Here is a 72,089-nt window from a genome sequence, read left to right as displayed (position 1 = left end):
ACTTATCCATTTTTAAACCCAGTTACACTAACTGCTGTAACCATATCCTCTGGAAATTAATTCCAGAGCTTAACTATATATTGAGTGAAAAAGAATGTTCTTCAATTTGTTTTAAATGAACTACTTGCTAACTTCATGGAGTGCCCCCTGGTCCTTCTATTGTCTGAGAGAGTAAATAACTGATTTACATTAACTTGTTCAAGTTGTTTCATGATTTTGTAGATTTGTATAATATCCCCCCTTCAGTTGTCTCTTCTCCAAACTGAACAGCCCTAACCTCCTCAGCCTTTCCTCATAGGGGAGCTGTTCCATCCCCTTTACCATTTTGCTCACCCTACTCTGTATCTTCTTCAGTGCAACTATATCTTTTTTGAGATGCGGTGACCAGAACTGTACATAGTACTCAAGGTGCGGTCTCACCACGGAGCGATACAGAGGCATTATGACATTTTCCGTTTTATTCACCATTCCCTTCCTAATAATTCCTGTTTGCTTTTTTTGACCACCACAGCACACTGGGCTGACAATTTCATTGTATTATCCACTCTGACACCTAGATCTCTTTCCTGGGTGGTAACTCCTAAGATAGAACCTAACATTGTGTAACTACAGCAAGGGTTATTTTTTCCTCAAAGACTTTAAATATTGTCCTCTTTATTTTATAATGTAAAATAAGGGAGGAGCAACTAACCGGTCTATTTTTACCTTGTCTCTTCGAGAGCACGATTGATTGGGACCTGAGCAGCGTGAAAAGGCAGAGGAATTCCACACCTGGTCTCCTGCGGCTGGAACGAGGCGCGCTGACGTCATCACGAGGGGACCGGCATTTTGGTTAAAAGCCGGATTCCCTCGACGCCCTCGTTGGAGGAGCAACTAACCGGTCTATTTTTACCTTGTCTCTTCGAGAGCACGATTGATTGGGACCTGAGCAGCATGAAAACGCAGAGAAATTCCACACCTGGTCTCCTGCGGCTGGAGCGAGGCGTGCTGACATCATCACGAGGGGACCGGCGTTTTGGTTAAAAGCCGGATACCCTCGGCGCACGTCGCAATAGGAAATAATTGCAAAATTAAATTCATTTCTGGATGGACGATGCGCTTCATTTTGTAGGATAGCTAAATTTGTAGGATAGCTAAATTTTGTAGGATACCTGACTGTGAGTAAATATAATTTATAACCGGTTTAGTTGCTCCCAACCCCTCCAAGATAAGGTTTATACATAGAGTTGATTACTGTTTGGGGGATATACGATATCATTAAGTCATTACCTAATCAACAATGCCTCATACCAAAAGAAAGGCGAAGGTAAGGGAGGTAACCACATCCTCCCCACTGCCCGAACCAGTTCAAACACAGATATCGACTTTCTTCCCAGCAGTTCCTAGTCATGAACCGGGTTAAGTGGCCATTGGAGATACAGGTATGGAGCGAACACCTGTTTTCCTGGCCGAAACATCTCTTAGCCCCGGGGCCCCATTAACTCCTCCTCCCCCTCAAAAGATCATGGAACAGTCATTTGGACTAACTCCAATAAGAGAGGAGTTTGGAGAAAACCTGGCCAATAAGGGGAAGGTAGAAATGGACAAGGAAATAAAAATTTTGCCAACCAAACCAGATGAAATCACTATGGAATCATTATGGTCTGCAATAACATCCCTTGAAAAAGCCATAGTTAATTTAATGAAACAAACAGTGGAATCTAACCTTCAATCCAAGAAAATAGAAACATCAATATTAAAGATTGAAGAAACAAAAAGTGAAATGGAGAAGAGGATAACAACACTGGAAACGTGTCACCAGAGATTTACAAAAACTGAAATATTGCATAATAAAAGACTGGAAATGATAGAAAACCATCAAAAATATCTGAACTTGAGAATATTGAATTTCCCTAAGTTAAATTTAATAACTCCTTTAGATATGTTTAAATAGTATCTTTCTGATATACTAAAATGGCCTGATAAAGTGATGCCTACTGTTGCAAAAATTTATTATGTTGATAGTAAAAGTAATGCTTCAGAAAAGAATAAAGCAGGAGATCAATCACTAAACTTATCAGAACTTTTAGAGATAACCTTGGAAACTAAGATAGAGGTCAGAACAACTTTGCATGTCAGTTTTGTATTTGCCAATGATAGAGATACAGTCTTTAGATTATTCATGAGGAAAAGGTTAGAGGAGTTTCATGGTGGAAGGATTTGGATGTATCCCGACCTTTCCAGAATGACTCAATTAAGAAGGAAAAAGTTCCTAGAGCTTAGATCAGAAGTGGAAAGTAAGGGAGGAAAAATGACCATAAAATATCCATGTAGATGCGAAATCTGGAGAAGTGGACAAAAATATGTTTATTTTGAAGTTAATCAACTTCGTACTTTCCTTGATTCTTATTCTCATTCCCCTTAGTAATGGCATAGGAATGAGGCAGAAAGTATGGAAATACTAGGAGTAATGTCTCTCTTTTCAGATGTACAAGTTTATTCTGTTTTCCTTTATTTCGCTCATTTATATTTCCTATCCCTATCTGGAGTAAAACTAATTCTTTTGTGTTTTTCAATAAGTAATTGACAGAAAATTTATATTATGTTTTTGACAATTGTTAATTTATTAATTTACTAATACTCAAATACTGTCTAAATTTTTCTTCCTGTAAAATTTAAAAGCAGCATAAATAAAAAAAATAATAATAATGTAAAATAAATAATGAAAGCTGCAGCAGGATACTATGGGGCTTATAGGGGAGAAGGGAGTCAAAGCACTAGCAGCAATATGCTAACTCCATCACTGTATCTGTTCTTCCCCCCGTTCCTGGAACTCTGCTGTCTCTGCCTATCATGCCACTACTTCCTGGATCATTTGTCAGCGCTTCCTTCCCGCCAACCTTCTCCATGTGGCTCCTCCCTCACCCCATCCACTGCTTCCAACTTTGATTGACTTTTATGTCCGACTCCACTTTCAATTTCTCCAGCAGTTTGGAGAAGAAATACAGTGCAAACACAAATAAATAAGTAGCAATAAAAAAAAAAAAGAAAATGAAATCAGAATACTTAGTAAGTACCACTTCTCACATGTCTACATCAAAGCAGGGTAATGCAAACCCTGCACAGTTTGGAAGAAATTAAATAACCTTTTTTTTTTTTTGCTGTGCAGTTCCCATCTTGCATTTTAAAGGTTACATATCCATTCTATGCATAGTGATGATTCAGCAAATCATATAATATCTATTCATCATACATATTTCACAAGAAAGATATTACAGTGGATGGACAATTCTTGCAAAAATATAATATGGAAATCCAGAACTCGATATGTAGTGTCTGAGAGCTTCTTACTATTATTTACTTTATCAGCCTGTGCGCTCTGAAATCAATGGAAGGGCATGAAGTTCAGCTAATCCATATTTCTTACTATGAAATTGAATTTATAGTCTGTAGTATGTTGACTACTGCTTGCATTTAAGGCATAATTGATTTTTATTGAAAAGCCAGCAGGCACATCAGAAATTTCCACCAACCTACACTTCTGCCTTGTTTGGATAACAGAGTTTTATTTAGCTATCCTACAAAATGAAGCGCATATATATTTCTCTCTGGGCACGCTGTGCAAGTGTGACTGATCTGCCCTTTAAAGCCATCAGTCTGGGGCTCGGGGAAAAAAAAAAAAAAAGAGGGTCCTCGTCCGAAATAAGCTGCTTCATATTTCAGGGGGTACTGTGAAGTGTCGACAGTTGGTTTGTTTCAGCTGTAACAGGGATAATAAATCTCGCCTGCTGGAAACATAGCCGTGTGACAGAGCAGAGCTGTCATTGCAGCCTAATAACTTGCGGCGCTATTGTTTCCATTTGTGTGGGGCTGCTGTACCTCGAATTTGTCTTTACCCTACAAGATACGGTTATGTAACTTGCGTTAATCGCGCACAGATAAAGAGTCTCCCAGCTTATAATCAATAATTCTTGTTTCCAAAACATTGACTCTATTACCTTGGGGTCCCAAAGTAATCCTAAAAGCAGTCTCAAATTATTATTATTGTTTTGCAACAAACATTTCACAAACAAGCATGGCAAGTGATTAATCTGTTGTTGCTAGTGCATATATCTGTGTCCTTTTTAATCATCCTTGCCTTCTTCATGCCATAGGGAAGGAGTGAACAGTTGAGGATTTAAGCACCATTACTGACCATGCCAGGGCCTGCACCCACAAATGGTCATTGTTGACCTAAGCTGGTCTGCTGGACCCAATATGATGACCAGATTGAATCATTCCCCTGCTGCTAACTATCACTGTGAAGAATTTATTCTACTGGGATTGCAAGGTAACACTAGATTCATTGGCATGATTAAACCATGCCTATACCTGTGTTTGGTGATGCCATCACCGAAAAGAATACAAACTGAGCTCCCCATTCTAGCATGTGAGGGAAACTTCATGGGTGTGACAACTTTTATTTATTTATTTTATTTTATTTACGCTTTTTGGCACTTCAAAGTGGATTACAATCTGGTACAGTTAGATATCTGCACCTTGCACATTTGTATTTATTTATGTAACAATTTTTATATACCGACGTTCAAACAAACATCACATCGGTTTACAATTTATCTGCAAATGCCAATTAAAACATTTGACTTTCCAAAGAAGAATGAAAAAAAGACATATAAAATGATTAATAAAACTTTTTAAAAGAATAATAGAATGTCAATGCAATAAGAACATAATAAAAGAATAAAAGAATAAAGCATCTAATAATAACCATTAAAAGAATTTAAAACTTAAATCAGAAAAACATTTTAAGAATAATAAGATTTCTGCTTTAGGGAAGGCTTCTTTAAATAACCAGGTTTTAAGTCTTTTTTGAAGGTTTGGGGATTTGTTTCCAGTCTAAGATTTTGAGATAGGGAGTTCCAAAGTTGTGGACCGGCAATAGATAATGGTCTCTCTCTTACTGAATTAAGGTGAGCTGATTTTGGAGAAGGAATTGGTAGTGTTCCATTATTTGCTGATCTGGTTAATCTTTGAGGAGTATGGAAGTGCAGGGCGGCAGAGAGCCATTCCATTTTCTCATTATGCAGGGTTTTATGATTTAGAGATAAAGCTGCTTACTAAGCTGTGTCCTACTAAGCTTGTGTGCCAATATGTGTCACTACATGTGAGCAGCAAAGACAGCTGCAGGATGCTGGATGATGGTCAGCAAAAAGTGAAGGACATGGGGCATATGTATAGACTGTAGGGATGTGAATCGTGTCCTCGATCGTCTTAACGATCGATTTCGGCTGGGAGGGGGAGGGAATCGTATTGTTGCCGTTTGGGGGGGTAAAATATCGTGAAAAATCGTGAAAAATCTAAAAATCGCAAAACCGGCACATTAAAACCCCCTAAAACCCACCCCCGACCCTTTAAATTAAATCCCCCACCCTCCCGAACCCCCCCCAAATGAGTTAAATAACCTGCGGGTCCAGTGGCAGTCCGGAACGGCAGCGGTCCGGAACGGGCTCCTGCTCCTGAATCTTGTTGTCTTCAGCCGGCGCCATTTTGGAAAATGGCGGCGGCCATAGACGAACACAATTGGACGGCAGGAGGTCCTTCCGGACCCCCGCTGGACTTTTGGCAAGTCTCGTGGGGGTCAGGAGGCCCCCCACAAGCTGGCCAAAAGTTCCTGGAGGTCCAGCGGGGGTCAGGGAGCGATTTCCCGCCGCGAATCGTTTTCGTACGGAAAATGGCGCCGGCCATACGCGTTTTCGTACGGAAAATGGCGCCGGCCATACGCAGCAACAACGCTCCCACCTCCCACCTCTGCCTCCACCTCCATTCAGGCGCATTACCTGGGCCATCACAGGAAGAGGCATCAAGCACCAGAGGAAAAGCAACAGCGCCACCTCCTCCCCCCCCCCCCATTGCAGGAAACAGAGCAGTATCAACTTCCATGGCCTCAAGAAAAATGAAGAGTCCTTCTGCTGTGGGGGCCGAAAGAGGAGGCTGCTGCTGCACTTCTACTGGGGAGGGGGAGGAAGAGAATGAGTGAAAGCATAAGTGTGTGTGTGTGTGTGTGGGTGTGTGTGTGGGTGGGTGTGTGGGTGTGTGAGGGCATGTCTATGTGAATGTCAGAGCATGTGTTTGTGCATGTGTGTGTGTGTGACAGCAAGACTGAGACAGCATGCCTGTGTGTGTGTGTGTATCTGTGAGTTTGTGTGTGTGTGTGTGTGTGTCTATGAGAGCATGTCTCTGGTGTGTGTGTTGCTGTGTCTGAGAGAGCATGTCTGTGTCTGTGTGTGTGAGAGAATGTTCTATGATTGAGCATGTATGTATATATGAGAGAGAGAGATTGTGAGAAACAGTTCCTCACCTCTCTCCTGCTAATCCACAACAATCTCGGGGCATCTGGAAATCAAAAGATTCCAGGTATGAACAAACAAGGACTTTTTATCCTTTTTAAGTTTTAAGTATTGGATGATGCTTGAAATATTTTATTGGTCTTTGGAAAATTTATATGAGTTTTCAATTATTAGATGTTGTTCTATTTGTCAGCTATTTTGAAATATTCTTTTTATTAGTATGGTTTTACTTCTATTGATGATTTATATTTACTATTTTGATGTTTTCTGAGGAATTGTAATATTTTGCAGTGTTGCCTTTTCATAAGGGTAATGCAGATGAGAATGAATTTACTCAGTCCTACATTTAAGAAGTAATATTTCAAAGCGATAGTAACTCAATAATATACCTGGACTTGACCAACATTACTCAAATAATGATTTTATTTATGAAATTGTAACCAAACTTTATTGGCACCTGTTAGAATGTACGATATCCTACATTTACTTACCTTAGTCTATGTGCCTATTTGTAAACCGTTGCGATGGTATATAACTTAGCGACGGTATAGAAAAGTTTTTAAATAAATAAATAAAATAAGTAAGGTTATTAGTGTTTGAGAGCTGGGAGTTATTGCAGTTTTCATATGGAGATTTACTATATTGAAATTGTAATCCAGTTTATATGTGACTTTATGAGGGCCAAGCCCATTCCCAACACACATTACAATAGAACTAATACCAATTCCAAGGGGTTTTTTTTTTACTTTTTTGCAGGGTGTTTCAGCACTGGCAAGTATAATATACATGTTGTAAGTGATATTTTTATCTCACAAGACTGTAGTTAAATGTTCTTGTTCATGTACATCTATTATAAATGCATAATTTTTAACTGTGTATGGTGAGGATGTGACTGGGGTGGGGTTGGGGTTTGGGGGATTAGTTTTTCCTAAGTTACCTAACACCCTTGCATCAGCCCTGGCTATGAAGGAACATGCAAATAGTGATAAGAGATGATAGACATCTTCCTACAAGCCATGGGGAGATAGTACAGTAGAACAAACATTTGGTCATGAAAGAAAGAAAATGTTGGGTTGCAAATGGTCTTGGGAAAGGAAGCCAGGACAGAATGATGTATTTAGAAAAGATTAATACTTGGCAAAGGAAATCAGACAAAATGTATATAAGCCTTGTGAGATTGTGGCACAGACAAGGACAAGACTAAGGTGTCCAGCGCTGTGCTGAGCCTGTGCTTTTCCTTCCCAGACACTTATACTGTGATTGGCAATCATGTGTTTACTATAATAAACATTTTACTGAATGTCTAATACATCTCTGACTCTCGAGTCTGGTACATTGGGGCTAAAAACATGCAACCTGCCTTTCCATTATTAAGGGGCAATTTAGGGAAAAAGAAAATGATTAGTTTGTTGGTTCATTGGTGCTTTTTTCCCATAGACCTACAAGCTAATTTTCAAAGGAGAAACATTCCATGGATGGGTTTTTTTCATTGGAAATTGGGATTGGTGGAGATAGCAGGTAAAAAACTGCACATAGAGGCAAAGTTCACATGGGAAAGTATGGAGGGGATTTCAAAATTAAATCTGTGCATGTACTTTATTGTTAACATGACAAGATACTTTAAAAACTGTCTTCCCCAAGACAATTTTCAAAAGCCATTTATCCTGGTGAGGTGACTTGGCTGAAATTGCCTTTCCCCTGCCTGACTAAAAGCACAAATGGTCTTCAATAACATGCATACTTTTAATTGGACCAAAAATAGATAGTTCTGTGAATACGTTTGGGGAAAGTAAAAGGCTCACATCTCATATTTATCAAAGCACGCCTCCTAGTATACCCTATTCCCCTTCCTTGGCTATCCTTACAATAGGAGGTGAAAGTGCAGGGGTACTTTTAGCATCCATGCTTTACAGCTGCCAATTTTCAAAGAGAAACAACATACATGGTTTACACTTGTAACTGGTTACAATGTCTGTACCCTAAGTGCCAGCATCAATTGCAAATCATGTGGACTATTCAAAATGGCCCCCTATTAAGGTAGAACTGCCATGTCAATAGTTACATGATGTTAGGTTCCATATTAGGAGCTACCACCCAAGAAAGAGATCGAGGCGTCATAGTGGATAACACATTGAAATCGTCGGTTCAGTGTGCTGCGACAGTCAAAAAAAGCAAACAGAATATTGGGAATTATTAGAAAGGGAATGGTGAATAAAATAGAAAATGTTATAATGCCTCTGTATTGCTCCACGGTGAGACCACACCTTGAATACTGTGTACAATTCTGGGTGCCGCATCACAAAAAAGATATAGTTGAAATAGAGAAGGCACAGAGAAGGGCGACCAAAATGATAAAGGGGATGGAACAGCTCCCCTATGAGGAAAGACTAAAGAGGTTAGGACTGTTCAGCTTGGAGAAGAGATGGCTGAGGGGGGATATGATAGAGGTGTTTAAAATCATGAGAGATCTAGTATGGGTAAATGTGAATCGGTTTTTTACTCTTTCGGTTAATAAAAGGACTAGGGGGCACTCCATGAAGTTAGCATGTGGCACATTTAAAACTAATTGGAGAAAGTTCTTTTTCACTCAACACACAATTAAATTCTGGAATTTGTTGCAGGGGATGTGGTTAGTGCAGTTATTGTAGCTGGGTTTAAAAAAGGATTGGATAAGTTCTTGGAGGAGAAGTCCATTATCTGCTATTAATTATGTTGACTTAGAAATAGCCACTGTTATTACTAGCAACCGTAGAATGGGATAGACTTGGTTTTTGGGTACTTGCCAGGTTCTTATGGCCTGGATTGGCCACTGTTGGAAACAGGATGCTGGGCTTGATGGACCCTTGGTCTGACCCAGTATGGCATGTTCTTATGTTCATATGTTTCTTGATTCTGAATCTGCTGCTCAAAAGCAACAAAACAGGAACATCAGGACGTGTTCTGTCTGGAGAATAGTCATCTGAGCACACAAAACAGAGACTTTAGCCTGTAAACCCAGCAGATGGGGACAACAAAGCAAAGAGCAGCTGCTCGTAGGCACCCCAGAGGGTTTCAGAGTTTGATGATGTCTTTTATAATCGAAGGGAGGCTTTAACGCATGCATGAAACATGCTGTCAATAGAGACTGCTTGATATTGTCCATTTGTATTGTAGATAGAATAAGAGTAAGGAATTCAGGAGGCAATGCACTAGGCATGTCTTAGCAGAGACAGTTTTGCTAATTAAACTGACAGTGCATGGATAAATGCCCACAATTATGCATGCCACTTCACATATATAAATCTATGCATACAAACCTTCTGAATATATTCTACTAGGCTCACTTCTCCCCAAATATGTTTCATTGGAAAGTGATGAATAGTGGAAGATATTAGGGGGTTTTCCCCCCAAAACATTAACGGTCATCAAAAATAAATATTTGGATTAAAATAATTTTGGTACATTCTTAAGGAGTCTATTTCCTAAACTTTGGTATTGTAATAATACTAATACATGTTATTTCCCAATTAACACATTTTAAGTGCCAGTAACATAATTTATATTGCAATAACACTGCTTATCGCAAATCAGGCCCACTGTGAAGTAAATATAATCAGCTGCTTGACTTGAAAATATATGCAGATCAGTTCATTATATTGGCAACCAGTTGTGTAGCCCACAAAAAAGTCTTTGTGGGTTGCACTATGAAAGGAGAGTCAGCAACACCTCAAGAGGTACTTCTAACTTCCCATGAGATTATCACTAGGCTAACATGCCTAATAATGCTCCATCAGTTAAAAGGGCCATCAGCAGTTGTCAAAGCTCACCTCCAATCCCCCCTACAAAAAAATGACCATGGTGGTTCATAAGGCAAATAGTTTACCTCCCTCTTACCCTCGTCCATCCCGTCCTGGCGTAAAAAATAAAGTCCCCTTCTTCGAGACCCATCAATAACCTTGTGGCTCTGACCCATTTTTGAATGTTAATATTTTTTTATTTCTTATCATTATTAAGATTTACAAGGTCAAGATTTGTGTTCAGTTCAGAAAATCAAGAAAGAGGAGCAAGAAAATAAGGAACTAAATGTTTCTACCAGGTATACGGGTACAAATAGCATTCATTAGCTATGCAATACATTATCATAAACTCTTACCCCAACTGTACACACACTATATCAAAAGAATCATAGGTTTTGCAAAGGGAAGTCTTGCCTCACCAATTTGCGAGATTTTTTCGAGGTTGTAAATAAACATGCGCACAAAGGTGAATCAGTTGCTTTAGTGTATTTGGATTTTCAAAGGGTATTTGACAAAGTCCCCCATGAGAAACTCTTTAGTAAATTGTGAGGTCAAAGGATAGGATTTATAACCCGACAAAAGACAGGAAACAGAGGGTAGAACTAAATGGTCAGTTTTCCGAATGGAGAAAGGTCATCGGTGGAGTGCCTCAGGGGTTTGTGTGTAGATCTGTGCTATTTAGCATATTCATAAATGATCTGGAGAAAGGAATGACAAGTGAGATGACCAAATCTGCAGATGACACAAAATTGTTTTGAGTCATTAAAACTATAGCGAATTGTGAAGATCTGCAGAAGGACCTTGTGAGACTAGGAGACTGGGTTTCTAAATGGCAGATTCTATTTAACGTGGACAAGTGCAAAGTAATGCATGCAAGAAAAAATAAGTCAACCACAATTCCATGATGTTGGATTCCACATCCTTCCTATGATTTATTTTAAATCTGCCAGTTGCTAGTTTGATGGAGTGCCCCCTAGTCCTATGTTATTTGAAAGGATAAATAAATGTACCCATTCCACAACACTCATGATTTTATACATTTCAATCATATACCCTCTTAGTCATCTTTCATTCCAAGCTAAAGAGCTCTGATCTGTTTAGCTTTCTTTCATAAGAGAGCTTTTTTATCCACTTTACTAATTCTGTTGCCTTTCTCTGTACCTTTTCCTTTTTTTTTTCTAATTTTCTCTTTATTGAATTTTAACATAATAACACAAAATAACATTTGTGAATGGGAAAAAAAACAGATGTATCACAATACTAAAGTTAACTCAGAAATTTCTACTGCAATCCTTTAACATATACAATTGTGAACACTATCTTTATAATAAGAATTTAAAGGGGCGGGTTTTAAACAGATTCTTAAGCGATCCAATATTAGGAAAAAGGAAAAAAGAAAATAACGGCGGCTATGATCTGCCTACTTAAGCCTTCTGGACTGTTATTGCTGCATTAAGGTGTGAATCTAAAAAGAAACGAATTTGAGATGGTTCAAAAAAAACATAGACTAAACCGTGATATTTAACAATGCACTTACAAGGGTACCTAAGTACAAATTTTGAACATATAGCCAATGATTCTGTCCTCATCTCAATAAACTTTTTCCTTCTTTCCTGTGTTAACCGGGTGATGTCAGGAAACATCCTAATTGTATAACCATAGTATTTTTCCTCTCTTTTACGGAAAAACAATCTCATTACTGAGCTTTTTTCTGTTATAAATGCGAAAGTCACAAATAAAGTTGCCCTCGTTGATATTATATCTTCAGTTGATAACTCTAAAATGTCTGTGATGTTCATTTGAGACTGTGGTTCACTCTCTTCCCGGCCTTCTTCCTGTTTCTTTTGAGGAAGAAAATAAGCTTTCAAAATTAAAGGCAAAGCTTCTGAAGGCATGTTCAAAGTATCTGTTAAATATTTTTTGAATAAATCAATTGGGGAAACCTGGGAGATAACCGGGAAGTTAAGAACCCTCAAATTAAGACTAGGTTGATTATTTTCAATATTCTCAACTTTTTTTCTCAGAATAGTCTCTTGTAGGGATGTGAATCGTGTCCTCGATCGTCTTAACGATCGATTTCGGCTGGGAGGGGGGAGGGAATCGTATTGTTGCCGTTTGGGGGGGGTAAAATATCGTGAAAAATCGTTAAAAATCGTTAAAAATTGAAAAATCAAAAAATCGAAAAACCGGCACATTAAAACCCCCTAAAAACCCACCCCCGACCCTTTAAATTAAATCCCCCACCCTCCCGAACCCCATCCCTCGCCGGAACATCGTGAAAAATCGAAAAATCGAAAAACCGGCACACTAAAACCCCCTAAAACCCACCCCCGACCCTTTAAATTAAATCCCCCACCCTCCCGAACCCCCCCCCCAAATAACTTAAATAACCTGCGGGTCCAGCGGTGGTCCGGAACGGGCTCCTGCTCCTCAATCTTGTCGTCTTCAGCCGGCGCCATTTTCCAAAATGGCGCCGAAAAATGGCGGCGGCCATAGACGAAAAAGATTGGACGGCAGGAGGTCCTTCCGGACCCCCGCTGGACTTTTGGCAAGTCTCGTGGGGGTCAGGAGGCCCCCCACAAGCTGGCCAAAAGTTCCTGGAGGTCCAGCGGGGGTCAGGGAGCGATTTCCCGCCGCGAATCGTTTTCGTACGGAAAATGGCGCCGGCAGGAGATCGACTGCAGGAGGTCGTTCAGCGAGGCGCCGGAACCCTCGCTGAACGACCTCCTGCAGTCGATCTCCTGCCGGCGCCATTTTCCGTACGAAAACGATTCGCGGCGGGAAATCGCTCCCTGACCCCCGCTGGACCTCCAGGAACTTTTGGCCAGCTTGTGGGGGGCCTCCTGACCCCCACGAGACTTGCCAAAAGTCCAGCGGGGGTCCGGAAGGACCTCCTGCCGTCCAATCTTTTTCGTCTATGGCCGCCGCCATTTTTTGGCGCCATTTTGGAAAATGGCGCCGGCTGAAGACGACAAGATTCAGGAGCAGGAGCCCGTTCCGGACCGCTGCCGTTCCGGACCGCCGCTGGACCCGCAGGTTATTTAAGTTATTTGGGGGGGGTTCGGGAGGGTGGGGGATTTAATTTAAAGGGTCGGGGGTGGGTTTTAGGGGGTTTTAGTGTGCCGGCTCACGATTCTAACGATTTATAACGATAAATCGTTAGAATCTGTATTGTATTGTGTTCCATAACGGTTTAAGACGATATTAAAATTATCGGACGATAATTTTAATCGTCCTAAAACGATTCACATCCCTAGTCTCTTGTTGAGAAACATGATGGTATCCAGTTTCAACAACTTTAATTTTCTCTCCCATTTCACGTATTTTTTCTTCCTGGACATCTAGTCTCTTCAGATTTTCTACCGATCGTGAATTTACTCCAATGCAAACTTTAGATAAATTCACAACTGCAACCTCAATAGCGGCCATAGCTTCCCAAAGGGTTTCCATCGTAATCACCTCGGGTTTTACAAGAAAGGGTTTTAATTCTTGCACAGACTCACCCCTTTCTGCAGCACCAGTCTCAGTGTCCCTTTCAGATTCCAGTGCTGGTGTACCGGGGTCAGTGTCTCTCAAAGCCGGTGGTATATAACCACCTAGCTGTTCGCTTCCTCCTATTTCGGCCATATTCAAGCCAGTTCCCGGCTTGCGGCTCATCGGAGGGTCTTTTGATGATATCTCTCGTTTTTCACCATTCCGCTGGGGCGGGGACAGCGTCTCAGGCACTCCAGGGCTCAGCGAGATCTCTTCTGCCATAGAGAGGGACGCTCACTCCACGTCCCTCTCCAACGCAGCACTCGCTCCTGGATGATTCGGCGTCAAAGTGAAGTAAGTAGTGATAATACTCTGACAAACTTCAGTTGTCTCATCTAAGGCCAGACTCTCACGGAGCCGTGCCTTTCGCTTAGTGTGCAGCATTGGAAACTTGTTTCAATAGGAAAAAAGAGCGTTTGGTAAGAGCATCCTTCTCTCACTCCTCACAGAGCCGCCATCTTGGAACTCCGCCCATTCTGTACCTTTTCTATGTCTACTGTCACTACAGCTCTAACACTAAAGGCCGGATTTTAAAACCCCAGCGCGCGTAAATCCCAGGATATACGTGCGTGGCCAGGCCTTACGCATGCCGAGCCAAATTTCAAATGGGCCTGGCCACGCACATAAACCCCAGGACGCGTGTAAGTGCCGAGGCCTTAAAAGGGAGCAGTCTGGGGGGTAGGGCAGGGCTAGAGGCACCCTGTACAGTGACCATGTGTCGCTGCGTGGATCTTTTGAGATTATCTCAAAAAAGATATAATTGCAACGGAGAAGGTACAGAGAAGGGCTACCAGAATGATAAGGGGAATGGAACAGCTCCCTTATAAGGAAAGACTAAAGAGGTTAGGACTTTTCAGCTTGGAGAAGAGACGGCCGAGGGGGGATATGATAGAGGTGTTTAAAATCATGAGAGGTCTAGAACGGGTAGATGTGAATCGGTTATTTACTCTTTTGGATAATAGAAAGACTAGGGGGCACTCCATGAAGTTAGAATGGGGCACATTTAAAACTAATCGGAGAAAGTTCTTTTTTACTCAACGCACAATTAAACTCTGGAATTTGTTGCCAGAGGATGTGGTTAGTGCAGTTAGTATAGCTGTGTTTAAAAAAGGATTGGATAAGTTCTTGGAGGAGAAGTCCATTACCTGCTATTAAGTTCACTTAGAGAAGAGGCACTGCCATTAGCAATGGTAACATGGAATAGACTTAGTTTTTGGGTACTTGCCAGGTTCTTCTGGCCTGGATTGGCCACTGTTGGAAACAGGATGCTGGGCTTGATGGACCCTTGGTCTGACCCAGTATGGCATTTTCTTATGTTCTTATGTTCTTATGAACTTAATTATTATAGAATATTTATATTCTTTATTTTAAAATATTTTCCTTGTGCATTTGCATCACATCACTGTGGTATGGAGTGCAGGAATTAATTTTTGCTATTCTGGTCACCTATTTCTTTAACCTGATCAAATATCATATATGAAATGTTTTATCCTTTCTTATTTTATACTCATCATTTCCTGGGTTTATATTTGTAATAATTATATGATTTTTCTGCACCTGTGATGTTTTCTAGAATTAACCTATAATATATTTATATTTTTGCCCAGTTTTTCAGGCAAGATGAATTATAATTTTTCATGCTCTTTTCTAAAACCTGAAGATAAGTAAACGAGTGTCATATCTATATTTATTAATCAAGCATTACTCTGATTATTGTCCTCAGTTTGGACTATCGGCACTTTTTGGAATATTGGTTATCCTGAAAACTAGATAAGATCAGCTGTAGGAATGGTGTAATGGTAGATTACAGAAACAGAAAATATGGAGGAAAAAAACAGAATGAGTAGAACCATAGAGCTTTGTTTAATCTTATCAGTGTTAAAACATCTGTCTCTTCTCCCAGGTGTGATACTTAGGCAGTGATGAATGTGCTTGGTGCTGTGGCTGGTATTCTTTATGACACTGCTTAAGTAACAGGTTTCTTTACTCTCCCTTGAAGTAAGCTAACCATGAGTTAACCGTTTTTGACTCTTTTTACCCGCTTTGGTTCTATTTGTGTAACCTTATTTTGCATTTACTCCCTAGAGTATTCATCATGCTGAAGAGCCTTTGAGTTCTTGCAAGGATTAATAGCCTAGGGAATGTATTGCCGTATCATACCTAGGGTTTATTTACAATGGAATCAAATTGGCAATCTTCCAACGAAGACATTCTCCAAAGGGTGAATTTTGTACTTTTCTTTAACGTACTGAGAAAGAATACTGTATTTATTTGTGAAATACAGCTTAAAAGTGATTTCTTTCCTTGAAAACTGGAAGCCCTTAAAACAAACTATTGCTATGTAGGTACAAATGTAAAAATAAAGGCTAACAAACAAGTTGTAAGTGATTTTTTTATTGAATAAACTCAATATATTTTAATTAACTTTTCAGAGCTCTACTCCCTCTACCAAGTTCAGTTAGTGAAAAATGATGTGAGGATGATATTGCCCAAATGTGCAATACAATTGTAAGCACTGGTATAGTGGAGTATATTTCAAATCTGGAAAGTATGTTAAAGTAAAACGATGAGGGAGAGGATGGGTGAGAAAGCTGTAGAAGCAAAATATAGAATTTATAGTTATAGAAGAAATGTGTCTGTTAATGTGTGAGGATTTAGTTTTCCTATTAAAGCTCTTTATATTTCAATTTCAAATGTTTTATGTTCTTGGGTAGTTTGGCAAATTCAGTTTAGTATCATTTTGATAAGTAATAACAAAATCAGAACAGGCAATGATGTTAGGTATGGGGGAACTTCTCTTACCTGACGGAAGTCGGTGTCACAGCTAGGTGCTGCTGCAGGGTTGCCCATTTGCACCACAGTTAAACTACTTGTTGTTGCAGGACCTGGTTCTCTGTGGCCGGACATGTGATGGGAATTGATTATCTGGGCTGAGCTGGGCCCTGCCATGCCTCTTCCACAATTTCTTCTGCCAAGCTGGAAGGCATTGTGAATGGAATATGATTTTTCAGAAAATTGTCAGGTTTCTTACCCAGGTATACCTTGGTTCATGGTCCCTTCCAAATAGCACACTTTGATTTTGGAACCAGCCCAAGTGCCAGTCTAGAGAGTAACAGTCAGGCCAATTAGCAGCAAGTCAGGTTCTGGTCCAAAAGTGTGTAGTCAGGTGATGTATTGAAGGTGTAAAGATATACAGTGTCCTTGGAGTTCTGGAATGTGAGGTTAATAAGTAGCCTTCAGGTTGTCGGAGAGAATTCATTGTTCCTAGCAATCCCTTTTTTAAAGCCTGGGGACTAATCAGATTCTCTGGGGTCATGGTTCTTGTCCTTGGTGCCAAGTTCATTCTCTCTAGTATCTAAGCCTTCTCTGCACTGAAGGTTTAGCCCAATGACCAGAGTACCGGTCTCCCCCCCCCCCCCCCCCCCCCAGGCACTCTCTGGTCCAAGCCCTGCTGGTGGATGACATTAAAAGTTAAAGGATAAAGATTTTCCATTGATCTTTTGTTGATCCTGATAAAGAGCCAGAAATCTAATGTTTTAATATTAAGAAGGACTTGTTTTCCTTTTATAAAGCATGCCAGGAAATCCCTAAAGTCTTTTCTCATGTGAAACTTACCCTTACATTTCCTTACCCATACCCAGTCAACATTTTACATCTCAGTATAAAACATCTAATCTACATTTGATTGATGTTGTGAATCTTTTACAAAACAAGTAACCCTTGCAAATAACTTAAGATTTTGGTTCTATTTTAATTAATAATTTTTAGATGAGATCTTAAAAAGACCTTCTGAAGCTGTCAAAATGTAATGTCCTGCCTACAAAGGCTTAAGCAAATCTTACCCTATACTCCCAGTCTTTAGCTATTACAAATATCTTGACTTTATGAAAGGCTCAATCACCTGTAAATAGTTTGGGATTATTTTGAAGAACATCAGGTCAATGCTGGCAGAGTTGGTGGTGGTAGAGTACTGACTAGCAAGCCCATAGGGACTTGGGTAGCAAGATGATCATACAACAATAGTTTTACTAGTTTCCAGAAGATGTTTAGATTATTACAATACTTTGTGGTAAGACATGTTTGTTTACGTGGAGGGGTCATGTTGGGGGTGCAGAGGTAAAGGAACTGGTTATTAAGTATGACAACATCTATGCTCATTTAATGCTGCTGGTAGAGAACTCATGAGAAAGACATAAAAGGACATAGTTAAGGAGTTACAGTCTACAACAAGTATATATACTTGGCATTGAAGAGTTTTATAACTGGGCAGACTAGATGTACCATTTGGTCTTATCTGCCATCATAGAAACAGAGAAACATAATGACAGAAAATGATTATATAGCCTATTTAATTTGTACATCCACACTAAGGGGCAGATTTTCAAAGGGTTACGCGTGTAAGATACGCATGTAACCCCCAAAAACCTGCCCCAAGCCCCCCCCCTGTGGGCGCTGAGCCTATCTTGCATAGGCTCGGCGGCGCGCGCAAGCCCCGGGGCTCGCTTATGTCCCGGGGTTTCAAATAAGGGGCTGGTCAGGGGCATGTCTGGGGGCATGGCGGCGGGCTGGGGCGTGTCCGAGGCATGGCAGCGGTCCATGGGTGGGGCTGGAGGCATGATGGTGGTCCGGGGGCGGGCCGAGTGCTCCAGCACAGTGGCCTGTGCTGGGGCAGGGAGCCGGTGGAGCGGCCTTGGAAGGAATGGAGGCAGGCTGATCGGCTCGGCTCGATGCACACAGGTTGCACAATTGTGCACCCCTCTGCGCGCGCTGACCCTGGATTTTATATGTTATAAATCAGGCGTAGATTTTTTATGTTATAAAATCAGGCATAGATTTGTTTGCGACGGGTTTCGCGAACAAATCTGTGCCCTCACATAAGTTTAAAGATGTGCCCCATACTGCTCAGCTGAACAGTACCTATCATTCCTTCAGAGATCCCCTATGCTTGTCCCATACATTTTTAAATGTAGATATTGTCCTTTATCCACCAAATTTACTTAGTATTATCTGCAAAAAGACATAATCTTCCCCATAGTCCTTCTGCAATATCACTTATGAAATTGTTGAAAGGAACCAGTCCGGGAGTCCGAGAAAGAGAGCTGGAGAGAGGGACTCTGAATTGTTGGAGGCACTTGTAGAGACTGACCGTGCCGAGGTTGGGAAGTGAGATACCCCGGAACATGCAAAGAACCAGCTGGGAGACGGCAGGGGGAGGTGCCTCTGTGACATCATCAGTCGGCGTCTGCCGATAAAATTGGACGGCAGATGTAAGAATTTGGAGTCCGAGAAAGAGAGCTGGAGAGAGGGACTCTGAATTGTTGGAGGCGCTTGTAAAGACTGACCGTGCTGAGGTTGGGAGGTGAGAGGCCCCGGAACACACAAAGAACCAGCTGGGAGCCTGGCAGGGGGAGGCACCTCTGTGACATCATCAGTCAGCATCTGCCGATAAAATCGGATGGAAGATGGCGCACCGCCATTGGTGCGCTGCCTAAGCCGCGCGCTCCGTAAGGGGCAAGCGGCTTGGTCTGGCTTAGGCCGGCGAAGGCTGGAAGGCTGCCTACTCTCTTTCAAGGGACTGCTTGATTTGGACTTCAGCTCCGCAATCTCTTTCTTAAGTACATTATCTGCTTAGTCATTTAGGGTAAGTGAAATCATTAATAGTTGAGAGGTACCCTTTTTTTTTGTGTAAGATGCCACATATTAAACGTAAAGGTAAGGTTAGACAGGAATCCTCGACCCCTGTACACCTTCCCTTAGTTCAAACAACTATGACTGGTTTTTACTTACCAGCAGAAACCAATACCACTGAGAATCCCGTTGGAGGAGGGGTTGGTGAACAAATGACCCCCCTTCAGGGAGAAGTCAGTCTCAGTCCCGGGGCCCCAACAACACCTATTCCCCCTCGTAGCAGGCAAACAGCCAAGAACTAGGCTTTATTCCCAGACGGAATGTGTCATGTGAAATAAGCCCGATTGAGGAAGCTCTTAGCCTAGATTTTGCAAGGCTTCAAGGGGAGGGAGATTTTGTGCTCCCCCCATCGAGGGAGGATACTGGTGGAGAATGTGTCTCCGTTAGAAGGAGAGATTCTAATTCCCCTCTAGGGAGCTGCTATAGACAAGAATCCTCTGTATCTTCAATTAAAAATCCAACATCATATGCATTGACAGGAAGTCCTAAGAATGTAACAATGGATATGATTTGTCAAGCCATTGTGGTATTGTAAAATAATATTCTTAAGTTAAATGGTAGTATTAAAGATATGCAAACTGTAATGTTTAATTTGAATCCAATTGTTACTGGCCAGGTAGAGTCAATTGCTAAAGTAGAAGAAGAGATTAAACAAATAAAGTTAGTTCAGACATCTATTATTCAGGGAGAAACAATTTTACAAAAAAAAGTGGAAAATATGGAAAATTCTATTAGGTACAATAATTTGAGAATAATTAATTTCCCGAAGTGTAAATTAGTATCACCGAAAGAACAGCTGAAGAATTACTTTTTAGAGGTATTATTGCCTCTGGAAGAGTGTCCTTTAATGTCACATGTGTATTTTATTAATTGGAAAAATGAGGATGTACAAGAACAAAGGGAAGCAGAAACATCTTTAAATGTGACAGATCTAATAGAGTAATCCTTCAGTACCCAGGTGGAAAAAAGAGGTACTCTGCTGGTCAAATTTAATCATTCATCGGATAGAGATAAAATTGTGAAATTGTTCTTGGCCAAAAGAGCCTCTTTATACCTGGGTCAGAAGGTATGGCTCTATCTATCCAGATCTGTCAAAAGAAACTCAATTAAGAAGAAAGAAGTTTTTGTTGCTGGCAAACCAGGCTAGAACATTTGGGATACAAATAATAGTAAGATTTCCATGCAAATGTATTATGAATGTTGAAGGAGTAAGATATGTATATTTTGATCCTGAGCATCTGGAGAGATTCTTAGAAGCATGATGCAACCCAGGAGGAGTGATGGAGTCTTCTAACTAGCAAAGTTGGTAAATAGTTTAGATATTCTGCTTTACCCTAAATACTTAAAAATGTATTTTTGCATTATATATGTTTTGCTCATGTACAGGACATCCCTCTTTATTGTGGTCTTGTAACTAAGGAAGGATAATTGTAACTGTTTAACTGTTTTCTTATTTCCTTTTTTTGAATCTTTTTTGAATGATTGAAATACTATGGAATTTCCTTCCTCAATTGTGCTTCAATTGAGATTGAAACATGTAAACTTTGAAATTTGAAAAAAAAAAAAAGAAAGGAACCAGTCCAAGGACCAGACCCTATGGCACACCAATAGCAATGCCCCCTCTTCAAATTGAACATCATTTACCACTACCCTTTGTCGCCTCTCACTCAACCAGTTTCTCACCTAGTCAGGCACTCTAAGACTCATACCAAGGGTGTTCAATCTTTTTATAAGCCATCTATGTGGAACCCTGTCAAAAGCCTTACTGAAATCCAAGTACACAACATCTAATACTTCCCCTGATCCAACTCTTTGGTCATCCATTCAAATAAATTGATCAGATTTGTCTGACAAGACCTACCTTTGGTAAAATCCATGCTGCCTAGGATTTTGTAATACATTGTATTCAAGAAACTGCTTTATCTGTTTTAGTAGTAATTCCATTAATTTGCTCACCAAAGAGAAAATATTAAACATACATAAAAACATACAAACATAGAAATGACAGCAGAAAAGGAACAAATGGTCATTAACCAGCCTGTAGTTCAACTTTTCTGAAGAAGAACTATGTCTGCCAGGCTCCCAACCTTCTGAACTACTCCTGGAGTAGATCCATAGAACTGGAGACAGGTGGATGTAGTTTCTCTTCACAAAACTGGAAGTAAGCAGCCCTTTGTTTTCTAAAATATCTTTTGCAATTAATTTTTAACATAGTAGTATGTTACTACATTAAAACTCAATAGAGCTTTATTTCTTTAAGTTTTAGCAAAACAAACAAGATATTTATGGCTGTTTCATGGTCTCCTGTGGATAAAAACAAAAGTGTGTGCAATAGGGATGTGCATTCATTTTCAACGAATGTGCAATCCATAGCGCATAAGCCCCTATTCGTTGTATTTGTGGGTTCACGAAACGCATCACGATCCCCCATGAATACAACATATTAGTTTCATTCTTTTGGTTCGCAGTGATTTCTTAGTGGCCATTTGAAATAGGAGAAGGCCATGTGGGAGTATCCATAGCAAAAACCAGCCCTTTCCTGTGAGTCATAAGTGACCTCACAGCCCTGTCATAGGGTGGGTCAGACAGGTTGACAAGGAGACGAGAATGCAACCTATCAGACCTAAGCATTTTTCTAATGCAGCCAAACGCCACTCTCACTCAGTACTCTGTGACGCTGTTCCTGATAATGCTTAACTATTAATACCTTAAGCATGCGGCATGCCCTGCTCTTTCTTTGCGGGGGTGGTCCAGTGAGGGTGGCTTTACTCAGAGCTAGTCTGAGTGTCTCAAATCTGTATTCAATTGATAGCTACTTTGATAGAATTTCCATTGAAAAAGATATTTCTTCATTATTGCTACAGTGCCAGCCAGCCAGGCTTTTTTGACCGAATATTTTTTTATTGATCTCAGACAGTCTCTCTGTCTGTCCCACTAAGACAAGCTGCTAGTAGTGGCCATTTGATGATTATTTTACCCTCCTGGGGTAGGTTGCAAGCAGGATTTGGATGTTATGGGTGGGAGATATATTCAATTTCTAGCTAGTTTGATAGAATTTTCCATTGAAAAAGATATTTCTTCATTTTTGCTGCTATGCCAAGCCAGGCTTTTTTTTTTTTAACTGCTGTTTCTTTTATTGAACTCAGACTGTCTCTCTGTGCTCTTTTAAGCCAAGAAGGCAGTGCACTGGGTGTCAGTGGGAAGTTTTGCAGACATATATATTGGGAAAGCTGTGCTCTTTTAAGCCAAGAAGGCAGTACACTGGGCATCAGTGGGAAGTTTTGCAGACTCACATATATTGGGACAGCGGTACTCTCTGAAGCCAAATCCCCAGTAGGCCTCTTTAGTAGTTACAAGTTGGTATGTGCACATACAGCGGTCCCAGTTGTAGTGTACATCCAGGCACTGTCTCGTGGACCTGTGGGCAGTTTTGCAGACTCAAATAAATTGGGACAGCAGTGCTCTTTGAAGCCAAATCCCCAGTAGGCCTCTTTTGTAGTTACAAGTTTGGTATGTGCACATACAGCGGTCCCTATAGTAGTGTACATCCAGGCACTGCCTCGTGGACCTGTGAGCAGTTTTGCAGACTCACATATATTGGGACAGCGATGCTCTCTGAAGCCAAATCCCCAGTAGGCCTCTTTTGGAAATAATTCTTTTAATTGAAATCCCTAGTAGGCAGTGACATTAAATCCATGTTGTCAGGGAAAGCTAGATGTGGTCGAGTGATTGGGAATTGCAGAGGAGGCACTTCAAAAGGCAGTACTAGTCCCCCATTAAAGTTAAAAAGGGACCAGTTCCAATCTAAAATCTCTGGAGGGGCAGGCAGTTCCATCCGGAAAAAAATGAAATTTAAAGATGATGAATGGCCACCACCTGTTTCTGACTCTGTAGTTTTGGAGGTGAGGAAAGGGAAGGCTGAGTCATGCAAGACAAAAGGGCGAGACCCAAAAGCAGCAGTGCGACAGCAGACTCAACTTATTGTTGAAACTGTAGCGCAAGCACTGTTTGCTTCTGATTCCAATGAAGAATCATCTTGTGTGGATTCTCATCATCAGAAATGGAAGAAGTAATACCTGAAGAAGGTTTAGGAGGATTAGTTAGTTCTCTCTTTGCCTCCACTTCAGTGCTGCAGGGGAGAGATGAAACTCATGATGATGATGAAGAGAAAGAGCAGTCAGCGCAGGCACAGAGTGTGACTGATGTGCTTGGCATTGCTTCGCAAGGTGCACCCACTACTTCAGCAACAGTGCCAGCATCCACCCCGAAGGCTATAGAGAAGGGATCACAAAAGAAATCTGCAATCTGGAGCCACTTTAAGTGATGGAGGACCCGCTTTTTGCTCAGTGTAATTACTGTGCCAGGGCTATTAGCAGAGGCAAGCAAATGGGACATCTAACTAATTTTGGCATGATGCATCATATGCAGAAGCAACACCCAACAGTACTGCTATCTGGGGATGGTGGCAATACCAGTCAGGGGACCCCTTTTTCCAGGCAGTATAAAGTGGTTGAAAAGGAGCAGAGTCACCCCATGCCCTCAGCACCTTCTAGCAGTCAGGTGGCAGTCCAGCAGCCCCCTGCCACATGTCAGAAGCAACAACCCACCATGGAGGAAATAGGGTGGTGTTAGGTAACTCTATCCCAGGGAAGGAGGAAGGCAGCCTCAAAAGGTGTAACCAGGAGCATTGGGGAAATGATTGCTCTTGATGACCAGCACTTGCAGATAGTAGAGAATGTGGGTTTCAAGTATTTGCAGAAGGTCTTAGCTCCAAATTAGAAAGTCCCCTCCAGAACTACATTTGGCAGAAAGGTCATTCCCAGCCTGTTCAACCAGTGTCACAGTCGCATCCAAGTGCTGCTAGCTAAGGCACAGGGGAGTGTGCATTTCACCTGCGATACCTGGACCGCACTGAATGCTGCACACTCTTACCTCTCCCTGACAGCACACTAGTGAGACCTGGCTGAGGCAGGTGCAGGCAGCAGCTCTATTAGTGAACAAGTATCAGGGTGGAGATGGGCTTTACTGCACACCCACCTGACAGACGACACCCATACCTCAGCCAATATTCTAGCATGCATCAGACAGATGCTGGCGGGCTGGCAGCTACACCAGCGAGACAGGAATCTTCAGGCAGGGTTCTTTGTCACAGACAATGGTGCAAACATGGTAAAGGCAATATGCGACGGGAGCTTTCAGAACATTTGATGTTTTGCACACACTCTGTACCTGGTAGTAAAGTCAGATCTGGGGTTGGTGTCCAAGCACCAAGAGAATGAATACCTGCAGGACTTAATACACAAATGCAGGAACATAGCAGCACACTTCCACAGAAGTGTGAAGGTGGGGCAGGTTCTCCAACAAAAGCAGACTGATTTGGAGATGCCTCACAAGCGTCTCATTCAAGACACTGCCACCCAGTGAAATTCCACCTATATGATGCTGCAGAGGTTAGTGGAGTAGCAATGGACATAGGTGTACATAGTCCCCTAGGGCATCATGATTGGTTAGTCATGAGTCAGCTGGTAAAAATCCTGCAGCCCATCAAGGATGCCATGGAGGAGCTGAGTTCCAGAAGTGCCACCTTGGCTGACATCATCCCTATAGTTAATTTTCTGGAGGAAAATTTGGAGGGCTTTAAACAGGAAGAGGGAATGACAGCAGAGGTGCTGCATTGTCTGGCCTTTTTGCAGAAGCAGGTGCAAGAGAGATTAAGTCCTTTAACAGAAGACCACACATACATGCTTGTCACAGTCTGTGATTCCCGTGTGAAAGGGAAACTCGCCCTACAATACGATTGTCTCCTATTGGTGAAGGACCTGCTGTAAGTAAAAGTTCGTGAACAGGAGCGCCATAGGCAGAGACAGATTAGGCTTGAAGCAGAGGAGGAAACAGTGGGCACTTCAGAGAGTAGTGCTAGCCTAAGCAGGAGCAGCACTGTGAGTGACAGCTAGTACTTCCTCCTCCACTTCACTACGCCAAAGCCATGCTGCCCATAAACAAGAATCTGTTCTGGAACGGGCTAGAGCAAAAGCAGCTGGCATGAGTAACTCTCAGCCCACCCAAGCAAAGGAGACACTAGCACAAATGTCAGTGACACAGTATCTCTCAGAGCCGATAGAGAACATGCAGACAGATCCACTGGCATATTGGGCACACAAGTCTACTATCTGGCCACACCTAGCCAAAGTGGCTCAGCGATATCTGTCATGTCCACCAACCAGTGTGCGCAGTGAACGTGTATTCTCAATGACAGGTATTATCATGAACCCTCACCGCTTAAGGCTGGCACCAGAGTTGATGGAAATGCTTGGTTTTTGAAAATAAACATACCTTTCTTTGGGTTTCCAAATTTTCCCTGTGAAAAGCCTTGCAGCAGCTCCAACTGCCTCCTATGTTCCAGTTAATATCAGCACATATACTTGATCTGAAACACTATGCCAGTCTGTCCACTGTCCAGGCCGTATGTCCCTACAAGGGCCTGACCTCAAATGCTGTGCCTGTCTGAGTTTAGTTCTAGTATTTCTAATTTCAGATTCATGTATTTGTGCATCACTTCTTTCCAGAATATTCTTTTTTCCGTTTTGCAACATTTCGAATGTAAGAACATAAAAAGCTGACTTAAGATGTTTGGAGCTTGCATATTTCATATGCTCAATAGGTTTCATGAACTTCATAATATGGGCAATTTTCCCTAAATCTTTCTTATGTGCCAAAATTAATGTTTCTAGTACTATAGAAAACGGGTGGTAGTTGTACTCTAGTTCATCCTCTGTGTTCTCATAGTTTACAGAGGCACTGTAGGGTACAAAGTCAACAGAGGTTGATATTGTAGATTTGGACTTGAGTAGCAGTTTTCTTATTTCAGAGAGCTCTTCAAGTTCCTTTCTCATCAGCTGAAATGCATAAGTACAGATAATAGCTTATGGGTATTCACCAGATGCCAACGGAACCACAACACTCTAGGGGCCAACCCATTTCAGGGAGCCCTTTCTTGCGCAAAGGAAAGGGAACTCTCCCTGGGTGTAACCAGCCTCTCTCTTAGTACCCATTGACCCATTTGAAGCAGAACCTCTGTTCACATGGAAACCTCCTCCACGTCGACTCGCCATGCTTGAAGGCTCATGCTCCACTCTAGGGGCCAACCCATTTCAGGGAGCCCTTTCTTGCGCAAAGGAAAGGGAACTCTCCCTGGGTGTATCCAGCCTATCTCTTAGTACCCATTGACCCATTTGAAGCAGAACCGCTGTTCACATGGAAACCTCCTCCACATCGACTCGCCATGCTTGAAGGCTCATGCTCCACTTTAGGGGCCAACCCATTTCAGGGAGCCCTTTTCAGCGCAAAGGAAAAAGAACTTTCCTCGATTGTAGCCAGCCTAATTCTTAGCACCCTCTGACCTATGTTGAACCACTTTTCACATTGAAATCTCCTCCACTTTGACTAGCCATGCTTGAAGGCTCATGCTCCACTCTAGGGGCCTACCCATTCTAGCAAGCCCTTCCTGCGCAAAGGAAAGGGAACTCTCCCCGGGTGTAGCCAGCCTATCTCTTAGTAAACTCTGACCCATGTTGAACCTGAACCGCTGTTCAAATGGAAACCTCCTCCACATCGACTTGCCACGTTTGAAGGCTCGTGCTCCACTCTAGGGGCCAACCCATTTCAGGGAGCCCTTTTCTGCGCAAAGGAAAGGGAACTTTCCCCGGGTGTAGCCAGCCTATCTCTTAGTACCCATTGACCCATTTGAAGCAGAACCGCTGTTCACATGGAAACCTCCTCCACATCGACTTGCCACGTTTGAAGGCTCGTGCTCCACTCTAGGGGCCAACCCATTTCAGGGAGCCCTTTTCTGCACAAAGGAAAGGGAACTTTCCCCGGAGGTAGCCAGCCTATCTCTTAGCACCCATTGACCCATGTTGAACCACTGTTCACATGGAAAGCTCCTCCACATAAACTCGCCATGCTTGAAGGCTCATGCTCCACTCTAGGGGCCAACCCATTTCAGGGAGCCCTTTCTTGCGCAAAGGAAAGGGAACTCTCCCTGGGTGTATCCAGCCTATCTCTTAGTACCCATTGACCAATTTGAAGCAGAACCGCTGTTCACATGGAAACCTCCTCCACGTCGACTCGCCATGCTAAAAGGCTCATGCTCCACTTTAGGGGCCAACCCATTTCAGGGAGCCCTTTGAAGCGCAAAGGAAAGGGAACTTTCCTCGGTTGTAGCCAGCCTAACTCTTATCACCCTCTGACCTATGTTGAACCACTGTTCACATTGAAATCTCCTCCACATTGACTAGCCATGCTTGAAGGATCATGCTCCACTCTAGGGGCCTACCCATTCTAGCGAGCCCTTCCTGCGCAAAGGAAAGGGAACTCTCCCCGGGTGTAGCCAGCCTATCTCTTAGTAACCTCTGACCCATGTTGAACCAGAACCGCTGTTCAAATGGAAATCTCCACATCGACTTGCCACGTTTGAAGGCTTGTGCTCCACTCTAGGGGCCAACCATTTCAGGGAGCCCTTTTCTGCGCAAAGGAAAGGGAACTTTCCCCGGAGGTAGCCAGCCTATCTCTTAGCACCCATTGACCCATGTTGAACCACTGTTCACATGGAAAGCTCCTCCACATAAACTCGCCATGCTTGAAGGCTCGTGCTCCACTCTAGGAGCCAACCCATTTCAGGGAGCCCTTTCCTGCGCAAAGGAAAGGGAACTCTCAACGGGTTTAGCCAGCCTATCTCTTAGTATCCATTGACCATTGTTGAACCAGAACCACTGTTCACATGGAAACTTCCTCCACCTGACTCTCCATGCTTGAAGGCTCATGCTCCACTCTAGGATCCAACCCATTTCAGGAAGCCCTTTCCTGCGCAAAGGAAAGGGAACTCTCCCCGCATGTAGCCAGCCTATATCTTTGTACCCGTTGACCCATGTTGAACCAGAACCGCTGTTCAGATAGAAGCCTCCTCCACATCGACTCACCACGCTTGAAGGCTCGTGCTCCACTCTAGGGACCAACCCATTTCAGGGAGCCCTTTTCTGCGCAAAGGAAAGGGAACTTTCCCCGGGTTTAGCCAGCCTATCTCTTAGCACCCGTTGACCCCTGCTGAACCGCTGTTCACAAGGAAACCTCCTCCACATCGACTCTCCATGCTTGAAGGCTCATGCTCCACTCTAAAGGCCAACCCATTTCAGGGAGTCCTTTTCTGTGCAAAGGAAAGGGAACTCTCCTTGGGTGTAGCCAGCCTATCTCTTAGTACCCGTTGACCCATGTTGAACCAGAACCGCTGTTCAGATGGAAACTTCCTCCACGTCGACTCACCATGCTTGAAGGCTCGTGCTCCACTCTTGGGGCCAAACAATTTCAGGGAGCCATTTCCTGCACAAAGGAAAGGGAACTCTCCCCGGGTGTAGCCAGCCTATCTCTTAGCACCCGTTGACCCATGCTGAACTGCTGTTCACATGGAAATCTCCTCCACGTTAACTCGCCATGCTTGAAGGCTCGTGCTCCACTCTAGGGGCCAACCCATTTCAGGGAGCCCTTTTCTGCGCAAAGGAAAGGGAACTTTCCCCAGGTGTAGCCAGCCTATCTCTTAGCACCCGTTGACCCATGTTGAACTGCTGTTCACATGGAAACCTCCTCCATGTCGACTCGCCATGCTTGAAAGCTCGTGCTCCACTCTAGGGGCCAACCCATTTCAGGGAGCCCTTTCTTGTGCAAAGGAAAGTGAACTCTCCCCAGGTGTAGCCAATCTATCTCTTAGTACCCGTTGACCCATGTTGAACCAGAACCGCTGTTCAGATAGAAACCTCCTCCACATCGACTCGCCACACTTGAAGGCTCGTCATCCACTCTAGGGGCCAACCGATTTCAGGGAGCCCTTTCCTGCTCAAAGGAAAGGGAACTCTCCCTGGGTGTAGCCAGCCTATCTCTTAGCACCCGTTGACCCATATTCACAGGGAAACCTCCTCCAAGTCGACTCACCATGCTTGAAGGCTCGTGCTCCACTCTAGGGGCCATCCCATTTCAGGGAGCCCTTTTCTGTGTAAAGGAAAGGGAACTCTCCCCGGGTGTAGCCAGCCTACCTCTTGAGCACCCGTTGACCCATGCTGAACCAGAACTGCTGTTAACATGGAAGCCTCCTCCACATCGACTTGCCAAGCTTGAAGGCTCATGCTCCCCTCTAGGGGCCAACCCATTTCAGGGAGCCATTTCCTGCGCAAAGGAAAGGGAACTCTCCCCGGGTGTAGCCAGCCTATCTCTTAGTACCTTTTGACCCATGCTGAACCACTGTTCACATGGAAATCTCCTCCACATTAACTCGCCATGCTTGAAGGCTTGTGCTCCACTCTAGGGGCCAAACCATTTCAGGGAGCCCTTTTCTGTGCAAAGGAAAGGGAACTTTCCCCGGGTGTAGCCAGCCTATCTCTTAGTACCTCCATGTAGACTCACCACGCTTAAAGGCTCGTGCTCCACTCTAATGGGCCAACCCATTTCAGGGAGCCATTTCCTGCACAAAGGAAAGGGAACACTCCCTGGGTGTAGCCAGCCTATCTCTTATCACCCGTTGACCCATGCGGAACCACTGTTCAGATGGAAAGCTCCTCCACGTAAACTCGCCATGCTTGAAGGTTCGTGCTCCACTCTAGCGGCCAACCCATTCTAGGGAGCCCTTTCCTGCATAAATTAAAGGGAACTCTCAACGGGTTTAGCCAGCCTATCTCTTAGCACCCGTTGACCCATGTTGAACCAGAACTGCTGTTCACATGGAAACCTCCTCCACCTGATTCTCCATGCTTGAAGGCTCATGCTCCACTCTAGGGTCCAACCCATTTCAGGGAGCCATTTCCTGCACAAAGGAAAGGGAACACTCCCTGGGTGTAGCCAGCCTATCTCTTATCACCCGTTGACCCATGCGGAACCACTGTTCAGATGGAAAGCTCCTCCACGTAAACTCGCCATGCTTGAAGGTTCGTGCTCCACTCTAGCGGCCAACCCATTCTAGGGAGCCCTTTCCTGCATAAATTAAAGGGAACTCTCAACGGGTTTAGCCAGCCTATCTCTTAGCACCCGTTGACCCATGTTGAACCAGAACTGCTGTTCACATGGAAACCTCCTCCACCTGATTCTCCATGCTTGAAGGCTCATGCTCCACTCTAGGGTCCAACCCATTTCAGGGAGTCCTTTCCTGTGCAAAGGAAAGGGAACTTTCCCCGGGTGTAGCCAGCCTATCTCTTAGCACCCGTTGACCCATGTTGAACCAGAACTGCTGTTCACATGGAAACCTCCTCCATATCGACTTGCCATGTTTGAAGGCTCGTTCTCCACTCTATGGGCCAACCCATTTCAGGGAGACCATTTTCTGCGCAAAGGAAAGGGAACTCTCCCCGGGTGTAGCCAGCCTATCTTTTAGTACCCGTTGACCCATGTTGAACCAGAACCGCTGTTCAGATGGAAACCTCCTCCACGTCAACTCACCACGCTTGAAGGCTCGTGCTCTACTCTAGGGGCCAACCAATTTCAGGGAGCCATTTCCTGCGCAAAGGAAAGGGAACTCTCCCCGGGTGTAGCCAGCCTATCTCTTAGCACCCGTTGACCCATGTTGAATCGCTGTTCACATGGAAACCTCCTCCACGTTGACTCGCCACGCTTGAAGTCTCGTGCTCCATTCTAGGGGCCAACAACCCATTCTAGGGTGCCCTTTCCTGTGCAAAGGAAAGGGAACTCAACCTGGGTGTAGCCACCCTACTCTTTACACCCACTGACCCCTGTTGAACTGCTGTTCACGTGGAAACCTCTTCCATCTCGGCATTCAAAATTCTCGTTTGTCTATCTGCTCTGTCCCCCAGATTTTAAAAGACCAGCAAGAGCTCACTAGATGCCAACGGAAACACCCCACTCTGGGGGCAAACTCATTCTAGGGAGCCCTTTCCTTTGCAAAGGAAAGAGAACTTTCCCTGGGGCCAGCCTGTCTTGCCCCTATCAAAACCACAGGGACCTGACTACCTTAGCTCTGCCAGCCTGTCTTGCCCCTATCAACTTTCTGCCACTCTGCCTTGCTGCCATACACCAGATGACTCACTCTACTCCTTGTGGTTTTCTTGCCACTATTATGGTTCCTCAGTGTGTTGGTGCTAATCTTTCTGCTGCTTTGTCCCTTTATCGGCACCTAGTGGTTTTTTCTGACACTCTTTCTGCTTGCTATTTTCCCCTTCATTGTGCTGTAGGATGTTGATGCCACTTGTCTTGCCACTTTGCCTTTCGTGCTGCCTTCAAGGGTTCATGTAACTGTTATCGGTGCTCTCTTTTGAAGCTGTGGTGTGTTTTTGACACTCTCGCTGCTGCTTTGCACCTCTGTTAAAGCACTCTTGCCACTCCTGATACCCCTTTGCCCCTTTACACTGCCTTAGGCTATTCATGCCACTTTGGTGCCACTTTGACACATCTAAGTACCTTGGAGCTCTTTTCTCATTCTGATGATTGCGCCCCAGAAGTTTCATCAGAATTGATAAGAATACCCCAATTCTGCAGCCAAAAATAGGCTGCAAATACTTCCCCTTTGACTTTAATGGGAAAACAGACAACGAATAAAACTCATTAACAAATTGGTTTTCACCCCTATGAAACTAATGCAACGAATTTGGGTCCCTGCGAAATGAAAACCGAATCGAAACAAATGTTTTCCTTCTGCACATCCCTAGTGTGCAGTTATGCTACTATATTCCCTTTCATAGACTTATGAGATGAAAATGCCTATGGCCCATGTAACATCACCTCCAATTTCTGGGAGACAGAATGATTTGCTGAGAGGGTAGAGCACACAGAGTCAGAAATGGACTGCTAGGAAAGGCAGGTAGAATGATATTACGTTCACAAACTTCTTTTATCATGCTGTAACATTGTAGTTTTGACTGTGGCCTTACCCTTAAAGAAACAATAATTATTTGAAAAAGTTTTCAAAACTCTGGTGTATTTTGCAAAACTCAACATACTTTGCAACATACTCACATACTCATAAATTTAAAACAGCTGCGCAGGCATACATGAACATGCATATGCTGACGTGTGCTTATGGACATGGCCATTTTATAATATGCATGCATCTTAAAATTCAACTGGATGTGCATAAATGTGCACACCATTTTGTATGGATGTGTGCATGTGTTGTTTCTATCACATAAGAAGTGGGGGGGGGGGATTTTAATATACACACGTGCTGACACGATTACCAGTTAAACCAGTTCATTCCCATTTTGCCCAGTTACAGGACATGACTTCCTAACTCCCCTAGCTAACTAACCTCTCTTTTACCCTACCTGCCCCAATCCTTAGAATCCCACTGATTAGCCTAGATTTTTTGTTTTATAACTTACACACCATCTATAGCAGGCGTAAAGTTGTACAATCGGGGACCCCTGCACGCGCTGGTTTCCATTTAAATTCCTGGAACGCCCATGCCCCACCCCCTTTTGGACTCTCTTTTTTGTAAGTGTACTAGGAGATACCCAAGTCCATGGATGCTTCTTAAAATACATGAGCTGCATGCCGGCCTGAGAGACACACCTATCTCCCTGATTTGGCACACGTAGGGCTTTAAAAATCTACCCCAAAGTGTTTGACTGGGTAATTTTGGATTTCCCCAGACAAACCCAGGATTTGAATATTTCTCTCTGCTCGCCAGTTGAATTTTGTTGAGGCAACTTGTTACCCACATTTACTTTTCCTAGGTATAAAGAGATGACATGGGGTCGTTTCTGGCATATGGTTTCTCTTTGTCTGATTTGTACTGATATTATTCAGCACTACCAGGCAAAATTAGCCAGGTAAGTCTGGTGGTATAAATACTTGTCCTAGAATTAATTTGGGTGACTTTATATAGTTTTAACTTTGAAGGAACTAAAAAATGAAATTTCTGATCTATTAGTTAAAATTTGTAACCTATCATTCAAATCATCAAATTTGTAACCTATCATTCAAATCATCCATTGTACCTGAAGACTGGCCAATGTAACCCCAATATTTAAGAAAGGCTCCAGAGGCGATCTGGGTAACTATAGACCAGTGAGCCTGACTTCAGTGCCGGGAAAAATAGTGGAAACTATTCTCAAGATCAAAATCGTAGAGCATATAGAAAGACATGATTTAATGAGACACAGTCAACATGGATTTACCCAAGGTAAGTCTTGCCTAACAAATCTGCTTCATTTTTTTGAAGGGTTAATAAACATGTGGATAAAGGTGAACCGGTAGATGTAGTATATTTGGATTTTCAGAAGACGTTTGACAAAGTCCCTCATGAGAGGCTTCTACGAAAACAAAAAAATCATGGGATAGGAGGCAATGTCCTTTCGTGGATTACAAACTGGTTAAAAAACAGGAAACAGAGGGTAGGATTAAATGATCAATTTTCTCAGTGGAAAAGGGTAAACAGTGGAGTGCCTCAGGGATCTGTACTTGGACTGGTGCTTTTCAATATATATATAAATGATCTGGAAAGGAATACGATGAGTGAGGTTATCAAATTTGCGGATGAAACAAAATTATTCAGAGTAGTTAAATCACAAGCAGACTGTGATACATTACAGGAGGACCTTGCAAGACTGGAAGATTGGGCATCCAAATGGCAGATGAAATTTAATGTGGACAAGTGCAAGGTGTTGCATATAGGGAAAAATAACCCTTTTGCTGTAGTTACACGATGTTAGGTTCCATATTAGGAGCTACCACCCAGGAAAAAGATCTAGGCATCATAGTGGATAATACTTTAAAATCGTCGGCTCAGTGTGCTACAGCAGTCAAAAATGCAAATAGAATGTTAAGAATTATTAGGAAGGGAATGGTTAATAGAACGGAAAATGTCATAATGCCTCTGTATCGCTCCACGGTGAGACCGCACCTTGAATACTGTGTACAATTCTGGCCACCGCATCTCAAAAAAGATATAGTTGCGATGGAGAGGTACAGAGAAGGGCAACCAAAATGATAAAGAGGATGGAACAGCTCCCTATGAGGAAAGGCTGAAGAGGTTAGGGCTGTTCAGCTAAGGGAAGAGACAGCTGAGGGGGGGATATGATAGAGGTCTTTAAGATCATGAGAGGTCTTGAACGAGTAGATGTGACTCGGTTATTTACACTTTCGAATAATAGGACTAGGGGGCATTCCATGAAGTTAGCAAGTAGCACATTTAAGACTAATCGGAGAAAATTCTTTTTCACTCAATGCACAATAAAGCTCTGGAATTTGTTGCCAGAGGATGTGGTTAGTGCAGTTAGTGTAGCTGGGTTCAAAAAAGGTTTGGATAAGTTCTTGGAGGAGAAGTCCATTAATGGCTATTAATCAATTTTACTTAGGGAATAGCCACTGCTATTAATTGCATCAGTAGCATGGGATCTTCTTAGTGTTTGGGTAATAGCCAGGTTTTTGTGGCCTGGTTTTGGCCTCTGTTGGAAACAGGATGCTGGGCTTGATGGACCCTTGGTCTGACTCAGCATGGCAATTTCTTATGTTCTTATATTCTTATTCATAAGGTCAGACACAAATGATTTCAGAGCTAAGTCACATACACAGACATAACCCTCTCTCTTCAAGCCCTGTTCAGTGAATTCTTCATCTAGGAAGGAGGATATCTTTCAGGACCCAGGTTGGTGTGTCAATCACCAACTGCATTGAAAAGAATTAGAAGGACACTTGCTTGGTGTTCCACCTTAAAATCTTTACTGAAGCATTTGTGCAATAATACAGATCTCACACAGTTCTCTTTTCCTTTGCTAAAGTCACACACCAGAAATGAATCAGCAATAACCGGCCTTCACCAGTTATTGCAAACAGAATTTAGGGACTATCAAGGCTCTGTATAACAGAGCCTCCAATTTAGAGACCCTTTGAATAATGTTGAAGCTCTGGTTGCATCCTTCTCTTCATTTTCACTTCTCTGGAGGGGTTTTGAACCAGTGATGTTTATTCTTGACTCTCTGTGGTATGTACCAGGCAGGTATAGGCCATGAGCAAGCCATTTCTTCTCCTCTTGTCTGCTTCCTCTGGATAAATATCCTCACCTTCTCAAACCATTTGCCATGTGGGCATAGACTTTCTCAAGATGAGTAATCAGATGGGAAATAAATAAGTTAGCAGACGAGAAGATGAAAAGAAGGGTGGGAAAAAAAAATTCCTTTCAACTGATGATGCAAAACAAAGAACCTTCTATAACCTCAGAAGGTAGCATCGGTCAAGAAAATCTATGAAATGTCCACAAATCCATGTGCCACTGAATCAGGCTTAAAATTTCTCCAGGAAGAAAAAGGAACAGATAAAAGATTCCTCTCCCATAGATTATCAACTCAAAAATCCACAGCTTCTCGAGGGGTCTCTGTGTTATGTAGACACTGGAAACAACAGTTGCAGCAGCCTCACGTGAAGGTGCTGTGATCCAGATGGTGCGTCCCTCTCTCCTCTAAGGGCATAGCCTTTCTTCAAGGCCACCCCCTTTGTCGGGATCCTTATGGGGGCCCTCCACAGGTATATTCTGCAGAACACTTATCGGAGCATAAGGTTATCCATGTAAATTTATCTGACAACCTCTCTTGCTCTCTGGATTACTCAGGGTGGACCTCCGAGGACCTTTTGACAAGCCAAAGCCCCCAACCACTCTGGGATCTTCCAGTCTCAGCTCTAAGTAAGTAATCCCTTGCTCTGATTGCTGTCGCTAGCCTGCCTTTAATCCTGAAAGCAGAATAATAAAACAGGTGTTTCAAGAAATAGAAATTAATGAGCTTTTTTTTTTCTCTCCCCCCTCCTTTCCAAAGAACTGCTAGAAGGGAGCCCTTCCTCTGAATCTAATCCCTGACAGATAAGACTGTGAATCTTTCCCCTCCCTAGCAGGCCCCCACGTGGGTTGCAACAGGAAAATGACAAATGAGTTGTGCTTGGTAGGATTAATGTGTATTATCATGGTAATGGATGTTTGCGGTGCGGTGTAGGAAAATCATGTGACTGTGCTGAAGGGAATGGCCTCCCTGGAGCTGTAACTTTCCTCTGTGTATGTGTCTGAGTCTGTTTTTATTTTATTTTTTGGATATATTCGAGAGATGTTGTGAGTGCACTGCCTATGAAGACATTACGCACGTCTGCCCTTCCCCTTTGCATTTGCTTCTCTGACTTCCCTTGCCTCACTGTCTTTGGGAATACAGAAGTTTTATAATGCTGCATCTACTTTCATTGCAGTTGGTGTTGAAATCTGATCTATCGATGGGCTGGATTTACTCTTCCTTGGGCCCTTAGGAAAAAAAAATCTAAAATCATTCGCCACTTGAGAAGAATGCATTTCTTTGCTTCCTATGCTTCGAAAAAGGCTGCCAAAAGGCCCCTTGCATCTTGGAAAACCCAAATAAACCCTAATTATCCAGAGTTTTATGCCACCTCCCAAATGCATTATACATTATCTGATTTATTACAATCCGCATAAGGCTCATAATCTTTTTTCATGCATATAAAGCGATTCTGCTGATATCAGCGACATATGGAATAAGATAGAAGAAGCACATAGAGCATGCTCACAACGTGATGTCTGTCCAAACAAAGGGAAAAAAGCTTAAAATGCTTGCCCAAGCTTCAGTGCACACTAGACTTCATTTAAAGATCCTCTCAAACACACACATAACTCTGCTTCTTAGAAAAAATAGGGGGGAAAGTAGCATGAATACACCCAGGGGAAAACTTCATATTTTTCCATTCAACAGTCAGTCACTGCAATGGGTTAGCAAGATAGAAAGCATTAAGAACTGCAGGAATGGGAGGGTAACATCTCCAAACCCAAAATGAAAACCCTTTCTGCACGATTATATTCTACCACTGCCATAATTAACGAATACATGACCGGCCATAAAGGTGCAACGGCAGCAGGTCAGATGGCAAAGTGTATCTTACACTTCCTTAGAAAAAGCAGCATGCTATTTTTCCAATGCTAGGCTAGCTTGACAGCTCAGAAAGGATTAACTAGAGCAAAGTAGCTTCAAAAAAGTAGGAAGAGTGTTAAAAGGCATCCTTATCATCCCCAAAGTCATGTTTTGGAATGTTTTAACATACCGACACCTGCAAAAGAGAAAAACAAATTGCAATCACAAATTCATCAGACCTTGAAAATGGACACACCCACACACAACATTGAATATCCTCATCAGCTATGATGCCAAACAGTAAGCAATGAAAGAAATACAGCCAAGAACATAAGATAGTTGAAACTAAAATGATTAAACATTTTGAAATGAACACTAAGGGACGTAATAGGGGATAGTGGTGTCCTCAGCCATTAGCAGATGTGCTCCTCCTGTAGTTGGACATTCTGCTGTTTGCCTCCCTCTAGCTTTCCCACTCTCCTGCGTATACATCACCACCTCCTCCCAATCCTTTTACATGACAACACTTTACATTTTTGAAAGCAAACACCAGCTCACCATCATTGTAATGTAAGCAGTAATTGACTTGTACGTTTGGTCAACATTATCCACAGCTCATTCTGCATGGACCTAATGAAAAAAGAAACAAGACAGAATGTAAATCAGATGAATGAATGAATAAGTAAATAAATAAATAAATAAATGACGGCAGGAAAAAACCCAATTAGTTTAGAATTCTCATCACTTCCCTAGGGATCCCCTGCGTTTATCCCATGCTTTCTTGAATTCAGATACTGTTTTTGTCTCCTGCACTTCCACTGGATCATAGCTTTTGGAAACTCGTCAAAATTATATTAAGTGGCCTGGCCTGCTGGCCCAATTGCTGGGCCAGGACATTGCTCCCTGGCCAGCTGGGGATACTAAAAAGTCCCAACTTGCGACATAATAAAATAGTAAATTACGGCAGATAAAAGACTGAGATAACTCATCCAGTCTGCCCACCATGGCATTTAGGGTTGCAACTGCCATTTTGTTCAGATTACCCCCTGCTTTCTGTTTAGGGTTGTGCCAAGGTATGTAAAGACATTAATGTTGATTTGAATCTGGAGACCCTCTGACGAGTAACTTTCGCATTGTCTGAGGCTGCCCACAATATGAATCCCTGCAAAGCGCAGGCTCCACTCACTTACATGTCTCTGCTCACAAAGACATCGGCTGTTAATTTGAGTGACATTGACCTGTGTCTGTAGCTTGTGTGACTTATCCATTTCACTTCGTAACACTTCCTGGGGCTTTGCTTTTGCACTCCAAATAAGTGTCTGTGATCCTCTTCGTTTGGAAGTAGTTCTTAAGGAAAGATTTATGAACCCTGCACTTAACACCTACATCAGAATATCTTCCTGCTATCTTGGACTTTTATCTAAGAACTATAAGAAAAAAGATTTTCATCACAGATTTCACTCTAATTTTTTTAATTCTCCCCAGAAGCAGGCATTTGATGTTGAAACATGGTCATGTCGGGACATCAGTTTTACCTTTGAACCAGTTCTTTTTATTTGGAACGATGTATGCAGACACTGTATTCAGTGTTTTATACATGGTGTTTGCTTTTATATAAATTAGGAAACAGTTTTTAACCATGTTATATCAACCGTGTTATATGTAACACCAAAGTTTTTAGTTCCTTTTACTTTATTTTTTTTTTATTTCTACCACTTTTTCTCTTTGGGTATCAAGCAATTGAAATTTAACTTAAAATCTGGCACACTCCAATGTCGCCCAATCGTGCCGAATTTTAACACTTAAGGCCTGATTTACTAAGTCTTTTTTTTCCCCCATGCTGTGTCTGTGGGAAAAATGACTGCAACCTTCTACATGGGGGTTTACACAACCAGGCCAACATGGCCCATAACCAAATGGGCGTAGCAGCCATGATTATCAGGCTCTCATTGCTTGCCACCCTGACCACGCCTGCCTGTGGACTTCTTAGCACACGACAGCTGGGTGGCTACCACGGGAGTCTGAGCGAACATGCCTGAACTTGCAGTCCAAGAAAGTGCATGATGATTTGTTAAATCACACCGCAGGTCCTGACCACCTCCCTGCCCCTTGCCCGAAGCCCCTATCCTGACTGAATCCCCACCTTTCTGATGGGAATGAAAGGAACTCACCACTTGGGAAGCCTCCCTGGAGAGCCATGCTGAAAGGCAAGGAGAGGGACACTCTGCCGGGAGTATTTTAAATCTAACTCCCTCCCCCTGACATCAATTCTAGCGGACGGGCTGTGCTATATCAAATGCTGCACAGCTGAGAAGCACTGGAAGCCTCCCTGGAGAGCCGTGCTGAAAGGCAAGGAGAGGGACACTCTGCCGGGAGTATTTTAAATCTAACTCCCTCCCCCTGACATCAATTCTAGCGGACGGGCTGTGCTATATCAAATGCTGCACAGCTGAGAAGCACTGGAAGCCTCCCTGGAGAGCCGTGCTGAAAGGCAAGGAGAGGGCGAGAGGGACACTCTGCCAGAAGTATGAGGAGGCACGCCGGGCTTGTCCTGGCATGCCACAGTTAACAGGGTTAGAGCGGCGCGCGCGATATCGGGAAGGAGGGGGGGGGGGAGAGGTAAAGAGAAGCGAGGGCCAATGGTAGCGCAGCAATTCAAATTGCTGCGTTGCCATTGGAGGGATACTCAAGGTTAGGAGAGGGACAAGGGGGGAGCGGGCAGTTGGGAATCCGCCGGCGTAGAAGAAGCAGGATTTTGCTTCCCTCCCTCCCGCCCACGATATGTTTTAAAAAAAAAAAGAGTAAATACAGAGAAAGTTGTCACATGCTGTTGTTGCAAATGTTATTTTATGGGCACTTTTGTCGCAGTTAGGGCGGAAAAACCCGAGCCAGAGATGTAATGTATTGTTTTCCATTGTGAAGGACATGGCTGTGGGGGGGGGGGGGGGGCGGGCGAAAATGCTCGTGTAGTTTGGGGCCACTACACGGGAAGGCCTAAAGAGCAAGAGGGGGGCCGATGCTCAGGCCGCAAGCTTACCCTCGCTGGTGACGTGGCGGGGTAAGCGTTGGGGGGGGGGGGTGACGCCGGCTTACCGTTGGGCCGCGACGGTAAGCGAAGAGAGGCATGCGGCCGAGGAATGTGGGGGGGGGGGTTAAGATTTATTTGGTTTGATGTTAATTTAGCGGCTCGGGTTATGTTTAATAAACTGCGGCCTTTGAGTTTCAATGCCATACCTTGTCATGTCTATTTTATGGAGTGATGGTGGGAGAAAGGAAAGCGATTGAGAGAGCGGCAAGTCTCGAATACCCATGTTATTTAAATCTAACTCCCACCCCCTGACGTCAGTTCTACCGGACGGGCTGTGCTATATCAAGTGCTGCACAGTGACGCGCAGATGCCGGCGCGCTGCCTGGGTAAAATTTTGCAGAGAAGTTTTCCTCTATAAAACCTGATGGGGAAAAAAAGGAAGCTGAAGCCTATACCATCGACACCAGCGATTAAAGAAATGAAAGATCCGATGGATAGTCATCTTGTTTGAAGGGTGAGTCAGGCTTCTAGAGAGGCTGTGCAAAATCTTTCTTTTTCTTCTGAGGAAACTGCTAGTCCCGCCCAAGACCAGAGATCCAGTAAAGATCTTAGTAATGTGGGGGTAACTGTTTCAAATACCCTCAAAGTTACTGAACTGCCAAAAAGCACCAGATAGTGACAGCAAAGTATTGGAGTCAGTGACTGATGTTAATGTAAGGGAAGGAGAAGCTGAAATAGTCGTGCCTGAGAACATCTCCCTGGCAGATATATGGAAGGCAGTTATGAAATTGGAAAGGAGATTAACCCAATCCATAACCCAATCCACAGTATTTTCTGCTGAAACTAAAGGAAAACTGGATGACCATGGGAAAAGATTAGAGCAATTGGAATCTGCAAATATGATATTGAATTCTCAAATCACTACTCTTCAAGCTAGTGGGACTGTCTTTATTAAAGATACATTGATAATATATAAAAACCTTGACATGCTGGAGAATAATATGCGTAGTAAACACTTAAGATTTTTAAATTTTCCATTTACCCGTTTGCTTTCTGCTCAAGAAATGTTTACAAAATATGTTAAAGAAATTTTGGGTATTAATAATGATTTGCTTATATCAAATATATACTATATATCAAATGTTAAGAGAAATGAGAAAGCAAAGGAAGGTGAGATGGATGAATTGGTAGACAACAGTCCCAATTTAACATCTTTTCTTGAGGCTTCAGGGGATGATATTATGACAAGAGCCACTTTAATAGAAGCTTTTGTGTTGGAAATGGAGAAAAATCTTGTGATGCATAAATACTTTAGAAATAAAAAATAAAAAATTCTTATTCTGTGGTATTTCCAGATGTCTCAGAAAGTACTCAGGCAAGAAGAAAACAATTCTTGGTATTGAGGGGAAGAGTGTTGGCCCTTGGGGCCACATTCTTCCTCAAATTTCCCTGTAAGTGTTTAATTACCTATCAGAAGAATAATTTTGTTTTTCTTCAACCTGAGCATTTAGAAGTTTTTCTATCAGATAAAGGTGGATAGGGGTTCACAACTAGCCTATAATACGGATATATAATCTGGTTAGTTAAGTAATAAATCTCTCTATAAAGATATATGTTATCTGATTTTTTTCTTTGAAATATTTTATTTGAAGGCTTCCCAGATAATGTGGACTTAATAGTTGGAATTATGATGTCTTTGAATTTCTTGTATTTAAATTTTCTTTGAAAATTGACATGTAATCCAAAGTTTCCTGATTTCTTTTCATTGTAAATGATTTTGGAAATTTAATAAACTTTAAAAAAAAAAAAAGGGAACTCACCTCTTGACCTTGCACTGCCTCTCACTTCCAGTTAACCAGCCCTTTGTTGGTTATCTGGGTAAGCCACAGGTTGATGTCCTAGGTTCCTCATGACATATGCTGATTTTTCTCCCTTTTGCACAAAATCTTTCATAATAGTTCAACCATAACCAGCCACTGTAGACCTTATATGCTCCAATGATGCAGTCCCTGTGAGCCAATAAAAGGCCATATTGAAATGGATCAAAATGATCAACCATGCTGTCTAGGTGCAAGAAACACCTAATCCAGTTCACAATGTTTCCTGGTACCTTCTTCTACTCAGCCTCTCTTTCCTTCTTTTTCTTCTTCTTCCTACCCTTCCCTCTCCTCTCCTAACCTCAATTAGTAAAAAGATATATATGTAAGATCTCTTCTTGATCCTTTTTCCTCAAGCCCCTGGGAACTTCTTTCCACAGTTCCATTAGCACAACTAAAGCTGGGTAACCCATAATCCGACAAGGGCCTACAGCCCCTCCCTGTGTCTCGTTCTGACTGAAGAGTTAGGTAAAAACTGAGCTAGAGTTGGTAGAAGAAGAAGATGAGGCAGAATGATGGCTCTTCCCCTGCCTGTGCTGAGCATCAGTATTCTTTTTACCAGTTTCCAATTCACCTGTCTGTGATGACCTAAAGCTCGAGCCATCTCCACTTTCTTCAGTCAGCTCCCCTCCATGAGCATGTGCCACCACATCTTCTCTCAAGATGTCATGCTCCCTCTAAGCCTCCTGCTGGGATATTCCTGGTTGATTGTCATTTCCTGTAGTACCATGAACAGAGAAAATACCCTGCACCTCCCCAGAGTGATCCAAATGTGTATCCTTGCATGAATCTCTGCCCCTCAATTATGTGCCATAAGTTCCATGTTGGCCTGACAAGCTGTCACCACTGTCAACAAACTCACCCACAACTCCCTCCAAGCTGAGATCCTGCCAATCCCATCCCATAGTTCCCCAAATCCCATACTAGGCCACCATCACAAGTCAGAGTTGCTCCTCCTGCCCCATTCCAGACTCACCCAAACTCCCCTTCAAAAGCCATCACCAGAAGGACCTCTAAACCAGTATCTGGCCAGGCACCACACACTACCATAAATGACCCAGGGTGCACTGATAGCTGGTCCGCAGAACGACTCTGTGTTCCATGGTCCAAGGCTCACCTCTTCTGCATCCTTCTTCTCAGCTGGGACACTGCTACTCCTCCCATTCTTCTGTCCTTTCAATCCTCGGGAATGTTCTCAGAGGGGGCTGCCATTGCAGAGTTCCTTTCCATGCCACATCCTCCTTTCCTACCAGGGCCTTTACCTGAAGTTAGCCATTTTCCTTTACTTCAAACTTCTATTGGAGTGAGTCTTCCTTGGGCAGTAGGCTCAGGAAGTACCTTGGGAGCTGCTTCTCATGAAGAACTTGTTACAGGAAGTTTTAGGATGGGAAGGTTGCAAACTTATCCTATTATATGATCAATGTGCCCTTGTGGTAGAAGCCCAATAGGAGAATAGGATAGCGAGCAATGTGTGTCTACAGCAGTGCAACATGCACTCACTCTGGCACCATTCATACTCTACACAGATTTAAGGATTCTAGAATAGTATATGTGTAGTATTATATTGCTAATTTGTATAAATGCATGCTTATTCTCAGGTTTAGCTTCCCATACCATATGATATATGTCAAGCTAATGCCTAACATTCCAGATTCTTCAAATTACCCATTTTCAAAATGAGATGTCTTGTACCGTGGCCAGTGATTCTGATACAGTGGTCTCCTCCTCTCCTCTGTGTAGTCTGCTCCTCCTCTGGTTTTGTATGTTGGAGCTGATTATTTTCACATATGGCAAAGGTCTGGTCACATCTGCTTTGCTGTGGATCTTTGTTATGGTCTATCTCCTTCTGGTCACATTCACATTGGGGCCTGGTTGGATGCTCGTATCATTTGACTTGTGGCTGATGCCAAATTCTGGCTTCAGCTTTACCTCTTTCTATAGTGCTTTCTCATGCAATAAAACAAGAAGATTGCATATCCCTTAGTTCATTGGTTGGGATAGGAACATAAATCCACACCCCTTAAATATCATGGAATCCAGTTTGTTCCAGGTCAGAATAGACCGAGATGGTCTTTTACAGCATCACATGTCTGTTGACTTCTCTCCATGTTGTGATAGGGGTGGTAGAAAGCTCTGAATATAAAACTTTTTCAGATTGGATACTTTCCTCTTATAGAATACATATGATGCTAACAGTTTACAGTTCATTGAAAAATGTTTAATCGTCAAATGTGCAAGACTGTAGGTGATTTGCAAAAAAACATACATAATTAAAACCACATTAAAAAATGCAACACAAATAAAAGAAATATACATTAAACCTGTTCATCATATCATCCCAAGACATTTTCATTGAGAACGCTAAGGTCAAACAAAAGCCATCTTAAATAAGTCTTAAATCCTGCTCTAAAAGTCTTCGTATTTGTCTTTAGCCTAAGCTCAGCAGATAAGGAATTCCAGCTGTGGAGCAGCAGATGAGAAGGTACCCTCCCTTGTCTCATGAAGCCGTGCCTGTTTAGGAGATGGCACCTCAAGCAACCCTCTGTTCTGAGGTCTTAAATTACATGTAGGAATATAAAACTTCAACAAAGGAACTTTATATTTTAGAGAAACTTTATATTTTACTCTCCACTGGAAAGGAAGCCAGTGCAAATCAATGAGAACAGGTGAAATGTGCTTGCGCACACTTCTTATTAAAACACAGTTAATATAATTAATATTTTGCTTTAGTTAATGTTTATGGAATATTTTTTTCATTTTTATTCATTGCTATGGTTTGTTTTACATTTAAATATTTGTTATTTTATTGAATATGTCTCATGTGTTGATTGTTTTATGTATATTTTATGAATGGTATTATGTTAATCACCTAGGAATATTGCTAGGCAGTCTACAAATTTCAGATAAAAAAATAAATAAAGTTCTGCGACTTCATCAGCTGATCAATGTCTGGCAATTATTACAACTCCAACCATGATCTCAGTTCATAGCTAATTGCCAAGACCAGCAAGACTTCTATTTGCTTTCAAGTGTAAAGTCCACTCTCCTCTGCAGCTGAAACTGTCTTTCTCTTAATATCACAGCTTTGACTTTTAAATATTGTGAAATATTCTGGATCAGTAGAAGGCCCTCAAATGCTGAAAAAAAAATCTCTGGGCCTAGTATTTCTTGTGGTTTGGTTAATGTATGTGTTTAAATGTCCATATTCCATGCATTTTAAGAAGATTATGTGGTAGGTCAAAATAGAAATGTCCATATGAGAAGTCCATATGATAGCCAGGGCATTCTTCAGGAGCTTATTCTGACTTCCTGACACTAATCCAGGAGTCCCCAACCTTTTTGGAAGCATGGACCCCATTTCAAGTTCTCTCATTTTTACCAGCAGTTATGTGCTGTATATAGAGAAGTTATTAATGTAATAATAAAGAAATAACTATATGCACCAAGACTCATTCATAATATATATAAAACTTATTAAATAATGCTTACTGATATAAACAGAATACATATAATTGCAAAGCACAGCAGTAAATGTGGAAGAATGTACTCATATTCAGTAGCTTATGTAGTAACCTCAAGTACCCAAAGAGCTGGATCTGGAGTGACTGGGGAGAATGGACTGGTGGAGGAGGATAGAGAGAGACAGAGAGAGAGTAACTGGCAGGGTGGGAGAGAGACACACACATTCAGACTAGTGGAGATGGACCCGTGGAGGGAGAGAGAGAGAGACTGGTGGGGGACTAGTAGAGGGAGAGGGAGAGAGAGATAGTAGAGATGGACTGGTGGAGGGAGAGAGAGACTGGCAGGAATGGACTGTGGAAAGAGTGAGACAGAGCAACTGACGGGGCTGGACTGGTGCAGGGTGAGAAAGAGAGTGACTGGCGGAGATAGACTGGTGGAGGAAGAGAGGGCGACTGGTTGGGATGGACCATGGATCAAAGACAGAGAGTGAGAGACTGATTGGGAAGTGCAAAGGAGGGATGTTTGAGGCAGGCCCACATCACTGAAAGGGAGATGTGGAGAGAGGTTTGGTGCACATATTTCCCTCCCAGTCCCCCACCCCCAACATGGTATTTTTTGAAAAGTGTTATTACTATTTCTAAAGAAAATCATCTGTGACAGGGAAACCACCCTGTTAGTTTGATCTTGGCGGGCGTCCATTGACTCTCTCCACACCTGCCCATTACCAAATTCCATACATGCAGAGATAGGACACCCACACTCCTAAAGCAAGAGGCACCGCTACAAACATTTTGCACCATTGTCACAAAGTGCTGGGCATGGATGTCAGTGGCAACTCTAGAAAGAAGAACCTTCTAAGTAACAAAGAAACCCCTGGCCAGTTTCAACCATTAAGTAAAACTACTACTAAAATTCTTCTGTATAGGAGTGGGACAAATCCCAATATAAAACCTGCATCTCATATTCTATAATACCTTGCATTCATAGAAACTCCCCCAACAAAGTGTGCAGAGCAGAACAAGGACATTTCCCCTTACCTCTCACCACCGAAAATTAATATTCAAATTCTGTTGTCACCTCAGTATCAGCAACACAAAATCCTGCAAAAAACGTACTCAAAATCTATAGGAAAAATACCATGCCCTAACCACCAGACTCACAGTAACCTATAAAAAGGCAGCACTGCAAATATTACAACAGGCCCAAAAATACCATACACCTCCTATTAGAAAAACAGAACACATCAGGCTGCTATAAATCCCTATACCAAAACTATTGGCTAGCAGAATGCCTTACCTAAGTCACACATGCAGAACATAGACAGACCTTTGCCATATTCAGAATACAGAGACCAAAAATATAAATACAATTGTGTAGACAAAAACTGAAATGTAAACCTCAAGAAGTCAGATTATATGTATTGCAATAATGGAAAAACAGAAACATCACTGTTCTTCATAAAACATCAAATAATACAATCAAGAAATATAAATTATCAATAACAGTAAAACCATGCTAATAAAAAGAATATTTCAAAACAACTGACATATAGAACATCCAATACATTAAAACTCATATAAATTATTTTTTAATTTCCCAAACAACAATAAAATATTTCAAAACATCAGACACATCAAATAACAGCCAATAATTTAAACTAATAAAAATTTAACATTTCTTCATTCTCCATACCTGGGAACTTTTGATTTCTAGTCATCCTGGAATTGCTGTGGATTAGTAGCAGTGGTTAGAAGGGTTCACAAACTTTCTCCTCTCTCTCGTACACACACACATATACATTCCTTCTTTCTCACACATTCTCACAGAAACAGACTTCCTCTCTCTCATATACACATGCTCTCAATCTCTCATACACGTTTCTCACACACTCTCTCATTCACATGCTCCCTCTCTCTCACACCCACACACACATGCTCATATCCATATATACACTCCCTCTCTCACACACAAACATGCTCCTCTACACACAAATGTTCCCTCTCTCTCAAACACACATTCCCTCTCATATGCTCTCTTTCATTCACATGCTCCCTCTTTCACAAATGCACACAGATGCTCACACCCACACATACATTCCTTCTCTCTCACACAAACGCTCCCTACCTCTTTCACATACACACATGCTCTCACACATACATGCTTCCTGTCTCATACACACATGCTAACACATAAACACTCCCTCTTTCTCAAACACACACATGTTCTCTTTCTCTCATTTACACACACACACACAAACATACAAGCTCTCTCTCTCTCATTCACATAGGTGCTGTCTCACATACATGCTCATACACTCTCTTTCTCACCCGGGCCTCTCCTTATCTTTTTCCTGGAGTCTGCAGGGGGAGAAAAGGTCCCATGGCCTGCTCCTCACTCAAGCTGACAGCAGCCCTGTGGCTTCCTTCATACTTCAGCCACAAGCAAGATAGGTGAGCCAGCAGCCCCATGGCCTCCTTCACTCACCAGCTGCCAGTGAAATGGGGTATGCCAGCAGCTCAGCATCCTCTTTCACTCTTCAGCCACTGGTGAGATGAGGTGTGCCAGTGCCCCACAGCCTCCTTCACTCTTCAGCTGCCGGCGAGATGGGATGCTCCAGCGCCCCCCCAGCCTTCTTCACTCTTCAGCACTAGCAAAATAGGCTAAATCGGTGGCTCGCAGCCTCCTTTACTCTTCAACTACTGATGAGATGGAGTATGCCAGGGGCCTGTGGTTTCCTTCACACAGGCTATCGGCAAGATGGGGTGCACCAGTGGCCCACAGCCTCCTTCCCTCTTCAGCTGTCGGTGAGATAAATTCCTAAAGGAAAGATCCATAAACTGCTATTATGGTAATTAATAAGTAATAGTAGCTTGTGATTTATCTAATGTTTGGGTACTTGCCAGGTATTTGTGACATGGATTGGCCACTGTTGGAAGCAGGATGCTGGGCTTGATGGACCAGTGGTCTGACCCAGTATGGCTTATCTTATGTTCTTATGTTCTTATGAGATGGGGTGTGCAGGCAGGCCTCTTCTTTCATGGTCGCTGTGGGATGGAGTCTCATGACAGCCTGTTGGGTCTCTTCTTTGCACTGACTTTTTTTTTTTCTTCTTCCACAGCTTGTGGACTCCCTGTTATGGTCCAGTGGACACCTAATGGGTCCGTGGACCACATGTTGTGAACCACTGCACTAATTACAGTTAATCATAACAAAGTGATGCATCCTCCTGTGGGAATCTCCTCAGCAAAGTCATGGTAATGGTCTCTGTGATATACCTGAAGAATATTGGGAACCAAATCCAGAGACGGGAAAGGCTGATGCAGCCGATTCTGGCCTACCACCATTTGTAAGCACAAAGTCAGTGCTGGGAAGGCCTTTCTCTTCATGTGTATTCTCAGGATCAGAAAGAACAGGTGCAGGGTCCAGCATATCACATCCCAGAATCTGAATTGATTTCTTTTAAAAAAAGAACTCACATGAGGAGAAGGGGAGGAAAGCCATGTGGGAGAGGTCTGAGAGAGATAAGCCACCACAAGGGGGGCCAGTTTTTTTACCTCTCTGGAGAGCCAGGTATTCCCTCTTCCCCACCCCCTACAACCCTGTTAATAGAGCTAATCCCCTCCTGGCATACTACATGGGGAAAGAGGTGAAAAGGTGTGGCGACAGCACCAAGATCTCACCATGTTAAGGCAGCTGAGCAAGACTTTGCATGTCTGACCTTAAGCTAACTTGTACAACCAGGACTAATAGCACTTCACCCTCCCCCCCAGCACAAGAAATCACACCGTCACATGGAATAGATTAACAGAATATCTCAGTTTAACAGACTTTCCAACTACCTGCTTAACAATGCAAGCTCCAAAGTATAAACCTAATCAATGGCTGCTATCTCCCATAATGATCAACTGGCATCAAAACCTCTATCACCACGACCCAGAAATATCTGCCTTCTGCTCACAATGGCTACTGACACCAATCTCTGATACTATCTGGGGCTATTCTGCCCCATGCCTACTGGGTCATTGTCCACACTATCCCTATGATTCAAGCACAATAGCCTTCCAGCCCCGCTGTGCTCCTTCATCACCATTATCTTCTGCATAAACAGAAATTTAACATTAAAAGACATACAATGATTAGGGATTGGGTTACCTGTCATGTTTGGTAACTATCCCTCAGATAAGTCCCCAACCTCCCCACCCACTCAACTACAGCACCTAAAAAGGGAGAAGCACTCTTTCCAAAACCTCCTAAAAAGAATTATTAAAAAAGTCATTACCAATTTTGGACAAGTGTACTCCATCCAGTCTGGACAACTCGGGACACCAATCCAAGGTCTCTACTCCCTCATCCCAGTCCCCTTACACCCCCTGCTACTCAAGCTAATCCCAACCCGGCATACTATTTGAGGAAAGAGGGGAAAAGGTGCGGAGGCAGTGCTTTGCCTTCACCATGTTAAAGCAGCCAGGCAAGATGTTACATTCCCTACTCTAAGCTTATTTTGTAATGTATTCTATAACAATTGCATCCAGAGAATGTAAGATTTGCATGAGCCCTTGGTGCTGTTTTGTAGTAGATGCAGCTTCTTAGGCGAACCTATGAAACCCATGTTGGCAGCTAGCAAACGGGCCCTGAAGTGGGACAGACTGGAGCTTCACCTATACTAGTTACCTCCTCTGCAGGTTGAGCCCTTGGGTTCTGGTGGCCATCAAGTTTTAGGTGGGTCCCTAGGGTGGAGACAAGAGCAAGAGTGCAATAGCACAGTGGGCTCAGGACAAACAGCAGGCAAACAAAGTCAAAAACAGGCCAAGATTGGGGCAGGCTGTAAATAGATGTGGTCAGGTCCAGGCAGAAGGTCAGGTCTAGGTGGCAGGAAAGAGGTCAGATTCAAGCAGAAAGTCAAGATCCAGAAAGTTAAGCCAAGGGAGGATGAAGACACACTGAAGACACTGGATGAGATGAACGAGAAAAAGCTGAATGAGGCAGGCTGGATGAAGAAAGCAGGAGAAGTCAAGGAGAGCAGAACAAGGCAAGGCAAGGCTAGACGAGGCAAGGCAAAGCTGGAGAACACAAGGCAAGGCAGGAGAAGATAAACTGAAGTCGCAGGAACTTGGGACTCTGGCAACATGCACTGCAAGGCAGGAGACCCATTCCTGAGGAGAGGAACTGCTGCAGGGTCCTGACTTAAATAGTGCAAGAGGCTGATGTCATCTGGAGGCATCACTCAGGGGTTCTTACCATTGCATATGCCTATGGGAAGGCTGCATCACGGCGGCATGGGATGCTTAGTCCAGTGATGTTCCTGCTGCACTGAGGCTGGGCTGCATTGGGGCAGACAGGAGAGACAAGACAGCAAGGTAGGCTGACTCCAGTGGCTTCCAGTCGAGCTGAGACTGACTTGCGTTGAAGGTAAATGTCACAGCTCTTGGGGCCTACTCATGGACTGCAAATCTTAATACAGAGACCTCTATAGTACTCTGCAAAAGCTCTGATCTGAGGAAATGGTTGAGTATTTCGATACCTATCACAGTCTTTCCTCTTTCCTGAAAAACTAATTATATTTTGGTCTACCTGAGGTGGTAGCAATGCTTCTGGAGATCCATATCTGTGTACAATTCTTCTTCTTGCTTCTGAAATTCATAGTAAATAAGGTGCATTGTAAATTGATGAAACATTAAAATAGGGGCTCTACTGTTTTGAAAATCTGCTTTAAAACTAGTTTCAAATGAATTCTATGGTTTATGAAGTCATTTATGATGAAGTTTCAAATAGGTTTGTGAACGATAAATCAAAACAAGACTTTCCTCTGTACACACACTTATGTCTATGTTATTAATAGCGACCCTTTTGGACTTAACTCACCCAGAATGAACTTTGACCTATGGAGGGTGAATAGTCACCATTGGAAGAGCAGATATTCACACGATGATCAGGAAAAACACAGTATTCAACACTGCCCTCCCTCCCAAGAAAAAAAAAAAGTTAATCTGGGACATTGGGTGATTATAGGCTCCTTCTCATATCATTCAGTTTCTTAAATCAGGAGTAACTCTAACCAGAGCCCTGCTGTAGCTATACAACTCCTTTAATTTCATACAAAAGCAATGGTGACTCCTTTATTTTATGCATTGGGATGAAATTTAGCAGTACATAAAAAGACCCTTCAAAGACTTGTACTGTATTCTCCTATTTTTAAACACAGCTTAATACTTCCCAAATTAAAGTCTCTTTTAATGATCCAATGTTGCTTTTCCCAACTGGGGATTTGGTACTTATCTTTGAAAATGTATTTGGTTTAACATCTGCAGCATTCTATGTACAATGCACACTATCCGCTTATCCTATTCAACATCAAATGCTCTTGCATTCATAACTTTCTTTCTTCACTCTCACAATTATTCATTTTGTATGTCATTTGCACTCGTCATACGTTTTACAAATGCACGGAAGCCCATTTTCACATATTCACCTCTCATCTTTACAATATAGACAGCACATATGCATGAGACTGTCTCCCTAGGTCTGTATGAACAACAAAAGACACAAACAGTACTGTGATGCTTCAGAGCTACATTAACAAGCATGAGTCACACTAACTACTAATAACGTTAGGTAGTAAAACTATACACATTCATATCCATAGGCACAAGTTACCATGCCCATTCATCCCTCACACCTCTCACACAATACACATAAAAAAAATCTGGTGATAAATTTGGTGTTCTCTGAATGCTACCTGATTGATGCCCATATATTAAGATGGAGCACAAGAAGGTGTGGGAGTGAGTGGACTTATGGAAGTGAATTTTGAAACCGATATTGTGGCCTATACAATAAAGTTTAACATGTATATTAAGAGCCTTTTTCATAATCACATTAAAGTGCATCTCTGCCCTCCTCCATATAGGTACCCTCCAGCCCATCAATAATACCTTTACACCTCCTGAAAGGCATTCTCCACTTGGCACATCAGGAACACCTACAGGGATCCCCCAATTTATTAGCAACATTGCTACCTCAATGCATCCTGCCCTTTGGTGCATAAGGAACCTCCCTTGAGGTCCCCCCCTGCCTAGCAGGCCCTCACCCCTCCCGTCCCAGTTTTTACTGGTCCAAATATTGTGAAGCACCTCCTAGTGGCAAAATTTGAAAGTGGCTACAGTGCAGGAAAGAACTATGAAGTCCCTTCTGCCCAAAAAAGATCCTGTCCCTCTGGACTAGTGAAACCTGGGTCCGGAGGGGTGGGGGCCTATTAGGCAGGGAGGGGTGTTCCTATGACATGGGGGGGGGGGAGAATGCCTCAAGGGAATTGTGCCTGATGCACGAGAGAGATTTCTGGGGCTGTTCCTGCTGCTGCTAAGAGAGGAATGCTGATCTGGAAGGGTGAGGGTGTTCATGATATGCCATAAGGAGACATTTATTTCGAAGGGTAGGTGATAGTGTACAGGAATCACCTACTGAGAGATGAAGGTAAGGCTGTACTGGTGGGGGAGGTGATCAGGGTTCTGGTGAACATGCCAAAAGTGAAAATATCAGCATGGGGGGCTGCTACATGGAGCTGGTGTGCACTACATATATAGTTTTGTTCCTGTGCATGGTACTATCATGGCCAAAATCTAAAGAGGAAATGGTAAAACATTTTGCCTTCCATGTTCCGTGGTGCTTTACTGTACAGGTTAAAGTTTTATTGACTCACATGGTATTTTTTTTCTTACTACAAGTTTTATTGCATAAGCCACTAACTGTCCTTCTTGCTCTCTTCTTACACATAGGTTTTCAAGATTTTTGGTTTTGACCAAAATATTAAAAGTGTCAGTTGTCATGCTGATCATTTCACAACATGCCCCTTTGTGACAGAAAGTCTGTAAAGCTTGTGGTGTGGGGTCCAGAAGAAGCAGAGAAGGCAACTGAATGAGGTGCACCTTAGAAAGATTAGATCTTTCAGCTGAGTCCTTGAAGATGGGTGTAAAGTTAAGTAGAATAAACGTGCTGTCCCTTAACATCTGGTTTGAGTGTATGACACAATCTATATGTGAGTTTTATATTTGCACATTTGGTGATGCGCTCCTTTTCTGCTGTTGAAGGCTGCAGATGGCCCTATAGTGTGAGAACATTGTTATTATTATTTTTAATCATTAGTATAGCACATTATAGCAGATGTATGCAGTGCTGTTCAAAGACACCCAGAGGGTGATTGTCACAGGGACATCTGCAGGTAAAACAGTGTTTTTTATTCACAAACATAACCTTTTTACAAAGTTACCCATCCAATAAGCGAGTAAACTTATGTGCATCGGTCATGCTCATGCATAACTTTACTGGACTGTGATGAGGCATTCCTGGGGGTGCAGAAAGGGAAAGATTTGGATTTACACATATCCTTCTGGATTTTAAAAAATATGCACAGGAATTTTCAGAGAAAATGTGCACAGACAGTTTAGCTAGTGTAACTTTTCTGCATAAATTTGATGGGATAATTTTCAAAGTAGACATGCACATACAGTAAGTCCATTTTGAAGATTGGTATAAATTATACATTCCAACTTCCTTATGTAGACTGCTTGAAAAATGCCCCCACAATGGACAATCCCTATGCCCTGGAGTGTATAATCTATTCAAGACAGGCTGACACAAAAAAAAAAAAAAAAGCAGAGGCTTTCAGATAAAAGCAGTGAAACAACGATTGGACAGAGCTATACCAGCTGGATTACAGGTGATATTAATTGAGAAAAGGTCAATGTTACTTGAGTTCTCATAGGAGTCTATATAAGAAAACAGCTAGTGAGATAGATGGGACTCTAGAAAGAGAATGAGATTAAGTGGGGTTCACTTGGGGACAAGGAGTACTTGAACTAATTGGCTAAAAACTGTAAAAAAAAATCTGGATTCTGCCTCAGAAACATTCTATTAAAGAAAAGCCTATGAGGGAATCATTGGGCTGCTAGGTGATGGAAGGGCAAAAGGAGTGATCAAGGAAGACAAGGTGCTAGCAGAAAAACTGCATTAATTAATTGCTTTTGTCTTAACCCAGGAGGATGACGGGGAAGATTCCCACATTTGAAATATGATTTAAGGCTGAAGATTCTGAGAATTAAAAAAAATATCTATGAAAATGGAAAATTTAATAGATCACACTGACAAGCTAAAAAGTAATAGATCACCAAGACTGGATGGCATCCACCCCAGAGTTCAAAAAAGAACTAAAATATAAAAATGCAAACCTGTTAATAGTAATATGTAACCTAATATTTAAAAGAAACATGATAGTTGAAGACTGGAAGACAGCTAATTTGATGTCAATTTTTTTTAAAGGGCTCCAGGAGGAATCTGGAAAACAATAGACCAGTGAGCCTGATGTTGGTGCTGAGCAAAATGGTAGAAAACCATTCTTAAAAACAAAATCACTAGCCATATAGATATGGCTTAATGGGGAAGTGTCCACATGGTTTAGCAAAGGGAAGTCTTGCCTTACCAATCTTTAAAAGTTTTTTGAAGGTATAAATAAACATTAGCGAAAGGTGATCCAATTGATATAGTATATTTGGATTTTCAGAAGGCATTTGACAAAGTCCACCATGAGAAACTTCTCAGGAAATTTAAAAAATAATGGGATAGGGGTCAGTCCTATTGTAGATTGGTAACCAGTTAGAAGGAAACAAAGGGTAGGAGTTGATGACCATTTCTTCAAACAGAGAAAGGTCATTAGTGGAGAACCACTGGCATTGGTACAAGGGCATGTTGTTGCAGTCGCGACCTACAGGTCCTGATGTGGGCGCGGCCGCTAGCTCATGGGAGAGCGTGACCCCCTGGACCACAGCACGACTCAGAGAGGAGCCCCGAGCCACACCGTGGGAGGGGAGCACATGCAAGCATGGCGGAGCAGGAACAAAGCAGGACTAGAACTAAAGCAAGGAACTCAAAACATTCACCAAGCAGGATCAGCCCTCCGCTGGACCTACACACACCAAGGAGACCCAGCAACGCAATGCTTGTCTCAGGAGTAGCCCTCCAGCCAGTCGAAAACACTTTCGGACCCGCCACTTGGGAACAACGAGTGCGTGAGGCCAGACGGAGGTGGAGGGCAGGAACAAGATGAAGACTTGGAACTTGGAAGGACTCAGATGAGGATTCAGGTTACTCAGAAGACTCGGACAAGGATTCAGGTTACTCATAAGATCTCAGGCAAGGTTTTAGGACTCAGGTGAAAGTACTGGGTGAGAACTGCATTGCAGCATGCCCTACACAGCCGCCCATGGCTGGTCGTGGAGCACGAAGCAGACTCCAGGCAAAGTAGTGGAACTTCAGACTGGAACATGTCAAAGATTCAGTAGAAGCCTGCACTGGGGCGCGCCCTATACAGCTGCCTGTGGCTGGTCGCGGACCACGCTGGAGTGGAGCAAGTTCTGGCAGAGTCTTGGGCATGGACGGAAGCAGGCAAGGAACTCTGAAGACCGGGACAGGATTCAAGACTCAGGATTCAAGACTCAGAACTTGGAACATTAAAAACAAGGGTCTTCCGGCAACGAAGGAGTTCCGATGAAGGACAAGACCAGGAACATCAGGACAGGGTGACCAGGAACACAGAACAAAATAATCTAGACAAGTGAAGACCACGGAGGACCTGGACCAGCACAGAAGAACATGAATAACCATGAAGCCTGATCCGAAGGCCCTGAAGAACTAGAAGTGAGCCCTTTTATAGGGCTGAAGCAGGAAGTTCAGCTGAAGAAGACTTCCGGTGTGGCCGCAGGCTTTTCCCGCCACTGGCCCTTTAGATACCTAGAAGAGGTGCACGCCAGTGCCTAGAGGAGGGTCCAGGGAGGAAGCAGGACCATGGACAGCGGCAACCTCCAGGCTGCGAAGAACAAGCAGGCGTCGGTGGCAGCCTCCAGGCCGCAAGATAACGTTGCAGCGGCTTCCCTTTGCCGCTCAGGGAGAAGCAGCCAGGCGGCGTTCCACCGCAAAGATGGAAGAAGTAACGGCGGAACCACATTGCACAGATGAAAACGTCCTGGGGAGGCTCTAGGATACGAAGATACAGACCAGCGGCAGCGGCTCCACGCCGCAAAGAAGCAGCAACTCAACAGTGGCACCAAGGCTGCAAAAACTATGCCAGCGGCATTGGGCAGGATAACAGCGCTAGCGGCCAGGCAGCGGGGAGCAGCCTAGTGGTAAGTGAGGACCTGCTCATGGGATGGGCTCCGTGAGCAGGAACGTAACAGCACCCCTCCTCAAAGCTCCCCCTTCAGCCTCTTCTCAATGGCTGAAGGCGAGAAGGCATAGCTTCTATACCAGCTGGGGAACTTGGGGGACCCAACACAAGATGTTCAAGGCTTGGAAGGAGCTGAAGTGATGAAGTGAAGCAACTTACTGAAGACAACGTAGACACACGATGAAACTCAAAAAGACATGACCCAGGTTGAATTGGAGGCCCGGAAGTGGAAATAGCATCTTAAGCAATGGTCCAGTTCAGGTTATTGTGAAATCAAGACGTAAGTGAGGAACACCTCCACATTGAGAGCAATAGCCAGATAGTAGATTCACTTCACTGTTGGAAATTTTGGATGCAAGATGGTGTATCAGGAGAATGCAAGCTTACAGATATCACTTGTTAGATGAACATTGGTACGAGGAATGTCAGGTGGAGCTAGACTGTCCAACAAACAATGTTCAAAAAATGGAAAGCTGGTCTTGGTACAATTTTATACTCCTTGAAGACAGATGGCACATGGAGTTGCGGTATACAAGTGGAGAGATGAATTGTTTCATAAGGAGCTAGAAGGTCAACAGCTTTATACAAGGGACAATTTCTAGAAGAGGATCTTCAGAATGGCTTGATAGGTGTAAACAGTTTAAAGGCTGGCAAAATTTGTTCATCCTTGAAGAGCCATCCTTAGATGGAGCAAGGGGTCCTTCCTGATGGAATCTGAGCTGAAGGACAATGCAGGCTTTCCAGACAAGCCTGAAGGTGGCAATCACGGACCTTGTCTGGCAGCGGAGACAGCATCAGATGGATGGATGGAGAACAAGTTGGATTTCCCAATCCAGACGCTAGCCACTCAGAAGCTGTGCAAAGGATGCCAGAAGGATGAACGTTTACAAGCTGTGGATTCAAGACAACTTGCCATGATGAAATTAAGGTGAAGATACAAAATGACACCTCTGAAACTGGAGTGGAATTAGAAGCTGGGACTCCCACTTGTGCAGAGCAGAGTCAGGATTGAAGCTGTAATTAGTTCCATGATGGACACCAAGCTGAGTGAAGCATGGGCTGAATTGGAACTGATGGAACAAAGCCAGGCTAGGGTGCAGGTGCCTCCTGCTGGTCGATCAAACCCTAAGAACCTGGAATTTCTGTAATCTGATTCAAGTAGGCATATACTCCTTGAAGCTTGATGATGCTTAGTAAAGAAGTGAAACTTGGTAATGGTGATGTGGAAACCTGGGCTCAGGTACCTCCTGCAGGTCGTGTGGAACCCAGGATGAAACACCATATCTCTGTGGGATCGAACAGAGATGGTCTCTGAAACAAGTGCAAGCGCCTCCTGCTGGTCGAAGGGAGTTCCATGACTGGACTGGCTTAAAATAATCTGGATGCAGGTGCCTCCTGCGGGTCATGAAAAATATGGACATGCTCAGAAGGGAGACCAATAACAAAAAATTTTAACTAGGCAAAAGGGTCCAGGAACTAGGAGCAAAAAAAATTTTGTATGCAAGGAACAAGGTTCAAAAAATATCCAGGAACTTGAGCCCATCACAGGCACAGCTCACCGGGCTCATGGCCTTCGGATCCTGTTGTAGCCAAGACCTACAGGTCCTGATGTGGCGTGGCCGCTAGCTCATGGGAGAGCGTGAGCCCCTGAACCACGGCATGACTCAGAGAGGAGCCCCGAGCCACACCGTGGGAGGTGAGTGCATGCAAGCATGAGAGGAGCAGGAACAAAGCAGGACTGGAACTAAAGCAAGGAACTCGGAACAGGCACCAAGCAGGATCGGCCCTCTGCTGGAGCAGGCACCAAGCAGGATCAGCCCTCTGCTGGAGCAGGCAGCAAGCAGGATCAGCCCTCTGCTGGACCTACACGCACCAAGGAGACCCAGAAATGCAATGCTAGTCAGGAGTAGCCCTTCGGCCACTCAAAAGCCCTTTCGGACCCGCCACATGGGAATGACGAGTGCATGAGGCCAGACGGAGGCTGAGGGCAGGAACAAGATGAAGACTTGGAACTTGGAAGGAGTCAGACGAGGATTCAGATTAGAAGACTCGGACAAGGATTCAGGTTACTCAGAAGATTCGGACAAGGATTCAGGTTACTCAGAAGACTCAGATAAGGATTCAGGTTACTCAGAAGATCTCAGGCAAGGTTTCAGGACTCAGGCGAAAATACTGGGTGAGAACTGCATCACAGAATGCCCTACACAGCCGCCCATGGCTGGTCGTGGACCACGCTGAGCATGAAGCAGACTCCAGGCAAAGTAGTGGAACTTGAGACTGGAACATGTCGAAGATTCAGTAGAGGCCTGCACCGAGGTATGCCCTACACAGCAGCCTGTGGCTGGTCATGGATGATGCTGGAGCAGAGCAAGTTCTGGCAGAGTCTTGGGCATGGACAGAAGCAGGCAAAGAACTCCGAAGACTGGTACAGGATTCAAGACTCAGGATTCAAGACTCGGAACTTGGAACATTAAAAACAAGGGTCATCTGGAGACTTGTGCTGCAGATGAGAAGAAGGCCTTGTACCATGAAGCATCCTACACAGCCCCACATGGGCATGTTCACGGACCATGACGGTGGCATGCCAGGAAAGGTGGACGCAGGAAACTGGGAACTGGTTGCAGAGGTGAAGATGAAGGCATCAGGACCAAGACATCAGGAACATGGACCATCTGGAACATCAGGACTCAGGAACGGAACCAAGGGACATCAGGACATGGAACAGGTGAAGAAGGAGCTCCAACAAAGGATAAGACTAGGAACATCAGGACAAGGAGACCAGGAACACAGAACGAAGCCATCTAGACAAGTGAAGACCACGGAGGACCTGGACCAGCACAGAAGAACATGGACAACCATGCAGTCCGATCCAAAGGCCCTGAGGAACTAGAAGTGAGCCTTTTTATAGGGTTGAAGCAGGAAGTTGAGCTGAAGAGGACTTCCGGTGGGGCCGCAGACTTTTCCTGCCGCTGGCCCTTTAAATACCAAGAAGAGGCATGCACCGGCACCTAGAGGAGGGCCCAGGGAGGAAGCAGGACCATGGACAATGGCAGCCTCCAGGCTGTGAAGAACAAGCAGGCATTGGAGGTGGCCTCCAGGCCGCAAGATAATGTTGCAGGCGGCTTTCTTTTGCCACTCAGGGAGAAGCAGCCAGGCGGCCTCCCGCCACGAAGATGGAAGAAGCGGCAGCGGCATCACGCCACAGATGAAAGCATCCTGGGGGCAGCTCTAGGCCACAAAGATACACACCAGCAGCGGTGGCTCCATGTCGCAAAGAAGCAGCAACTTGATGGTGGCACCAAGGCCACAAAAACTACGTCAGCAGTGTCAGGCAGGATGACAGCACTGGCGGCTGGGCCGCGGGGAGCAACCTAGTGATAAATGAGGAAGCTGCTCGTGGGATGGGCTCCGCGAGCAGGATTGTAACACATGTGCTCATTAGCATATTCATAAATGATCTGCAGAAGAGAACAAGTGAAGTGATCAAATCTGCAGGTATCCCAAAAATATTGAAAGTTGTTAAAACAGCAGCAGACTGTGAGGAACTGCAGAGGTACCCTGTGAGACTGAGCAACTGAATGGCAGATGAAATTTAATGTGGAAAATTGTAAAGTGATGCACAGAGGGAAAAATAGTCCCAACCACAGATACACAATGCTGGGTTCTGTATTAATGATTACCAGCCAGGAAAAGGACCTTGGAGTCCTTGTGGGCAATACATTGCAATCCTCTGCTCAGTGTGTGGTGGTGATCAAAGAAGCAAGTAGAATATTAGGAATGAATGATACAAAAAGGAATATCGAACAAAACAGAAAATATCACAGTGCCTATGTATTGAGCCATGGTGTGATTTCTTTAAATAGAAAATTTCAATCCTGCTTAGAACACACTCCATGTAAGCTAAGCAATTTTGATCACTCCAGACATAGTAGGCCTAGAAAAGATGCAGAGGAGGGTGACAAAATGATAAAAGAATGGAAGTAACTCCCCCCTACCCATAATGAGAGGGTACACAGGTTAGGGGTCTCTTCAGCTTGGAAAAGAGACAGCTGACAGGGTACGTAATAGAGGTTTATGCAATCATGAGTGGGGGTGGAATGGATAAATAAAGGAAGGCCATTTACCCTTTCAAATATACTAAATCAAGGGCACACTCCATGAAAATAGCAACCATCAGTTTTTAAAACACATAATAGAAATTTTTATTTTTTTTTACTCAAGGCACAATCAAACCGCGGATTGAAATCTGGTGCTAGAACTGATGGCGAAGGCATCCAGAAAGTGGGGTTTGAAAAGGTTTGGATAAGTTCCTGGAAGAAAAGTCCATGAAAAATTATGAGCCAAGTCGACAAAAGAAAGCTATTGCTATCCCACAGAAGGAGTAACAGGAATAGATCTACTTCATGGCAGTACAGGTACTTGTGACCTGGGACAGCCACTGTCGGAGACAGGATGATGGGTTGGATGGACCTTAATCTGACCCAGCATGTTATTTCTTATGGGGTTTTTTTCTTCTAAAATAGAGCCTTGGGAGGGGTGAGTGGGGAGTGAGAGAGGGATATGAAGTAGACCATTCTGGGTTAGTCTCTTTATTAAACTGCTCATATTTAAAATTATCTTCCTGCTGTCATAAAGAAAGCAGCAAGATAAAAACATCTTCACCCCTAATTAGCTCTTCAAAAAGATTCCATTGATTATAATGAAAATCTCCTTTCTATTGTTCTACTCTTCCTTTGCAAGATTGTCCTGCATTGTACAGGTGAGGTTATCACTGTTAAGGCATCCTATCCTAGAAGTAGAGTGGAACTCAAAACTTCAGAAGTATAGAAATTTTCCATGAATTCATATTATTGGAAAAGATCTCCTTGATGTGCCGTGCTGTAGATGAGCTAGTAAGAAGAAGACAAAGGAATGTGAATGAGATACATCTTGGTGTCATCTTTCCTGTTACTGATTGCAACATACATAGAAATGCTCTTTAACTGTATGTTTCTTCTTTGTAACTTGAATAATAACACAAAGTGATTTACTTTCAGTAAAATGTATATACTTGTATTTAATTATCCTTTTCTTCCATTGATTATCATGGACCTGGCTGGTGTAAGTGCATTTGAAATTATGCAAATGAGACTATGTGGTGATTGGAATTTGGGGTTCTTGAGATTAGTTTGAGCTGATATGATCAGAATAAACCAGTTTCAATTGTTTTGATAAGATGGTTTGTCTGCATTAAGCTGTATAAGCTCCTGTAATCGATGTTTTAAAGTTTCATGTTGTGCTGTCTTTCATCCTTCCCGAACAGGCCTATGGCGAGACATGGAACCATGTGGGGGACACACAAGTCACAATATTGTTTAAATTTCATCACAGGAGCCTTCATCATAATAAAATTATATCTATTGGAATTTTGTGAATGGATTTGAATTACTGTGTGGACTAAAAGAGAAACACCATATTTCACTCAGAATATGCTCAGGACATTTTCTTCATTAAATTCCATATGTTGATGACATCACAAAAGAATAATGAGGGTCAAGATATTGCAATGAAGCTAATAATGTATGCTTTTCCTCACAGGTAAAGGTCTAATAGCCTGAATAGAGGAGGCAGTAACAGTTTTTTTTAAGGTGCATTGAATCTATGAGAGATCTTTCTGTCAGAGATCTGCATCATCCTGAATCTAAGAGTCAATCTTTCATAACACAATGAATATGCATGAGACTGATTTACATAGCCTAGGTCTCCAATGTATGCAAATTTACCTCATGCATATTCATTTTGGAGATCCTGAAAACCCGAATGGCTAGGTGCCTCCAGGAGATGGTTGGGAAACACTGATATGATTTGTCTCATGCCTTATATTTCTCAATACTCTATTAATCCTAATATTGACCCCTTAAATTGTTTTCTACCTCTGTTCCTCCTATGCACCCTAAGATGGTAGAGAGATTCCAGAATAAGCATAAGAAAAAAAAAACTTTTTAAAAATATTTTCTGAATCATTTCTTTTAAAAAGTAAAGAAGGAACACATGTAGTATTGAAAGTTTACACATCACATCTTTTTTTTTGTATGTTTGCTTCATACAACCCAAAAAGATGTATAAACAAGAATGACTAATAAGCCTGGGAAGGGGAGGGGGGGATGACTCATAAATCTAATTATTTTTTTAGCATTACACGGCAATAGACATGTTCTCATGTTCTGGAAGGTTTTCTGTATGACAAATATTTATATATATGCAGGTGTATAGCTAACTCCATAGGGGCATTTCACTGCTCTTCAGCACCAAAATCTGGACAGCGCCTGTGACTGAAGATATCCAGACGGAAAAACACATGCGTGAAAATTACTAGCACTTTTCAAATTTTTTAAATGTGCTAAAAAAAAAAAAAAAAAAGCCCTTTGTTAACTTTTGCTAAACTTTACTCTATGGTGCCAAATCCTTTGCACAAACAGTAACATGGCTGTCAAATTTTGTACAAATTTAAATTAAGAAAATGACCTAGTAATGAATGGTGTGTGTGTGTGTGTGTGTGTGTGTGTGTGTGTGTGTGTGTGAGTGAGAGAGAGAGAAAGAGAGAGAGAGAGAGAAAGAGCAGGATGCTGATGGGCCATTCGTAACACAAACATCTCTTTCGGTTTATGGTGAGAGATGAAGGGGAAAACTGTTACTTTTTTCTATATTCAACATCAACTATTAAAATTTCTGTGTATCTCTGTTCCAGAGGTGGTGACTATATATTTATTCAAATGTGACAACCACTATCCCTAGAAAGCTTGGGCAAGCATATCAAAAAACGTACAGTGCAACATTCAGTGCAGTAGAATAATATGTGCACCCTTTATTAGGTTTAATTGGCGGAGGGAAGAGCAAACTTCAGCATCAGTTCATTCATATATCATAGTATTGTGTTATGCTCCATATGCTCTCCTCTTCCTCTCCCTCCCTCCCTTGATCTCAGGTAATTTCTTGGTCAAACATTGATTTTTCAAGACATTATAATTTGCAACCGAGGGATTTCCTAATGAAATCATACCAGCCTTCTATCTAGCATGAGTCTTAAGTGTTTCCACCGGTAATATAATTTGCCATCGAGGCTCTTTTGTTATTAAGCGCTGTATAATTTAGTTAAACGCAGTTGTAATATTTGCAAACTGAACACTGGTTTAATGCAGGATGGTTCAGGTCTACTGCAAAATTGATTTTTTTTTTCTGGTGATAAATGATTAGCTGTGCATTCCCAAAGACAAATTTAGTGACTTCATGCTAAGGAAGTGATTTAACATTTTTGTGTTAGCATCTTGTGTATGTCTTTATCATTGTCTTCCCTGGAGCCTAGAATCTGGAAAACAACACAGACAGTTATGATTAGTCACTTAAGATTCATTTTCTAAAGACTTTGGTATCTTTTGCGCAGGTAAGCACAGAGCTAACCTGCACAAGTTAGCCATAGCAGTGCAAGCAGCTTTTCAGTCACCCATACTTTTGGCCACGTAGAGAGACTCTTCTATGTTCTGGGGGGAGGAAGGGAAGAGGATGCATTCTGGAGGCCTGTTGGGAAATCTCATTCAATTTCCATTAAAAAAGATAAACATGTTGTAGGCATGGTGCTAACATGGCTGCTAGCTTGCATCACTGTTTGGGAAAGCGATAAGAGTGCATGCAGAATTTTAGCCACATGGCAACCCGCTTTTCCAACCAAGACACTGAACGTGGGTAGCCTGCGCTTGAAAAGAGCCCTGTTGGAAAGGCCCCCTTTTTATTGACGAGCAGCGTATCACTCATGCTTAGTCCGACTGCCTTCCTTGGGAAGCCACTAGGGTTTAATAAGATATTGGGCAATAGTTTTTCCCTAGCCGAGGATATTGTGGGGTAAAAAAAAAAAAAAAAAGCGCCTGTCGGTCCCACTCACGCCTGTCTTTTCGAGCAGGCAGCCTAAGGGCTTTGCCCCGCGTCCTTCCCCTGCAGTCGGGCAGGCTCTATTGTTTAGCATTAGGAGGAGGCGGGCGGACAGCAGGCAGGGCTTTGTCAGTCTGTTCTCGGTGGCTCGGATCCCCATTCTGTTCAACTGAAGAAGGGGGGGTTGGATAAAAAAAAACAATGCTTCACAGCAGAGAGATTCTGCAGAAGAGAGACCCTGTCCTGGCCCTGACATCGCTGGATCTTTGCTATTCTGCCTTCCTCCCCTGTAAGGGGGAAAACATACTAATACCTACTTGGGGGCGGCAGTGGGATCCTGTGTGAAGATGCAGGACCGATTCTTTCTCTAAAAGCAAGATTGCCTTCCTTCCTAGTACTAGCCAGTACATGATGGGCAAGAGTTCCGTAGTTTTTTTTGCATCTCCGGCTTTTGCCTTTTCTTTTCCTATACCTTCACTGAGAAATAAGCTCGGGCCAGGGTCTATCTAGCACTGAGCAGTACATGACCAGGGCTGTGAGACTGTGCGTTTGCACATGACACATGACATGACAAATCCCTGTGTGTGTGGGGGGGTGTTTATCCCGCCCGCAGCCTGCAAAGGTCCGTGAACGTCGGGCGGGAGGAGAGCAGCCCTCATTGCAGGCACGTTTCCGTCCGATCTGCAAGCCGCCCCGGGCCGCGACGCGAGAGGCCTCCCCCCCCCCCCCCCTGCGCGCAGCTCCACCGGCAGCCCCATCATCAGACCTGGGAAGAAAAAAAATGCAACCCAGGGCCAGAGAATTAAAAATGACATTCCGGACCAGATTCCATCACCAACGTGACTTAAAAAATAATAATAAAGAAATAAAAATAGAAAACAAACAAAAAAAACCCCTGGGAGTTCAAGCCCCAGACAGCATAACATCCCTCGCCTGCTGGCTGGGTCTCCTGGGCTCCAAGCCACCGTACGAGCTGTGGATCTCGGGCCTCCCCCCCCCCCCTGCTGGGCTGTGGCAGCAGGAGGAGGAGGGGGGAGGAGGGAGAGTGAAGCCGGGAGAGGCTTGCAAATCTTTGCAGCGCCCTTCATCTAGGCACGGGTTCCCCTCCTCTCGGCTCGGTGACACGGCTGTCCCGGTGTTACCATGGTGAGCATTTCTAATCATCCCTGCCCACCGCCGGCTTTCTGTTTGTCTTGCACGCCCCCCCCCCCATCTCTAGGATCTAAAATAAAGAAATCAAAGCCCGCGCGAGCGGCTCATGCGCCATGCAGATGTTTTGCGGCTCCCCCAATGCCAGGCAGCTGCCTGTGCCACCGTCGCCGGCTAATTGGCGCCTGCATCGCAGGAACAGAGGCGTAATTATGGCACAAACACAGACCCTCTGGTGCATCGCTGTGTCTCTATTAACGGGAAATTTTAAACAGTGCTCAGAGTGTAATTAGTGCAGTTGATAAAGTTGTAAAACATGTAAATAAGGGAAGTAGCAGGTACGCGGCCAATCCTCTCCCCGGCACCAGGGGGATGCAGATTATTGCCTATTTAGAAATAATTAGCAGAGCTGCATTAGCAGAGCCGGTGTCCAACAGAAGCAAGGCAAACATTTACTCTGGTAACAGCTCTTTCTGTGCTAGCCATGAAAATCTGCTAATATTGGTAATTTAGCCCTCATTACCAGAGGATAAAGCATGAAAAGAGCTCAGACATGAAATATGACAAGTCATATTAATTTCTATTCCGCGGGAGAGGCGGCTTTCTGGGGCTGCATGCTGATTTCTCGGCAGCATGCGGGGAGGAGGCGACGGGCAGCCCAGTGCCGGCTGCAGATTCAGGAGCTGAAAAACAGGCTCCCTGCTGGCCGTGCACCCCGGGGTGGCGGTGACAGTGGCTGATGAGGCGTGCTGCCATAAATGCTCGGCTGAAGCACGGGTCAGAGCTTGGGGGCAGCATTCAGGCATTGCATTTTTTTTTTTTTTGTCCTGCTGGAGCTGGGTTTGCTTCCACGGTCCTTGTGTGTTGTTTTACGCTGGCTTTCTTTTCTTTCTAGCTGAGCTTTGAGGATTATGCGAGTCGAGGGCATTTTCAGGATGAGAGGAGCACCGAGCTGGAGAGAGTACTTATTTGTGGCCGCGTTACTGAGACCCGTTTGCCAGGCGGCAAGGGCTGCTATCCGATCCAGGTCAATCCTGACAGGCCGATCCGCTCCCAGGATTGCTTCATCGCATCCGTCGACTTGCAGTGCCTTTCCCCTCCCCCTCGCTAAAGAAAATTAGGAGAACAAGTCCCATAGATTCAATCGGCCAAAAACGAGAGATCTGGATCCGCTTGTCAGGGCTGACCTGGGGCACATGGCAACTCTAATGTGTTACTAGGGTTGCCAACTGGCTCCATTTTTTTTTCTTCAAGAAAAGCAGATCTAGTCCTTTTATCCCATTGCAGGGATGGGGGGTTTATAGTCCAAGGAGAATGACAAGTCGTGCATGTAGCAGGAAAAAAAACAGGAGCGGATCAGTTTGCTCCGAAAAACAGCCTGCCAGCAGGCCTTCAGGATAAAGTTATATTTTTAAAAGAGCTCCCAACCCGAGCTTCAAACACAGCATATCCACCTAGTTCTTGTTTGATTGTTGTGCAGACAAAGGCGTGCTCACGGTTGAAGTCATCTGAAATAAGGACATAAAATATCTGCACTGACTACAAGTGAATATTAATACCCCCACCCCCAAGTTAGAGATCATGCACATGCAAAGTGGGTGGTGGCCCAAGAATACGTCCTGGCCTATACTATAAATCTTTACAACATAAGTACATTTTAAAAGGTACACGCAAGCTAATAATGTAAGTGCATGTAAAATATCCCTATCATGCCTTGGAACCTTTATGCACATACTCCCAAGCTGACTGACTGAAGGGGGAAGAGAGAAAGAGAGACTTTTTTAAAGGGCCAATCTGGCATTCTATATATTCCCCACTGTAAAACTGGCATTTTCAACTCAAGGTGGGTTTTGGGGGGGAGGGGACAGCGTTACAAAGGTATACAGTCCCTCGCGTCCTACGTAGACCAGTGTAACACCGCCTCCTCTCCATGGTCCCATGCAACTCCAAAATAAAACCATGAGATTTATACGAGTCCAACCATCTCACTTATTGTACATGAATAACAAAGAAAGTGCAGGTTCCAGTTCAGAGGTAGTATATTCATTCAGTACAGTTCCAGATGTTAATACTGTCTGATGAAGTTTAATAGCACCACATAAGGCCCTGCTGTTCAATCCTGGGAATTCACATTTAGTAGAACTGGTGTAACCACCCTAGTACTCACTCACAGTTGTTCGACCCATGCTCTTCGGGGAGCTGGGTTCCACTAAGAGAGCATGCTAAAAGGAGCAGATGTTGCCTGATCAAGTGCCTCCATAAAGTGACATCAACTCATATATAGCAGAAAAAATATAAAAAATTCCATTTGTGGCTGCTAGAGTTCCATTTGTAGCTAGTAATTGTAGGTTATCTAGCCCCCCCTGAAATCTGATGTCCCAGACAGGTACACATACATGTAACAACAATTAGGGAAATTGATGACAAGCTTCTAAAACACGTAGCTGCAAACTCACTGAAGCAGAATCATATTATGTGGTCCAATCATTCATCAGCTGACGTTGTGACCCAGCCCTTACATCAAAATGGTGCTGTCCACTGGGGTGAATATGCCAGAGTTAATTAACTTTGACGCAACTCCAGTGAACAGGTCAGTTGAAGAAGAAAAGAAGAAAGAAGAGGACGTTGTCAGAACTGCTCCAAGGCCTGGGTTCTGGGCCTGGGCCCAGACCAGGCCCTGGCCTCAGACCTGGGTCCGGATAGAGGTCCCAGCATCGGGACTCAACCTCCAGGCTAGGCCGTGGTGTTGGGCCTGAGCCTGGGGCCTGGCCCAGGCATCAGGACCCAGACTCGGGCTTGGAGCCAGGTTGAGGCCCAAGCATCGGGACCGAACCTCCAGGATGAGCCACAGTGTTGGGCCTGCTCCTGGGTCCAGACTCGGGCCTAGGCCGAATCCCAGGCTTCTGGATCTGGCTTCTGGGTTGGTCCCCAGCATCAGGCCTGGGTCAGGGTCGAAGCCCTGGCATCAGGACCCATCCTCTGGACCAGTTTCCAGCATTGGCCTGGTAGCTTCCGTGGATACCCTAAATGGGCCTAGGCCAAAACCCTGGCATTGCACTCGGGCCTCGGTGGCAGCTTTTGCTTTGGGCCTCAGCCTATGACTTAGCGAGGCCCCAGCTTTGGGCCTAGGCCTAGGCCAAGGTGCTGACATTGCACTTGGGTGTAGACCTTGGCCCCTGCTTTGGGCCTCAGCCTATGCCCTAGGTGAGGCCTAGGTCTGATGCATTCATTTGAAACAAATGCAACAAATAAGGTTTGTTTCATTCAGGAGGGACTCTCAATTCATTTCAGGGTCCTCTGAATGAAACAAATTGCCATCATTCATCGCATGTTGCACATTCTTTTTACATGAATGCACATTCCTAATCAATATCCTGGACTTTAAAATTCAGGGCCCCAGTGTTGGTTGTCTTCTGAATCCAAAGCCCTTTTTTTTCCCCTCCCACTACTGAAGCAGAGAGTGATGCTGCATTTGCGTCAACATCATGTAAGCTAATTGGTTAAGGGTAGTAATCCCCATGTCTGTTGTTAGGGATAGTAGCTGCCACTCCATGCTGGTTACTATCCCCCTCTCCCCCCACCGCCATGCACCCTTTTCTTTTCCAACTCTAGTCGTCCCGGGACCTGCTGTGGGATCATGAAGGTGAGCAGGCCTGCGCGCGGGACGGCCTCGGGCGGGGCGTATAACACATATATAGCAGTAAAAGTACATAAACTCCACAAGGAGCTGCTAGAGCTCTATTTGCAGCTAGAAACCATGGGTAAGGGAAAGGGAGAAAATGGGATTTGCAAAAGAGAGGACCAGCAGAAGGCAGAAATGTTTGCAGATCACAGTTCCTTTTCTCCATTTGTTCAGAAGGAGAAGGTGACAGACCTTAGGCAGGAAACAGCATTAAGAAATATTAAATAATTACTTTGGGGGTGATTTTCAGCCTCTGGCTGGCTGACAAAGTTAGCTGGATACACTTATCTGGCTAACTTTTGTGGGATATTCAGTAGTACAGTCACACTACTGAATACACCCACCTGTCTTAAATTTAAGGTTATCCGGCTAACTTTAGGACTACTGTACATCATGACTAGATTTAGCCAGATATATTATCCGGCTAACTCTAAATATCAGAGTTAGCTGGACAATTTAACTCTGGCATGGAATGTGGCTAGGTAATCCAGCTAAATTGTAGCCAGATAATGAGCTATTCGGCTAAAGTTTACCCAGATGAATGGTGGAAATATTCAGAAGTCACAAGCTATCCAGGTAAATGTCGCTGAATATGAACCCCTAAATAATTTACAGAGGATTATTATTATTATTTATTTGTTGAAAGTATTTGGCACCTGCTTATATTTAAAAAAAAAAAAAGTCAGGACCGTCCTCCTTCTCACAGCTCGGTTCCACGTGTTCTTTCAGAAGGCAGAGGGTCTGAGTGACTGGAGGTGAGCAGCTGGAGTCCCACTATACCAAAGTGAGAAGCAGGAAGAGACAGGCAACCAGCAACCTGTTAGTCTAACTTCAATATTGGGCAAAACTGTGAGAATATTACTAAAGAAAAAAAAACAAACCTGTGCAGCTCTAAGCAAACATTGAATTTCCAAAACAGGGATAATAAGAGAGAAAATTAGAGATGGGGGGAATAAGAGATGGGGTGGAGGGTGTGTGTGTGTGAAAGGTTAAGGCCAAAGATGGAGAAGAGCGTGAATTGATAAGAAAATTCGATGGAGATGCGGGACAGGTGACAGAAGCGATGGTGACGGAGCTAGAGAAAGGGTATTTGGCGCCCCAGGCAAACCTTCAGCTATGCACTTCCCTCTCCTACTTAGCTATTGGTGGCAGCTGCAGCAGAGCGCCCCCTCCTAGCAGTGGCAGTGGCTCCCGCACAGGGCTCCCGTTTTTTGTTTTTTTTTAGCATTATTAGATCTGGCACAGTGCCCGTTTATGCTGTGCACTGCCACGATTTTGCCACCTCCCAAAATGTTGGCACCCTAGGCGGCCGCCTAATTTGCCTAATGGAAGCACCAGTGCTGGATGGTGATAGAAGAAAAACACAGAAAGAAGTAACATTGCAGAACAGGTGTCAGAGAGATGGAGAAGAGAGATAAAGGAAGAAGAAGAACTCAGAAGACCGCCAGGATGAAAGCAGAACGGAATGATGGGAAAAAAAGGGACACAACTAGAAAAAAAAAAGAATGGGAAAGGAGAAGAGAGAGAGCCTAGGAGGGGGAGAGAGTAAGGCATTGATGAGAGGGGAGAGGCCTGTGCTGGAAGAAGAGAAGGCAGGTAGCCCAGCCCAGCTGGAGGATGAAACCTGACTATCGTGGAGTCTTAGTAGAAGGCAGAGATACAGGGTAATGGGGGGAGGCGAAAAGCTGGGGACAGGAGGGATACACGGAAGTATGAAACAGTGGAATAGTTTTCCAAAAGGACTCGTGCGCTAAAACTGTGTTTTAAGTGTGCAAATGGGTTTTTGAAAATTGTTATGACATGTACTACTTTTGCACGCATAACTCCTTTGAAAGTTCACTCCACACAATGGGTGGCAGGTAGGAAGCATGGTCTGCCCAATTTTCTTCCTTCTGCAGTGCCACGGTCCACAATCGATCTCTGGCTTTCCTTTCAGCTCTTCACATGAAGGATCCTCTATGCTTGTTCCTTACTTCTTTTTAATTCTGTTACTGTGTTTGCTTCTACAACCCCCCACTGGGAAACTGTTCCATGCACCTTCCACCTTTTCTGCAAAGTAACATTTACTTCTCTTGCTCCTGAGTCCAGCCAGGTAGAGAATCATGCCATGGACACTTGTTCCAGGATTTCCTTCCCATACAAAATGTTTGCTTTTTTTAACTGAGGAAAACCTTTGATGGTAACTTTTAAACAGTCACGCGGGCTCACATCTACGCGTGTATGCCAGCTCGCACCAAAGGACGTGGCTATTTTCTAACATATGTGACTATATGCATGCATGGTATAAAATAGACTGAACGCGCATACATATGTGCACAATTTTATATGGTCGCGCACATGTGCATGCAAATGCCGCTTCTACCACGTAAGTGGGGGGATTTTATAAGGGACGCGCACCGAAGCCATTACTAGTTTCCCCAGTTCAATCCCAATTTGCTCAGTTAAGCGATAGGTCTTCCAAACCTCCCTAGGTTATTAGCCTCCCTTTCCCCCTTTTAGCCCCAACCCTTAAAACCCTCTGACTAGCCTAGAATTTTTTGTTTTATTACTTACACGCCATCCATA

This window comes from Rhinatrema bivittatum, chromosome 3 (genome assembly GCF_901001135.1).
Source record: "Rhinatrema bivittatum chromosome 3, aRhiBiv1.1, whole genome shotgun sequence".
In the NCBI taxonomy this organism is placed as follows: Eukaryota; Metazoa; Chordata; class Amphibia; order Gymnophiona; family Rhinatrematidae; genus Rhinatrema; species Rhinatrema bivittatum.
Note: the sequence above shows the minus strand (reverse complement) of the source record.